The sequence below is a fragment of the Sphaeramia orbicularis genome, chromosome 14 (genome assembly GCF_902148855.1).
Source record: "Sphaeramia orbicularis chromosome 14, fSphaOr1.1, whole genome shotgun sequence".
Lineage (NCBI taxonomy): Eukaryota > Metazoa > Chordata > Actinopteri > Kurtiformes > Apogonidae > Sphaeramia > Sphaeramia orbicularis.
Window position 1 is genome coordinate 26,524,274 of NC_043970.1, and position 50,814 is coordinate 26,575,087.

Consider the following 50,814-nt stretch of genomic DNA (forward strand, 5'->3'; position numbering starts at 1 on the left):
TCTGATGATGGGTTTTAAATACATTTCTTTGCTTCAAAAATTAAACAGATGGTGTCCAGCTGAGCAGATGTATTTGTAACTCCATGGAAAACAGGTTCATAAAAAAAAAGAAAAATCAATTGCATTGTTTTTTCGTGCCTAAAGACAAATAAAAACACTCAGGAAAAAAAAATCTCGACTCAGGTTCTCATAATTCATACATGAAAGGGTTAAATAAAAGATTATATTTATTAGATCCATATGGCCTGTTTTATCATTGTCAAATAAAAGGGCCATAAGTTCAGAAAGCAAGTATACTTCAACAAGAGATATTTAAGGGGTAACTCAGAAGGCAGGCATGGAAATACAAGGGTCCATTTAAAGGGAAGGTTATGCGGTGAGTGTGATACACACTCCGGCAGCAGGGGGCGATAAGGAGTCTTCAGTGCAAGTCGAAAACAAAACGGAGTAACGGAGCGTAAAGAGAACAAGGGGGGAAGAGGGAAGCGCACTCGAACATTAGCATAGCAGCACAAAAGGTAAGGTATAAATCAGTCTTTTTAGGTATTACAGCACAAAACTCTACTGAACCTCAGTGGATGACTAGTCTTGAAAACATAGCTATGTAGGACAGCCCTTTTGTAGTTTTAGATATAATTTATTAACTAAGTAGTGTATGATGCTAGCTTAGCTTTAGGTAGCTAACAGAGTCGTTGACTATCACTGCAACAATAACCTAATTCATTTCTTTTGGCTGTTTTACCTGGCCTTTCGGTATGTATACGATGTTTATGGGCCCATCTTCAAAAATTCCCTGCCATCTTTACTATTTAACCTGAACACTACAATCATTAAAGAAAGAACTAAGTTAATCATAAGGTAGCCAACCTTTATGTTAGCATTACACAGTGGTCATTTCTGTGACAGAGCTGCAGTCCGTGTTTTGCTCCCCACAGCAGAAGCGATTAGCGTAGTTTATGTTCAAGCCATGTAGTTCGTTATGTTCTGAGTTATAAGTTAATTTGTAACTACAAGAGATTTAAGATAAGTTTCTTCATTGCTAGCATGCTGCTGCTCTAACGCTAGCTGTCTATGCGAACTTAATGATGTAGGCGGTCGTGTTGTTTATTGTGAATTTGCTCTCTCTGTACCTGAAGATGGGCGACAGCGATGATGAGTATGATCGTAGAAGAAGGGACAAATTCAGACGGGAGAGAAGTGACTATGACCGTTCTAGAGAGAGGGAGGATAGACGCAGAGATGACTGGAATGACAGGTAAGTGGAAAGATGATGTTTCACTTCAAATTGTTAAATCTCTCCCTCTCATCTTTTACTGAAGATTTCCAAGGAGAGGAAAACAATTAGCACAAATTGAGATTACATTTCTATTCATTATCAATTAAACAAATTCAAATACTATTTGGATCTCAACTCTGCTGGAATCCAAATACTACCAGTATTGCAAGTATTAGTACTAAGTAATACTATTGCTTGCTTTGATTGCTGAATTCTGTTTAATGTTTTTTGTTCTTGATGTACTTATTTCACAGGGAGTGGGATAGAGGAAGAGAACGGCGAAGTCGTGGAGAGTATCGGGATTATGAAAGAGGTCGGAGGGAGAGATTCTCCCCGCCCAGACATGACATGAGTCCCCAGCAGAAACGCATGAGACGGGACTGGTGAGCTCAACAGCAACATTGTTTCTATCATCTTTATAGATGTATTTATTGCCATTTTACCAAATGTATTGTCTCTTGTAGGGATGACCACGGTGGAGACCCTTATCGTGGCGGGTATGACTTGGGTTATGGTGGTGGAGCTGGGCCCAGCTATGGCCCACCTCAGCATTGGGGTCACCCTGACTTGCACCTTATGCAACCTCATCATGGCATTCCAATCCAGGCAAGGTGAGAAGTAACTCTGGCATTTAATGTTGATTAGGATTTGTTTGACATTATATATATAGATGTTATTGTAACAAAAATTCTTTACTTTAAGTGTCAGTGTAAGAATGTATGGGATTAGAGGTATGCAAATATGAAGGAAAAGTACTACCGTGGCCCTTCCAGGCTTCATTCAGCTTGTCTCTTCTCCATTAGGCTGGGTAATATCCATGACATAGATCTGGGCCCTCCCCCTCCAATAATGAAGAGCTTTAAGGAGTTTCTGCTGTCCTTGGATGATTCTGTGGATGAGACTGAAGCAGTCAAACGGTACAATGAGTACAAGATCGACTTCCGCCGACAGCAGATGCAGGAGTTCTTTTTGGCACATAAAGATGAGGAGTGGTACGATTTTAATTGCCTTCACTAAATTTCATAGAACACAAGTATGTTTTAATGTAGTCATACTGTAGTTATGGCGTTACTTTTAACCTTCACGGTCTCATAGTGTCATGGCCACATTTACATATGCATTGCATTCATTATGTATCATATTTACTTTAGATCTACATGCTTTTTGAAAACAACAGCAGATTCATATGCACCTCATACAGCAGATCCACAAATGTTTGAAGCTAACACATAATAACACTAAGTTGATTTACTAATTACTATTTTATGTAAGTTTTTGTTTATAAAAGTGGAAAATCAACCCAAGCGCATGAATTGAAACCTCTTCACTTTGCTTGTGTATAGAATCAGACCCAGCACATAGGTTTTAAAGTAAAAAATTAAACTCATGTTTTGTGGAGTGAAGATGAATATGAATGAATACTTATGTCACTATGGGTAATGAGCCCAGTGTCTTTATCATCATGATGATATATATTTACCATGGATTCTATATACAGCCATATGCAAATGATTAAGGTTAATACCAGCAATGAGTATCTCAGTTTATGGGTTGATTTTTCTCTTCTTTTGTATATGCTTGTGATTTTAAGATTTTTAACCGCATAATACTTGTTAATGCTTATTGCACTTATTTCACAGGTAACATGTTAAATTGTTCTGTTTTTACATAACCAGTTTTTCTTCCCTTCATTCCCTCTACGTTGACGAAGATGAGAAAAAGTGGAACTCATCCGCAAGAATCGGTGTTAGACAGCAAGGGCATGCACTGCGCACAATGCAGTTGCTCTTAGACACACAGTATCAAGGAGTTTAGTTAGACAGTCAAGTAGACTTCGCGCATGGAGTTTTTCTTGTTTTATGCTTTTTCTACCATATTTTCTTTTTATATTTGGATCAAATCGAATCCCAAAACCGAATTTGTGTGTATACAGACACACCATTGGGGTGAAGTGGAGCGCATTTCACAGAAGAGACCCCCTCTCTGTATTTATTTGTTATTAAACTGGCAGAACAAAAGGTAACTGTAGCCCACTCAATGATAAACATTGTTTTTTTTCTTTTCTTAATATGTGAATGTTTCATTTTATAATCAATTTGTTTTTTTCTTGGTTTTTTTTTTTTGGTGAGTCAGGCTTTTTTATACTGTGCACAAATTTTCAGCATTAATCATAAAACCAACATGCATACACTCTTAGACATGTTGATACAACATACAGAAAAGACAGTGTTTATTATGGTAGCCACTTTCATGAACAGTTCAACTGAATTTGGCATTTTTGACTGTTCCCAATAACAGTCTACATAAAAATCCTGCTTATAGAAAATTTTAGTAAAACAAACACTGTGATATTCAAATTAATTTTATTTCTTAATATTGTTTTCTGGCATAAATGTAATGTGTGGTAGATATATAATATGTATTTGTTCTCTAACTTTTACATCCCGTTCATCCCAACCCCCTTCATTCCCTCCCTGCACTGCACTGTTGATCCCAATTCTGGACACAGGTTCAGGTCCAAGTACCATCCAGATGAGGCCAGCCGACTGAAGGCAGAGGCCCAGAGTGCCCTGCACAACCGTCTGAATGTCTTCATGTTCCTGATGGAAAACGGCTGGTTTGATGGTGTCTCCTTGGACATTGAGCACATGCCAGCTATCATAAAAGTTCTGGATGCAGGTAAGGTCTAATAATTAAAGTGATGGAATATGAATGCTTAACTGTGAGAAACAATCAGAAAATCCAGGAATACAGTAAGGTGCAGCTCCAAAGTAGTTTGCACATATTTTAAACAGAAATAATATAGTTTATGATAAAATGCTGTTGTTATAGAGGCCTACTTGGGGCTGTTTCAGTGTCATTGACTTAAGCCTGACTCAAATATACCTCTCAATGTACTCCAGCTGTGATAAAGATGGAAGGAGGAACAGATCATGACCTTCGCATCTTGGACCTTCCATCTGAAGAGGACGAAGACCGGGAGAAGGCTGTTTCAGGAGGCACTGAACCAACAAAGAGAGAAGATGTCAAATCTTCAGATGGTGACCGTAAACCTTCAGTAGAAAAAGACAAGAACGAGAAGGTAAGATTTATTCTCTGTTCTTTGTCTACAGGCAATAAAAATTTCATTGTGCTGTGATGACAGTAAATTGTGCCACAGGAGGAGGGCGATTCTGCCAGCACTGAAAGAGCCGCTGCCAGGGCAGGAGAAGGGGAGGATGTTAAAGAGGAGGCAGAGAAAGAAGCTGTTAAAGAGGAAATGCCCCAACCCAAGAAGGTTAGTAATGATTTAGGTGCTATTATTTTCACAAACAGGAAAAAATGAATAATCATCTATTTTTTTGCATTCTCCAGCCAAGACGAAAGAGGAAACGCAGTGGAGACAGTGACGATGAAGCAAGCGCCTCAGAGAGTGAGTCAGACTCAGATTCAGACTCCAACTCCAACTGTTCTGACAAACCTGCTAAGAGGGAAGAGGTAGAAGATAAGGATGACGAGCAAGAGGAGGGTGAAGGTGAGGAACAGGCTGTAGAAGTCAGAAGAAGTGTGATGCTTAAATTTCATGAAAAACAGATCATATCCTCTTGGTTCCCACTCAATTTACATTGTTTAATTGTTTACTTTTTTCCCACCCAATGTCCCAGAAGGGAAACCAAAAGAGAACACAGAGGATGAGAAGAAAGAGGAAAAGAAGCCCAAAGATGATTCTCCCAGACCTCGACCATTACACCGGACCTGCTCTCTGTTCATGCGGAGCATTGCTCCAACCATTTCCAAGGCAGAGATTATTGCTGTGAGCTGAACATGATTGTAGTATAATGTGCTGCATAATGTTCAGTATTCTTCTTTTACATCAATTTCCCATTTTCTCCATCAGCTGTGCCGGAGATACCCTGGCTTTCTGCGTGTTTGCTTGTCTGACCCCCATCCTGAACGCAGGTTGGTCCCTATTAATAATCTACCAAGAAAATCAAATTTTCATATAATTGTGAAAATATTTGCTTGATTACTAATCACTGCAAGCATTGTGTGTATACAGGTTTTTCAGGCGTTGCTGGGTGACCTTTGACCGCAGTGTCAACATCAAAGAGGTCTGCTGGAACCTCCAGAATATTCGAGTGAGTGTATCTCAGTTGTTGAAATTCCTTTTTTAGGCTTTATAATATGTAGGATGGATGAGCAATGGCAGAAAAACTCAAAGCTTGTTTTTGTGGAATTACTAGGTTTGTGTTGTCTAATATTTGGAGCTTGGATTGATGTAAGATCTGTCTGAAGCTGAACTCATATTCGAATCTTAAATGCATCCATATAAACATTTTTCATTTCGTGTAAATTAGAATCATTTTTGAACTGCATGTTGTCTCTGAAAGTCTGAGATGATATGGTTTTGATATTTTCAAAGTGTCTCAGCGGCGCTTTGAATTGATATTTTTCCATATTCTGTATGTAATCTCCTGCATTACATCTAAAGAGTCTGTCTTTAATGTCTGTCCTTTACAGTTGAGAGACTGTGAGCTGGCACCAGGGGTGAACAGGGACCTGGCCCGGAGGGTGCGTAATGTTAATGGTATCACTCAGCACAAGCAGGTGCTCCGCAATGACATTAAACTGGCTGCCAAGCTCATTCATGCTTTGGATGAGAAAGGAGACCTGTGGAGCAGCAAAACCCAGGAAGACGGGCAAAGCACTGAGGTGCAACACTGATTCTTAACTACAGCACCTATACCTATGGGTGTATACACAAAATATGTCTTGTTTTAAAGGAATCTTGATCTAAATATCAAATTATGTTTGACTCCTACAGTTGCCTGCTCAGAACCCCATCTTGACAAATATCACCGATTATCTGATAGAGGAGGTGAGCGCTGAAGAGGAGGAACTCCTCGGGACAGGCAGTGGGATGGATCCTGAGGAGGGCAGCAAGGAGGGAAACCCTGCAGAGACGACTGTGGAGAGAGATGACAAGCTAGCCAAGGTTTGACCTTTGCACATACGAGTTTTGAATATAGAACGCTTTTCAGAAAACGGTTCCCCATCAAACTCAGGCAGTATATCTTATGAAAGTTTATGGGCTGCCCTTTGTTTTGAAAGCAGATATGATTTAAGAAGTTATTCTCCTTGTAGCCTATATTGTGCCTGTTTTTACATAACTTGCAAAAATCAGATTAGTTATTCCATCAGTAATAACAGCTTTAGTCTAAAATGTCTTTGCTATTTTTCTTCTGTCAGGTTTTAGATCGTCTTGTCTTGTATCTGCGTGTTGTGCATTCTATTGACTACTACAACACCTGTGAATACCCCAGTGAGGATGAAATGCCCAATCGCTGTGGTATGATCCATGTTCGCGGTCCCATCCCTCCCAACCGGATTACACATGGAGAAGGTCAGTGTTTTTGTTGTTTACATGTATTTTTGTTTTGCATAACTGAGTGGAAGACTATACTGGGAAGTGGAAAAAATTTTTAAATAAGTGTTCAGAGAACACAAACCTCTGCCAAGCATCCTAAACGGTGTGCACGTGTGGATTGACTATTTCTTTTTAAATTAAAAAGTTTCAAAGTTGTTCCATTCAGTAGAAAATGGTGAAGGTTGGTACCAGTCATGTGTACGTCAAATTATATTAAATTCCAATCAATATTTGTTGAGTTGTAATGAAAAATGTGTCGTAAATGGGATTTTTAATGTTAAATTGAAATGTCCAGAGTCCACATTCCACAGTGGAAGTGGACAGTTTTTACCAGATACAAGATATTGTTATAAGCTATGGGTGTATCAAATTGGAGGCTAATTCGTTTTGAATTTTTTATGAATTTTCGAAAATTGCTCAGTGATGAGAGATAGGAAAATTTGAGATTTTGTGACCTTGCTGTGACCTTGAACTTTGGCCTACTTGGCCCAAAATTGAATGGGTTCGTCCCAGGGCCTAGGCCTATCTGTAGGTAAAATTTGGTAAAGATGGTTGTAATAGTTTTCCCATAAAGTTGCTAAAAACAAACAAACACGCAAACAAACACACAAAGCAAAGTGATCGCAATACCTCCTGGCGGAGGTAACAAAGGTGTAAAAGTTACCTTCTTAATTTATGAATGAAATTAGTAAGGTTTGAAAATATGAATATTAAGTCTAAGTTTAATGGCACTTACAATAACCATGTATACATTTTCTGTCATCCAAACAGTACAACAGTGGCAGAAGATGATGGAAGAGAAACTAAGCCCTTTGTTTAGTTTAAAGGAGATCCTTTCAGAGGAAGAGGCTGTGAAGATGGGTCGCAAGGACCCAGAGGAGGAGGTGGAGAAGTTTGTGTCTGCCAACACTCAAGAACTGGGAAAAGACAAGTGGCTCTGCCCACTTAGTGGTAAAAAGTTTAAGGTGAGAAAAGGAGCTTACAGAACATTTTTTTATTGTTTAACAAGCTTCATTTATATTTGTATTTATTTATTCTGCTGATGTAAGAGGACACATGAATTACTACTGCCTTTTTGACTCTTTTCTTGTTTAAATCTTGAGAAACTAAAACAATGTTAATTTTTTAATATATTTTTAGGGCCCAGAGTTTGTACGCAAACACATTTTGAACAAACATGGAGACAAAATTGAGGAAGTGAAAAAGGAGGTAGTGTTCTTTAACAACTTCCTGATGGATGCCAAGAGGCCGTCACTGCCAGAGATGAAGCTCCCCCCTCTGCCCGGGCCAGGTCAAGGTCATCACAGCGTTTCTGTCTCATCAGTTCACATCCAGATAATGAATTGTTTGTCTTGCTGTGAACTGATCCTGAAATAATGGAATCTTTTAGAACACATGAGCTCATTTTTCTTTGTACTTTGTATTTTCAGGTTTGCTTTCTCCAACCATGCCATTTCCTCCTCAAGGCCCCCAAGGACCAATGGGCTTCGGCCAGCCTCGTCCACCACTGATGGGTTATGGGGGTATGTTTTCTGACTCCACTGTTGTTGGTGGTCTTCAGTGATGCTGGAACAGATTTGTTTTGATCAGAATTTTTTTTCAGCAGGGGGACCTCCATATCCACCAAACCAGTATGGAGGAGGCAGAGGCAACTATGACAACTTTCGTGGTCAAGGTGGCTACCTGGGAAAGCCACGCAACATTAGGTGAGACCACTGTACGTGTGCCTCTTATTTTGAAATGATCTGTCTTAGGGATGTATGTATGAATACCCCCAGCCTTAGAGACTTGGACTTATGAATAAATAACAATAGAGGCAAAATAACCACAAAGCATGGGTGTTGGTTTTCACAATTCCATAATTGGTGCATCCCTAAGTAGTCTGTAGTTGGGGACCTTTAAAATGTTTTATATCACTTTTATATTTCTTTTGTGTTTCTTTTTCCATTGCACCTTCTACCATCTCAGAATGTCACGAGGTGATCCACGCAACATCATCGAATATCGGGATCTGGATGCACCAGATGACATGGACTTCTTTTAGGAAATTCACTGGATCAGTTTACTCCTCAGTGTTGTACTCTTCTAGCTACTTGTACTGATAAGTTGGTTGTTTTTCTCTTTAATATTTTATTTTGTAACATCTTGTGCAACTAGAGCAAATGTCTGCCACACACTGGTTCCCAAATAAAGTTGTGATCTAATTGCATTAATATGTGTTAATTTACTTGTCACAAGAGAAATAAAATTAATTTGTGTGTGACTTAGGTCAGACCAGAGCCAGAGAAAGATAAAGCAGCAAGTCAGGACAAGATAGAAGAATGAGATCCAGATCCAGGAAGAAACTGACTCCTGTCAGAGCTCTTGTATCCTACTGTGTTCAGGCCTGCAGTCATGGTCTCAGGATAAAGTTTGGCATTAAATTAACAGAATATGAATTGAGCAATGATCTGATATGATTTATTGTTTGATGTACAAAGGGGGGACTTACTGTTAATGTTTAGATTTGTACAACAATCAAGTGAAGGTTTTAGATAAGACATTATAACATATTTGAGATCTTGCACTCAAATAAATCTCTGCTCTCTTAAGTGCAGTAAAAAGACATGAGTAGTTTATCACCTGTTTTCCTAAGTGACACAACTCTTAATCATTGCTGACAAAGGTGGGCAGATGTAAGAAATGAACGCCCTCTGCTGGAAAGAACTTCAATTACAGTTTATCATAAAACTGGAGTAGAGGGGAGATTTTAATAATACAAGTCAAATCACAGTTTCACATGTTCCTGTAGTTGAGGTTTATACTGTGGAACGTCATTCAGTTTAGTCATACAATTTCAAAGGTTAAAATTACTTCTTTTGGTTGTGCTTATTTCTACACATTTGATAAAATACACAGGAAGTACACAACAAAAAGAACATGTCGGCACACTTAACAGACGCAATAATTTATTATATTAATGTATTTCAAGTGTTGAAGTATTCTGGTTTAAGACATGAGGAAATACAGAAATCTTGGGTGTGTTGTCAACATAATATCAAACCTTGCATAGTCATAAAATAATGTTCATGTGGCCAAAATGCCAAACTCCAACAGAAGTTTTCCACTGAAAGCAACATAGCTGATCAAAACAGTTCAAAATTCACCATGAACTGAAGGAGCTAAATGAGCTGCAGTTTGTGGCTTTCAGAGAGACCACAGCTGACCTTGTGTTCATGGAATAACTTGGTCAAGGCTTCCATGTACAGTCTGTGGTAGTGGTCCACCTCCTCCTCTGTGGGCATGAGACGTTTGGGCACCGGGATGGGATGTCCCACTAGAAGAAGGTGTTAAAGAAGTCAAATAAGCTAAATGTGACAAAGCAAGTAAGGCTTTCATCCAGGATAAACAAGTAAACTCACCAACTGTAGTGACTGGTTTCCTGTAGGGTAGAAGCGCAAACCGCTCACCAACAAACAGACATGGGGCAAAACCCATGACCTTTTTAAACAGATCCTGTAACTTCCGACCGAGGCTGCCCTCTGAGAAAATCACCTGCTGAAAGAGTTCATTCTCCCCAAATGAGTAAACAGGCACCAGGTCAGCCCTGAGGAAGACCATCACAGATTGTATCGTTGGTTTTCTGCACACTGCTTTCTGTTATTTCTGTTACTTTTTACGTATGTGATTTGTTTCCTCACCCAAACTCAAGAGCCACCTTTACAAATCCTTTCCTCTGCTTTATGACTACTGTGTTCATTCCAGGGGAGGATGACAGGGACTCGGCAGCGCCCCCTATGACAATCACCACTGCATTTCCTTTGCCGCTCTTTGAAAGGAGGTGGACAAGGCTGGCTTTGCTGACAGGATAGAGGCCTAATCAGACAACAGGCAAAGTACACAAGTTATTGACAGTGTCCCTGTGTAAAACAAAGAACACAACAAGGAGACTTAGTAGGAAAGTAAAGGACAACCTATTCATTAAAGCTTGGATATTCACCTTAAAGCCTGTGGAAAAGATCAGGCAAATAGGGTGTAGACTGGTCTGCTACAGACTTTTTTATTGTGGATTTTCTGTTTTATGTAATCTGACAAATGTTACCAAAACCTTTAAACTAAAGCTGCAGCTTTTACATTTATTTGTATTTATTTATTTTATTGTACTAAGGCAATTTAATTAATAATTACCTAAAAAGATATGTAATTTCAAAATTATATGTGTTATGAGCCTCTGAATGTTGATTTATTGTTTTCAGGTTTCTGAATATTGTTTGTAAACGTGGTCCCCATGCAAAGCAAGCTCAGTATGCCCACTTTAATAGGTATGCTGCCATGTTTTTAAGGATAGCATTTAGGCTTTTCTGTTGTGCAGCCCTTACAGTACATGCACATTTTGTTATTTATTTATTTATTTTTTACTAGTATTAAAATTGTATTTCCATGTTAATAGCCTATGTGAGACTACACACAAAAAAGTTTACCCTATATAAATATTGTGGTGCTCTTGTTGAACGTGTTATAAATACCTGCACTCATTATGTATTCCCTGAACAGCGGTATCCTGAAGAGCCCAGCGAGTATAGCCAGACATGACCGAATCCCAGGGAAGATCTCACTGAAGCCACAGCTCTCAGTGCTAAAGCAGCTGAAGGCTCCTGCGCTCATAATACCATGCGGGTGACAGCCAAAGATGTAGTTTTTGTTTGGACTCAAATCAGCTGTCTTCACTAACTGAATAAAAGTTAACACAACAGGAATAAATAACAGAATAAACATGTCATTTATTATTTACATTATGTACTCATTATTATTTAACCTACTTTTTGAACACAAAGACTAAATAATATTTGTTATGATACACAGGAAGAGTCAAAGCAAATGAGGAATAAAAAAGTGAAGAGTACTCACTTTAATTGGAAAGAAGTCCCTGAGGTGTTCCCATACTTTCCATTTTCTTACAAAAGTTGTTCTCCTGCCTCCTGATGGTGCCATTAATAATCTTAGAAATTCCTACATTTTTTAAAATGAAATCCGTACACTGTCATGGATGATTGAATGCTGTCATTTTCTTTACCTCTTTCAGGAGTTTGCCAGTCAATCACCAGCCATACGAAGCATAAGGTGGAGAGCGGCCATAGAGAGGTAAACATAAGGCACACCAGCAAGATGATACATGACAGTCCTGAGATTGGACAAATGAGCAGCTACAAGAGTTAAGATTGGACTGCTTAAAAGATGTAATAAGGTTTAAAAGGTGAACATAAGTGACTCAGCATTTAATATGAAGTCTTACCTAAGAAGAGAAACGTTAGTACCCACTGCAGAACACTTAATGCCTCTAAAAGCTCCTTCCACTGGGTTTTTTCTTTCGTCATTCCTGCAACCTGCAGGCCACACCATCAATTTTCATCAGTTAATTACATGTTAAACAGTGCTTTTACTCAGTAAAGGTCAGAGGTATAAATTATATACTACATGCCTGTAAAGGTTACAAAAGTTACTTTATCTGAGATAATAATGATATTCATAGAAGTACACTGTAGGCTAGATCAGATCATATCAGTAATCAGCTATTCAGTTTTTGCTTTTAATCTTCCTTAAGGGAGGACACAGATTTAAAAACTTGCACGGCATGCAATTGCCCGATCAAATGACTTTCTTATGAATGAGCTCACAGGCAAACTAGTATTTTTAATTTAGAGACAAATGGAATCTTTATCCGCTAAGCTTGTTGGGTCACAAAACACCTTTGGCCAAAAATCATTAACAAAATCAGGAAAAAAAACATTTTATGTAATTTTACAAAACATAAAACTTACCTTAATACAGTTTATTCCCCCGATATTTTGAATGGATGAAGACTCGAAGGTTCAGAGACAGTGCAGCATACTGAGTGCACTTTGACCAGATCATGTAAAAGTACTGATAACAAATCCACTCCCCCAATACTTTGACACACAAGCATGAAATGTCAGAGATAACTGTGATAATGTTTTATATGGCACACTTTGTATCTTGGATCTTAAGGTTTTCAAACAAACTACAACAAATGCAATGGTTTCTTGATGGAATTAGTCTAGTGGACTATGTTTCCGTTTTGATTTTTGTTCAAGTGGCCAATATTTCCTGTCTGCTGTTTTTCAAAGTTCATTTATTATTTGTATGAAATGACTCTCAAACAAAGCAATGCAGCCACAGAGCCATGCTTTTTCTGTCTTCAATGTAAGCTACAATATGTTTGTTTCCTTATTTGTTCCTGTGGACAAAAATCTTTTTTGTTGTGTTCCCTATTACATTTTTTATAAACCTAAAATGCACATTTTAGGTATATTCAGGTGTGTCTTTTTATTTATTTTTTATTTTGCTCTCACATAAATTCCAATCATTACTTTGTGTTGTTTCTACTATTCACTAAAATGAGAAAAACTCAACACTTCCTGTGTGTTTCAAACTAAAAGCTTCTTTTACATGTCTTGTCAGGTTGCATACTGCAAGAGTATTTTAATATAAAACAGACCAAGGGAAGGCAGGAAAAGTTCAGCAGCAGCAGCAGCAGCAGCAGCAGCAGCAGCAGCAGCAGCACAGTAACATGGTAAATGTTGCCATAAAATGAGGTGAACCACCCAATGTTCAGATGGATCATTGCATCTCTCTTAATTAGCTTAAAACATTACTGAAATTGGCCCCAGGATGTCAGCATCTGGTCTTTTACAGGGTCACACACTCAGTTTTGGCCATCTGTTGGCTGTAAAAGATGTGTATCTCACAGAACAAAAATGTTACTGTATGTACATCCCTGCACCAGTGCTGCCGTTACAGACACAGTGACCCCTGTTCAGCACCATAGACAGCTCCCCCGATCCCCAAATCAAACCAAATGAAACAGAAAATGTGCAGCATCTGGTCCCTAATCTACGCTTCCACCATATTTTAAAGAATATAAATCAGTCAATGTTTATTTTATGTCAAACAACATCTCTCAACATCCTCACATTATTGTCACAGTTTGGTGGGAGATGGAGTTCATAAGGGCTACTCAGACATGAATTTATTTTGTGACAAGTGGTTTTCTTATGCTAACCTATGTTCAAACCGACAATGTAGTGAGTATGTTTATTGCAGTTGAGGTTTATTTAGTTATTGTGTATGACTCATTTCATGATGAAGATTGGGGACTCGTTGAGTGCTCTTATAACATTTGTGGCACCAGTACTGTACTGTACTGTTTTTTGTATTTATTTATTTAGTTACAGGACAGTGTGTATTGGCATTATTTGCAAAGAACAAGATGTGTGCACCAGATTTAGCAGAGAAGCTAATTTCCATATGTTGTCCTGGACAAACGACCAACGTAATGAAACATCACATGGATTATGAAGTACTAATAAACTGGAAGAAAACCGTTAAACAATGACAGATATAGGAAAATATGCTCAGGCTGAACGGTTACAGCCAAATACATAAAAAAAAGGGCTTACATTCTAAAAGTACAATAACATTTTCCTAGAATAAGAATAAAATATGAAAGAAAGAAGAAGAGAGAAGGGAAAAAAGAAGACTAAATAAATAAATTAAATAAATAAATAGGCTAATCATACAATAGCAAACCAGACATGGAACAAATGGAAAGTACGCATGCACAGGTAATACAGTGCAATGCATATCCATTAATTTGGCTCTAAATGGCTTCAACTATTCATTTAAGTTTGTTATGGGCTTTGAATTCAGTATTGTACAGAATCATTTGCATGAACCTTTTACATAATGACATAATCTGACCTCTGACCAGTGGTAAAAGAGCAGTCCAAAGATTTCATTGATAGGCCTGATTACTGTTTCTCAAGACCATACGCTATATCTGTCTGAGTGGTTTGGGGTTGTTAAGTTTTACTCCGTCCTCAGCTGTCCTCACCTATATAATCATCCCACAGACTTTAGGGGGCGTGTCAACCCAACACAGGCCATGTGTTGGCCACTTGGTCATGTGACACCCCCCCTTAAAAATGTCTGTATGCTTAAACATCACAACTGGCCTCACAGAGACCCCTTACTAATATAAATACATCACAAAAAGCTGCTTTCACTTCCGCACATCCAGATCCCATTTTTCTGCTTATATTATATTCTCACCGTTAGAAAAATGGTCACACCTTCCATACATAATATCACCAATATTCCTGTAAGAGCTTAGCCTACTTTCTGTTTGTGGTTTATGCACAGGGTAATGTTTTTATCTCTAATACATCAGAGTAACAGTGACATTCACATCAAATATTTACATAGAGCAGCTACATATATATCATGTGGTATGTTTTATATATAGCCTACATCTATGATAAGAGCAGTGAAGTCTAGGTTAATATTGTGGATGAAAACACCTGAGCATCACAGATAGATCCGGACATGTAATGAGTCTGCTGCTGAATCTCCTGCTGAACTGGAGTCGTAAGAGGAAATTTCACTCGCTCTACTGAAAAAGAGCAAATGGTAACAGCATCTGGTCGCAGTTGGACTCAAAGCTACATCGGATGTGTTTTTTTTTTCCCTTTCTAAAAACAACTGGTCTGCTCACAGGAACTACTGTATGAATATTAATATGAATGCAAATCCACAGTGAGGATGCCCACCGCTTGAACCGACACGGCGCGCTGAGATCTGCGCATTTTTGTTTTGACGTTTTTTTTTTTGTTTTTTTCTGTTTGAGGCTGAAACCAAACAATGTTTCTTTGGCGGAGGTCGTGTGTGGGGCTTTTCTGAAACACATAAGGATGGCGTTTCACTTGAATGTTCGCAGAGGATCGTTTTGTAACGTCGCATTGAATTGCATCATGGTTTTCAATCAGATCTCACACCGGCCAGGCTACACCGAGCCTCGGTAGTACAGTGCGCTGTTTATCATAAAAATGGAAGACCTTTCACGTCAAGAAAAGGCGTCAATCCGGTGATATACGTCTGAATAACTGATTTTTCTTTTCCACGCCAATTGACACATCTGGGAAAGGATTTTTCCTTCCCTCCCGTCCACTAAGACAGCTGTGTCATCAACAACCGGCGTGGTTTTGTTGTTGTCTGATTTTTACGAGCTTGGGCAACTGGATATCGGCATAGTCTGCCTGTTCTGCGCCAGCCATAGGCTACCCAGTTACTAAGGTAGGAATCACACCTTCATTAATATTATGTTTTGCTCTGTAAATCACCGCATCAGTTGCTTACATCATCTAGCCTACATAGCCAGCTGTCATAGTCAAAATGCACTGTCTGCTTAATTAGCAGATGGAAATATGATGGTGGATTGCGGAGGAAACGTCGGGCCTGGGAGCGTTTTGCGTGTTAATTCTAACAAATTCAGGGTTGACAGTGAGAATCTGACTTCTCACATTCCAAATTATTCAACCTTGAAGCTTCACAGCCCATTTAGGCCTGTTTTATTAGCCCCAAACACAAAAGAGATGCAAAGATATGACAGGACGCCGCGCCGTTATCACCCACAACCCACGTTTAAGTTAAGTCGTGACAAGGCTTTATAAATATTTCACCAAAAAACAAGCCTCCATCAGCTGACCGGTGCTTTCTCGGGCATGCACGGTGTTCTCCACGTACAGCCCAAGTGACATCAGTGTCACATTTAGGAACCTTATTCTGCAAGGCCCTATGGAAAACATCTGCATGTTTACGCGTTTTCGGAGCAGAACAGGGTTTGTGTGTGTGGGTATGTATGTATGTATGCGGGTGTGAATGGGCGGTAGTTGGTCTGGATGTGAATGTACCCGGGTGTGTGTGTTTGTGTTTGTGTGTGTGTTTGTGCGCAGCCAGGTGAGGATGTGTTGGTGCGTCTTTGAGGTGCGGGAGAGGCAGGCGTCTGGATGAGGGGAGCCACATCATTACTGTTTTTTTTTTTTTCCTCCTCCCTCTCGCTTTTAAAGAATATCCATTAATTTCCGATCCACTGCCGCAGTATCCCACCTTAGATCCTTAATAAGACAATCCAAGGGGTCGAGGGGTTTAGAATTAAACATGGAATTAAGGTTAATCTATACTGTTTTCTCTATTTTCCGGGCGTGACAGTCACTTAAAGCATCACTCTCACTGAGATATGTTCACCACCCCACCACAAGCTTGAAGCACATTAAAAGAACTGTTATGCGGCTGATTTCACACATTTATTTTATTGGAAGCTACATTTGTCTCTGGCTTTAATCTCACTTGCAAAAAAAAAAATCAAGCAAGAACATGTGTAGGCAATTTAACATGGCAGGAAATCTAATAATAAACTAAACATACATGTTAAAGGTATTAGTCATGTCTGTCTCACATATTTTGCTGAATAGTGGAAGTTAAATGAAACAAACTACTATCAAGCATTAAGAATATGAAACATTAACATGCAGTAAAATATATTGATATAGTCCTTTTTTGTGTTCAGACAAGCTGCTCTGTCTTACTTAGTGCTTCACTGTCTGCTTGAAATGCAATAAAATATCAAGTTAAATTAATTACCACTCAGACCCACTTGACCTTGGGGATTAATATGAATTTTGTGATTATATAGAGGAATATTCATACAGTATGCATGACTTAAGTTGTTGTAAAGTCTAGGAGATATAGTTAAATAGGATGAGTTGTGACTGTTTTGGTTTGCACTCGTTGCTACGGCATATAGAGCAGAGCAGGGATGGGTGAGAGCAGCTGTGACTTTGGGGTCATTGAGTGCAGGCACACATTTTACACAGTATGTCTTGAATGCAGAAGAGAGCCGGTGCTCACACCAACCGTTGTCAACTGTCGTGCTCACCTGGTGATCCCAAATTCAGCTCAGAAATGTGACAGCAACAAAAATAGAAAGCTGGGTCAGTGTGTTACCCTACGAACATGTCATATGCCTAATTGCAGCCCTAATGCTCAATGTCACTACTGAAAATTGGGCATGGTTGTGATTTATAGACTGGACTAATGAAGTCACGAGGCTTTTCAGTGAAGGAGAAAGGATTTGGACTACATCTAAGCTTTTCTCTCTAAAGTGCATGATTCAGTCGCTTTGAGCTGCAGTGGGCATGATGTCTGATTCTAGAAAGGATGAGAATGGATGAGTTAATACACAAATAAATACACTGGACGCAGAGAGGGTGAGGAAAGGCCACTCAGGGGCAGAGAGGAGAGGGACTGATGGCGACGAGGGCGTGCAACTGATGGATGTGAGACAGACATGGCAGATGCTGACATTTTAAGCCCATTTCTCTAGTCAAGTGGATACCCCTGTCTGGCTGAGCAGTAATGGATTTTTTTTTTTTTTTTTTTTTTTTGTGGATTTCCTGGAGCACCAAAAACAGATTGTTTCCCTAAAATTTGTGCAGCAGCAGGTCAATAGGTTGTTGTTGTTACGTTTATGTGCCTCTGGTGGTGTTTTTTTGTTTTTTTTTTAAACCATTCATTCTTCTCTCAGTCCTGTCACTAAGCGAGTTAGCAGGTTGAAGAGATGCCACCAGAAACTGGAGCATGAGTTGGTGTCTGAGCAGGCCATCAGGATTATTAAATACTGCTTTTGATTTTCCATCAGTCGTTGACAGTATTAATTTTTCTTCTGGTTAGTGATTTTCTCCATGGTAACATTCCAGGTGAATAGAGTTATACACTTTATTTTGTAAGGACAAATGAGGAAAGTCAAGCTATAGTTAAGGTTTGCCTTTAAATTTACTTCCCTTAATGTTATTATTCCTTATCCTTCATTTAGACACTTAGTAATACTATAAAATAATTACATGACATATGCAAAGTCAAACATACAGTATTTCTGTTTACATCTCTGGCTGGTCTGGGGTATTTTGCGAAAAGCTTGTATTATTTACCATGATGATGTCAAAAGGAAGTCTGGTGTCCTGACAGTAAATTTAGGGGCCGCTGGGGGCTGCCCACAAGATTAAATCAGTATAGGCTATTTAATCTAATGGTTAACTGGTAGAGGTGTCTGAGGGTTACAATATATTGTGATGCTACTAGAATTCTCCTTGTGTTGAAAACGCTAAACTTTTTTCAGTCTTGGAAACACGTGGAAAATATGATAGTATGTTTTTTTTTATTAAAGTGAGAGGGTAGAACATATCACAGTCATTATCATCATGAGTTAAAGTGGCTAACATTACTGCAGAAATGAAATATAATATTCCTAATTATTGATATGTTTACATTTGTGTATAAAATCAATATGTTTTGTTACCCTAGAATGAACTGTTTATGCGGGATGACGTTCAGAGAATCCACCATGTTGTTTCTCTGTATTTCTACAGTAGCTCAGATCGGAGTCCTCTTCTCCTGTTTTCTGTTTTATAGCAGGTGGCATCCAGCTTTAAGGTGTATTACCGTAACCCACTATATCTGAGTGTGGACAGATTTACAGTAATACCCTCTTGACAAAAAAGCCCAGACAAAATAAACCGTAGCTCTGACAAAAGCCTTTCCCTTTTTTTTAGCCACTGTAGGGGAGGGTAAGGGGGTATTAAATTGGCTGTAAATTACAACTTTACTGCTAAATGTCAATAAATATTACACAGTGAACCTTTAATTTTTAATGCTTTATTCACATTGTATCACAGTGACATTGTTCTTATGTTCACTGGACTAAAATTAGAGTTTTGTTTTATATTTCAAATCAATATCTCATACCCAGTTCAAATTGACTTCAGCATTAATGTTTAACCCAACTTTTTAATGTGCTTGGGTCAGTCTCATTGTTGAGTAAGGAAAAGGTTTGAACGTAAAGGCTTTTACTGGTGGTGCAGTTGATTCAATGGCATGCCATTTATCAGCAATGTCCTGGGTATAAATGCAGTCGTGGACATTGTTATATGTCATCCCCTTATTTCTTCTGTCTTTCCTGAATCTATTCTTCACTGACTTTCCTTCAAAGAGGAAAAAAAACAACTGAGTCCCACTAGACTTCTTTATACTGTCATGTCTTGAAATCCCCTCTGTCTAAATACTGCTGAAGGCATATACGTAGAGCGGTGACTCTTCTTTGAAAATAATTGTCATGTTTTTGTCTCATATCTGTCCATCTATATTGTGATGCGCTGGGTGCAGCAGCTGAAGAAAAAAATCCTGGCAAAAATCTAAATAGACAGACAGTCCCTGCTGCACTGAGGGAGGAAGAGGAAGGATCATTTTGTGCTACGAATGACGACTGACTCTTTGATGCTTTATTCGGGAGCTCCCTCTGCAAACACATTGTTGGATGCTGTTAGTTTGGGTGCTCCGCACTTTATTCTTGGGTGTACCTTGTCTGACCTGATGTCTGGGGTGTATATGACTAAATTAATCAGTGAAAATGCAGATTCAAATGTTTTCTCTGTAAATGCACTTTTTTCTGGATTGTAAACATCTACAGCAGCCAGTCTTCATTGCAGTGTGTAGTCAAGAGTAATGATGTGTGGTAATGATTTCCTTGAGGCAACACATCTTTGTTCATTTCCCCTCTGTTTTCTTCTCATTAAACCTTTCAAAGTCATTTGCATGGTAGTGTGCAAAATAAATAAAGTTAGGAACCAACAGTTACTCCTCTCTTGTTGGCAGACAAGTCCCAGTCTCAACCTATGTTAATTACTGCCTATTTATCTGTAGCTTTATATTACACAAGAATATGATATGGAAAATGAATATATTTTGATATTTATGGCATTAATCAGCTGATTTCATTCTCCAGAAAGCCTTTAGCTAAGTAATTTTCAAGTCATTATATGCAAACCGTAATTGGCAAGATCTGGAATTACTAGAAGAGTAGATTGTATTTTTTCAATTATGCATATTTAGGCATAAATTGACCAAAATGGACCTGAATGTTATGTTAATTTTCCTTTTCTCATTAGTGTGTTACATTTGTATAGAAGACCTTCAAAAGACCTTGAATAATTCTCATTAAGTCATTAGGAGGTGAAACATGTTATTTATACTAGCGTATTTTGCAATGTGAAAAATATGTTTTATAAACCTGGTGGATTTAACAATGTGTGAATGTACGGGTCTGGAAGTGACACGAACCATAATGCTTTTAGAAGTATCTCACAGTGGTAATTCATTGTCTGTGACATTCCTAAAGGTCACAGCAAACAGGCAAAAACTCAGAGTTCAGCAACATTATGTGAAAATAGGTGAAGGTGCAGAGCAACTTCCATGTGCTGTAGACAGAGATGCACATCTGAGCAGAATAACTTAAGTACTGTATGTGCTGCAAATGTCAGAGCAATCTTAATTTGCACTGAAAAGAATTCCAGCAGCTTGTCTATAGGTAGCAATAAAGGAAACTCACAGTGGGAAATGAGGTAGCACTTCTATTGTAGATGTTGGAGGGTTAAAAAGGCAGAAAACAGAGGCAAAAAGGCCTCTGATATTGAAGAATTTAAGCATCAGATTCTCTATTTTTGCCAGTGACCTTCAGCTGACAGTGGTAATTTTAATACTGTAAAGCACCCCCTTGGGTTGTACATTCAGTTTCTATTCAGCAGCAATTTAAAATGCATTATATTTCAGTTATTATTAAATAACTCTGTTAGAAGTTGTAATATTGTGTGAATTCTTTTGAAAACCCAACTGTTGCATCTCAAGGTACCTGTTACCACACACACACTATTATTTGCAATTTATGTATTGGTGCCGCAAATGTCAGAGCTTTTATCTTTATTTGATCTGAAAAAAAAGTCCCGGTTGCCTGTCTATAAGTGACAATAAATAAAACTCATAATAAACAGTAGCTACTATTTTTCTTTTTTTTACCATGGATATTTAAGGGCCCAGCATTTGAGGTTGGTTGGATATTTGACATTTGGAGCAACAACCCTATAATAATTTGTGATTTAGGGAGCAGATTTGCCCGCTTTAATCTTAACATAATAATATGTCAAAACAATTATCAGATTGTGACTTATAACATATAATGGCTATATGTGTTGGACTGTCGTTTTTGGATGGGGATTCACTTGTGTCAAAGAAAGTCACTCTACAAACCTCTGATAATCATTTCTCATCTGACACTTTGACTATATGTTCCACCTGACCCTAAAAATACTCCATAAACGGCCTGAATCTGACACCCTACAGTGAAGTAATATACCATCACATGTCATTTATCTCTGCTTGTACCTTTTCATTTTACTGCAGTCAGGACAGTTGAGAGCAGGAATAACATAACAGGAGAAAGGATTTCTCAAGTGAGCTGAAAACCTGCCAATCACCTCTAAGGCCAGTGTCAGATTTATTCTAGGGTGCCTGCACTTAGACTACTTTTATAACTGTTGACCTTGTAGTACAGACCCCTGAAACAACCAGCAGTTGTAGATATTGTTCCTACTTTCTCACTAAGTGGTCGGTAATATATGTACAATGTGATTTTTTCACATTTGTAACGAAATCTAAAAAAAAAAAGCAGCAAAGTTGGCCATGTTAGAACTTATACTTAACTGGTTTGTAAAGTTTAAAGAATAGTGCCCTCTACAATCAAAAAATGTCTTCCTAAGTATGATCTTGCAATAAGTACTTTTGTGTGTACTCGTGCCATAATGTTTTTACAGTCTCTCTTCAGCTGAGTTGTTGTCATTCTGCTGAACTCATTGAGACTGAGATAACCGGGCCATAAGAGACATGATCTGTATGTAATGAGCTGAATGAGTGGGAGAGCTGTGTGTGGGCATGTGTGTTTGCTCATTCTGTGCAGCCTACTCCATGATTTGCCTATTGGGGGACTATGAGAACAAGGAGTAGGCTGATTCAGATGCAGGGGGAGACCACTTGTGGCCTACCTGGCTTGCTAATCACACCAACGCTTCTGCCCTGCCTTTCAATCAAAAGGAAAGGTTGCACAGCAAGAGCACTATTAGCATTATTATAATGATTCAAAGTGCTTTCGAATAATTTAACACAGCCTACTGGGACTGTTTTGCTTTTCCTACTATGTAGAATTTCTGAGGCAATTTTTTCTCAGGGTTACACTGTGTCTCAGTCTCTGTTTTTTTTTTAATCTGTTGCCCTGTGACTGTGGTTTTCTAAGCTGTTTTAAAGTAATTTGCTTGCACTGGATGTTTCCTGATATGAGTCAAACCCATTACAAGCTGCTCTGAGGCAAATCATATGTCTAGTTTGCAGTGATGTTCAGCTGATCCCTGTTTTACTTTGGGTTATTGGGCTTTGCTTAATTGTTGCCGAGTAGTTTATGAGTTTTGGGCCAAAGACAAACTACATGGCTGCTGGCTATCATGATTATTATTGGTGATTTAAAACAGTTTTCAGTAACCACTAAACAAGACTCGGTGAGTTTGGTTGGTAAAACTGTCATTTAGACTGTATTTGTCCGTAAATGAACTTTGGTCCAAACACAAAAGACATTTCCCATTTCTAGTAGAAAATGAAATTTCATGCTTTATGCAAAGGCTGTGATTCAGTCATGTAGTCCTCCCAAACTATACAGTGTAGTTTTCTATTATTATGTAAATTATCTATTAAAATAGCCCCTTTTTCAATTGAACAAAAAAGATTCATAGTCATGAAGTCACAACTACCACAGTAAGACAGCACAAATATCAACAAACAATAAAAGAAATCAAGTGCATACAATCTAAAATTGCACTGATATTCAGGGCTTTGATTTCAAAATGACAGTTTTAAGGTGCATAATACCAAAAATCATTCCTGCCAAGGTTAATATGTGAGCTACATTGAGTTATATATCACAGTTACATGTATAATTTCAGTGTTTATCTAAAGAAAAATCCAAACAAAGACTTCAAACTAAACAAAATAAACATGGAGGCAGGCAATATTGTTGGGTAATCCACATCTAAAATAAGTCAGATCTTGGTGGGAGTGGGATGCTGGCTCAGTGAAGCGTGCACAGCTGCAGAGTGGAGCTCTTCCCCTCATGGACGAGCGTGAGCATGGAGGGGGTTTTTCAATTCTCACTCTTTTCCCCTGCAGTGCTACCTCGTAGTCTGGGTTTGACCAACCAAATACAAAAACCAAACAGGACACAGACTTACTTTTCCTCTCTGTGAAGTGATGTCTTCTTTGTAAAGTGACGAACAAACTCAAAATTTACTTAACAGCCCTTGAATAATGTGTCTCAAGATGGGAAAGCTATCTTCTTCTATCCTGTAGCACTTTTTTTGCACTCTTTCACCATAAGTTGTTTTTAATTTACTCCTCCATGTCCTTCCGAGTGCAAAGTCTATGATGAATGTGTGCCATCATATCCGAAGCTTCTGCAAGATTTTACATCTTATTTATGTGCCACAGAGAAATTAAACTGGATAACTTGAATGAAGATGTGTCTGGTGTTATCAGGGCTTGTGGATCTTTAAGGCAGCGAGTGTTCATGTATGCTAAGTGCACTGGGTCACCTTGGTAACTGCAGATTCCAGCAGAAGATGATGAAGCCAAGGGCAGGCTGAGGTGGGAGATGGAGAGCAGAGCGGCGGGCTGATTGGGACTTTGTTCTCTGGCTTGTTTGTTGTTGTTGAGAGAGTGACTGTTAAGAGTAAGAGGTTTTTTTTTTGGTTGTTTTTTTTAATACCTGGTTGCATTCTTTAACTGCAGCCTTTTATGTGTTGAACTATTCATGAGCCACACTGGTTACATATGTTTACCTGTAGTCAAACACATACATTTTGTGTTGCGTAGTTGAGACAAACAATGAGGATCTCTGTACGTTTATTGTGGCTCAGGTTTGTGTCCTGGAAGCGCAAGGCAACAGGGAACAGGAAAAGCTTTTTTGTGAGATATTTTTGGTAGCAGTCCATAAATCATTTAGTGGTCACTCAATTTGTACATCGCTGAGGAAGAGAATCCAAAGTGTGTGAAGCGTCCTGTACATGTATAATTAAGTATGTACATGTATGTGAGGTTTTGACCTCTTGCTTTTTTTTTTTTTTTTGGTGTGTGGGATTTAGGCAAAAAAAAAAAAGACAAAAAAAAAACACAGCACACTGTTGGCGTTTGACTTATTACATTTGGATGCGCTCATAAAATGCCCAGGTTTGTTTTTATTTTAGTTTAGGACCAAAACATAAGAAGAAGGTCAACAGAAACAATGTGCAAAATTCCTCTTCGCCTCTCATGTGCCTTCCATCCCTGGCCTGGAGTGATACATCAGCCTCTACATCTTCCTCCTCCTCCTCCTCCTCCTCCTCCTTCTCTTCCTGTCCATTCTCATCAGCCACAGGCATTTCACTGCACAATGCAATATTGTAGAGCATTCAGCACACAACAAGCAGTACATTAAGAGAAGTTTCGGCATGCAGTTTCTGGAGCAGCAAAGACCCTCTAAGGTGAAAATAGTGACTTCTGGTTTAGTGATGCACAATGTGGGAATTATTTGAATAATCTCCTTCCCTTCTTACCACAGACACACTTCAAAATACATATTAATTAGGCTCAGTGTGCAAAAAGTCTGCGCCTCATTTTTCCTTCCATATTTTAAATTCACACAGTGCCTTTGAGCCTGGTTAGAAGATCAGAGTATCTAACAGCAAATTACCAATCTTTAACAGAACTGGGCCTGAGGAGATTAGAAGAGGAAACCAGAGCAGGCGATGGTGAAGAAAAACAGACTTACAGAGCATTAAGACACTGAAGAAAAATTAGGCTTCCCTTAGTAACCATTACAAACAGAGGGAAGGTCAAACTACCAGAAGCATCCATCTGACTGCCTGGCTTGTTGAACACACAACAGTGATAGAGAACTAAAGTGATTTGAGCAGAGGCAGGACTTACCTCAGGTAACGGTTTTGTTGTTAGGAGCGGGTGGATTGATTTTTTTTTTCCCTAACGAGTGTTGGGAAGCTTTTAATACAATATGTGTTTCTTAAAAGGTTTTCTGGCCCACAGGTCAGCCTCGCAGAACTCAAACTTTTCAAGGATTTTAGTTTTACAGACAGGTATATATTGGTCTGAAATAGCAAAACTGGAACTGCTCAATTCATATTCTATACTGTTGAGCAGATCAATATCAGCCTTCTATTATATACCTAGAAGTATCAAAAATATCTGCAAACTTTAAAAAGTTAATGATTATCCTTCACTCCATCTGGTAGCTTAAAGGCTGATGCAGACACAAACTAGATGTAATATAATGTAAAGAAAGAAAAGACTGGTAAGTTGTAATGGAAAATAGTATCAGCGTAGCGATCTCTCTAAATGTTGTTGGACTGTTGCGGTGTCAGTGTGGAAGATGTTATGGAAGATATGAGTGTGTCATTTTTCGCCTCTTCAAATCTGTGAAGGGTGAGTATCATCTCCTGTGAATGGACATGATGCAGCATAATTAACTTGCTGACCAAAACTTTAGGACGACAGCATCCCTCATTGCAAATTTCAGCTCCTGGGAACAGAAAGTGTGAGAAATCTGGCCATTAATATTTTGCAAGTATATTTGTACTTTGTCAGCACAAAGTTACAGTAACTTTTGTAAAGTTAAGTCTTTTTTGCCGCTTTGCACTGACACACCACTCAAAAACAGTGGCTGGTTTTGTGTAGTAGTTTTATTTCACAGTTCGCTAAAACACTGAATTTGTATTTTGACACGAAACTGGTTGTGCGTTAGGATGTAGAAAAAGGACATCGCATAAACTTCATAAAGTGTCACGAACACAAGACAATGATAAATCCTCTGTGGGCTTTAGATAATGCAATAGTAAACATTTATCTTCTGTAGGCTGACTTGATTATGGTTTCGTCAAATATATTATCACATTATACAAGCCTCAGCACCTGTTTGGTCGAGATCAAACCTCAACTGATAGACGGGAACCTACATAACTTTCATTATTAGCACAAGAGTTGTTGAAAAAATTGTAAAATCTTTGATAACTGGTTTGGTTTTACAAAGGACAGTAGATAATCAAGCAGCAAGGAGTTTGTTTTTTTTTTTACTGAAAAATGACTGATTTACTTAACAAAAAATAACATCGTCTTAACACCACATCTGTCCAGAGAATAGCCCAAACCCTCATAAGAGGTCATTTTTGGCCCTGTGGGAAATAAATCTTGTTTATTTTATATTAATTTAAGACCTAATACTATTTTTGTGGCAACTTTGAATGTAATTTTTCTCTGAATTTGACCTTTCCCAAGCAATGTATCTATATTTATTACAATATTATCCTCAGCATTTTGCCTTTTTCAGTGACTGGCAGGTATTTCCCAAGTAAATACAAACATTATCATATCAAAACAGAGACAACCGAAGAAAAAGGGGCTTTTTCAGTAAAATATATCAGTAACTGAACATAAAAAGTGTCTACAACTACTGTCATTTGTCAGATGAATCAACTTTGTAGAAGATGACGGTATTTCCATGTTCACTGTAGAGCCTCTGAATGTCCAAATAGGTTTTATCTGATGATGATAAAAAAGCTGAGAAACTGCATTTTACCTGAATTAGGATTAGTGGATCATCAGTTATTAACTATTTCAGATCAGTAGATGCTTTGACACTGGAGGTTGTTCAGGTGTTTGAGGGTTGAGAAATTAAGGCAAATATAGGCCCCTGTGGCTTTCCTCAGTTTATTAAGACTGCAATTTGTGTTACAATAAAAGCCATTCATTTCTATAAAGCTAATGTAGATCAAAGCTGTGTCATCTCATACAGACAGTTGAGACAGGTTGGCCTGGAGGAAGCTATAAGCAATTTTACCAACTGAACTCATTATGTGTCTGACAGTTTTATTCACACCATTAAACTCACGTTACAAAAATATTTTGTGGCAGTGGACACATATAATCATTTGCAAGCAGATTAGTGACTATAACCAGTGTTTTGTTAGGCTTTATGAGGCGTCTGTTAGTTCAGGCATTAGTAATTATGGCATTCAGACTCTAACACGGAAAACTAGATACAACTATCTGCCTTTTATTGAATAATTAAGATGACAGTGACTGAAGGATTTGTGGACACATTGGTTTTGAGAGTTTGAAATGACGCATTTAGCGCTTTTGTCATTTTAGAAACTAATTTAAATCCACTTCAAAAGCATCTAATTTCATGTGACCCTTAATTCGTCTTCCATGAGGTCCATATAGTAGCTGCTTTAGACCCTTCACCTCACATGATGCTCATCAGACAGTGATCATACAATTTCTGAGGAAATGCAGATCTTCATCTTTCCTTTAAAGACTTTCTTGTGTGCTGACCTTGAGGCTGAAGTTCAAAGTTCATGCCTAATTTTGTAAAACAATCTCACCAAAACAGTCATTTACAATTGGCAGTGCTTTGAGGCATTGTGATTACTATGCCTGAAAGCTCTGTTTGTGGAGCAGCTAGCAAACAGACCTTGATTCTTTTTCTAGCTCTCCTAAAGATATCATCTAGTTTCCTTGTTTTGTGTGGGGGTATTCATCAGATTTCATGTTTTTGATCAATTATGTATGATTTTGTTGCAGCTTGTATGGTACCTGGAGAGCATGAAGTGTAGCTTAGCTCGAAATGTCATAAATGTTTGCACTGAGGTTGGATATTTCAACTAGATAAAGATATATTAAAGGAGTCATATTCAAAAATGTACTATGAATACAACACTGGGGGACAGCATTTAAAAAAAAAACTCATCTGAGCTACTAACAAACAGCTAACTTGACAAACATATTGAATCAGTAACATGAGCTACATGCATAAGGATTCACTACATTCCCTACTGAGTCCAGAAGAAACAATGAGATTTAATGAGCACTAAACTCATTAATAAAATAACTGTAATGTTAACCTTCATTTTGCTTGTATTTCTACAGTCCTTTTCTCCTGAATATGGTATTTCTGTAGTGGTCGTGACAATGGTCATTTGGTAAAAGCTTCACTCATCGTTGTATTAATTCCTTACAGCTGTGTTTACAGGTCCTCTCAGAGACTGCCCACTCTTTCATATGATTAACAAGAAATTTGAGTACACATGCCCTCCGAGAGCATTTTCCCTTCCATTTTAAAAGTATCTATAGCACCTAAGGTTTTTACTCCATATTTAACCCATAAAGACCTGGTGCTATTTTTGTGGCAGTTCCCAAATTATTATTTTTTCTCTATTTTTTAACTTTTCTTACGTGATTTATCACCATTTATTCGAATATTATGCTCAGTATTTTGCATTCTTAAGTGAAAATCAGGTATTTTTCTATATTTAATTTACAGATCATGATTGATGTCCATAAAAACTCAAATTAAAATTGAGTGTTATATCAAAAACAGGGAAAAAGGAGGAAAAAGTGACATTTTCAGTAAAATATATCATTAACTGAACATAAGCCCAGTGTGTCCTTCCACTGCCATTTATCAAACTCCATGGGTTTTACTGGTGAATCAGTGTTGTAGAAGATGACGATGTTTCCACGGTAACTACGGAGCGTCTGAATGTCCAAATGGGTCATATTTGATGACCTTGAAAAGATGACAAACTGCATTTTATACCAATTATTCACATATATTGATAGGATTAGCAGAGCAACAGGTATTTAACTTTTTATATCAGTAAATGATTTTGGACGCCAGTGGATGTTTGGGTCTTTATGGGTTAAATCAGGGTCAGAAATATTCTCAATCTTACATACCTTTTTTGACACACAAAAAAAGAAGAAAATAAAAATATGTCTGGAGCCATGAAAAATATTGACCCTCTATATTGTACCTGAGGGTAATTATTGTACTGTAGTGTATTTATGATTATTTGGCACAATACTTTTGTTTCCATCAAAATAATGTAATGTTTCATCCATTTATGATGTCATACAAGAGGACAGTTGAGATGTTTTGCATATACCGGGATCTATAGGCTTAACTAGAAACAGTAACAATCAACAAATGCAAATTGGGAAGTAGTGGCGGATCCTAAAGAAGCTTTTCTTTTTACTCTGTGAATAAGCTGTACATTTTTATAGCTGGACAATGTAAAAATGGCCTTTTCAAATGTGCAAAATTAATTATTCATTTGACAAGACACCGGAGCCACTGGGGAGAGGTAAAGGAGCCACATCTGGCTCAGTAGCCATGGGTTGCAGATTTCTGACCAAAGAGAAGAATCAGAAAAACGCTGAGATTTCTCTTATTGCTCTGGAGAGAAAAGATGTCATAGATGCATCAAGAGAAATAGACGTATTTTAGAGTTTTGTCTTATAATTGCAAAATACATAACGAGCAGATTACTTTCTCATTTCTTCAAGCTAGTTTCAATATATTGAAATAATGTGGCCCCAAAAGAACACAAAACAGATTGTTTTTAGCTAAAATAATAATAACAAAAAGCCAATATAGCACCTGTGCATCACACTTCCTATGCTGAACTGAGTGCAGGGTAGACACCATAGTGGCCGCTCTGTCTCTTGAGGTGCCAAGTGGTATTACAAGACTGGACAGGCCACAGCTACCTGTTTAGCATGCTAACTTCAGCACATATCTCTGCTATACAATACACTGATGTCTTCAACATAACATTAGTTCTGTTTCTGCATTTCTTATCATTTTAGTTATTTTGAATGTTTTAAAATCATCACTAATTTCCCCTTTAAAGACACATCAGTACAATAGGATCAATCACAGATGAAGCAGCAGTGAAGTATAACCCCGGGATCATCATGAACGACGAGGCTGACGTCCTGCTTTGTGCATATTCAGTGGCTAAGGAAGAGATGCATGGCTGACAGTGTTGCTAGGAGACCACACACAGCGACTAGTGTGAGAGGCTTGATTTCACCTCCCTCCCCCATTCTTGTAGTCTGGCTGCCTTTCACTGTTTTTCTATCCTCTGGTCCTCTCTCTTCCCTTCATTTGCTGATTTCTCCTCTTTTATAATGCCCCTTTCTATATTTTTCATCAGTACATTTTTCCCCTAATCATATTTATCTTCAGCTTGATCCCTCGGTGACTCTCTATTTATTGCTTTACCCCATCTTTCACCGTGCTCCCTCCTTCCTCTTTCCCACTACCTCAGTCTCTCCCCCTCTCTGGCTGTGCGTCTCAAGCTGCTCATTCTTCTCCTGAACGTTTCGCTCCATGCTCTTACTCCGCTTCCTCTCTTTTCCTATTTGTTTGTTCGGCTGAGCTGCAGCACTATGTCTGGGTTGACTGCTGTGACTGTGGTTTACTATGTGGCTATGGGTCAAATTATGATACTGTAAATTGGTGGACAAAAATAGCTGTGGTATCAAAAAGAAACGAAAAAGCATACTTCGGCATTTGTGCAGTACAATTTATAAACTATATTACTGATAAAATAAAGTGTAATTATTTGTTGCACTTGTAAATTACTAACTAATTTTATCCTTAAATGGAGGAACACCCTGTAAAAGCTGAGAATATGTTATGCCCAGGACTGCGTGTGCAGAAGAAAGTAGACGATGTCTGTAATGAACAAGATGTTCCGCACTGTCTGCCCTTTGAATATAATTGCTCCTGGTGAAGCAGCTTTGCAAATATAAATATGTTGTATAAACAATGTTGTCACTAATCAAAAAATTAAGCAAGTTAGATTTTGTAAGAACATCTTCATACAAATCGCACCAGGTTTTGTGGACATGTGCAAAACACAAAGGGATAAAGTCATTGTATTTGTACTTTGAATATGCTTCTTACAAATGTTGTTCCTGTGCCGATGCCAAGCCGGTGCTGTGATGCGTCCCTTCACTCTTCAGCACTGCTGCCTTACTCACAGCAAGGTGCAGCAACACCACAGCACTGCTTTCTGAGGTGGCGGCTGGAGGGCAGAAGGCTGCAGCACAAACCATCACAGAAGTGTTAAATTTAGCGACAGTGAAAAGTGTTTTACGGATTATGTTTAAACAGTAGATACAGCTTCAGGATTTAACTTACAACTTTATCTTTTCTCATAACCACATTTAATCCTCCATATGTGATACATTCCCACTGAACATTATAATTTCCCTATCAGTAACCTACATTCAAATCAACTGCAAAGCAATTTACATTTCAGAATCACACCATATGTGCATGTGTACTTAACATGTATGGGGGGGGTTTCATTATCAATGTATGTGTGATTTGTTTGCTTATGTGCATGAATGGTTAAATAGTTTGCAGTGTTGCATGCAGATCCACTTACATGAATCATGGCTCCATCTGGCTCCTGGTTCTAATGAGAAGAATGACTCCTGACCCTACAGATGCCTCAGAAACAACTCGCTAAATGTTTTGAATTTATGTAGGATTTCAACTGACTTTAGGGCTCAGTCCTCCTATGTCTGAGTGTATGTGTGTATGTGAAAACAATGTTCATAGCCCAGTTTGATGTGACAAACCTGCCTGTGGATATTAGTTAAAGGTCCCCTGGTTCTTTTAGCTTTACTAATTGCACACCAACCCACAGCATGTAATGCGGCAATTGCAGGGCTGCCTGCTCAGCTGCTACATCCTAGAAACCCAAATCAAAGCTCCTGTTAACAAAAGCCCAACCTACAGTTGCAGCTCTCTAACCTAATTAACATTGAGTCAGCAAGCATGGCAGCAGCAGCGGTCGAGGTTGTGGTCAGTGCTGTGGGATACAGGAATAGCAGAAGCCAGGCTGACACACTGGGTGACACACTGGGCTGTGACAAAAGAATCACATCCAGCTACACAGCTCAACATGCTGCTTGGCCCAGGTAAAAGGGCCTGATCATCACTCTTGGATTGGATTTAGATTTATGCTGAGACTTGTCTGAGATATACATTCTGCTCTCTCTGTAAATATGCTGTGCCATCAGTGGTAAAAATGGTGTAAATGTTTTGAATATGCACAGAATTGGCTGCTTTAAAATGGAAATGTCATGTATTTTTTATGCCTTTTTTATGGAGCTCCTTAGTTAAGCACTATAGACGCATGATTCAGGGCATACTGCATTCAGTTTGCATCCAATCCCTTTATAATATGCTGTGAGTGCATAATAAAATGTTAAGTAGAGAAAATAATTTATTTTGAAGGGTACTTTTTGTTTTCTCCTTGACAGGAGGCATTTCATGAAGCAAAAAGTTGTAAATATATGAGGCTTAGCCCACTGAGCAGCCGGGATGCTGGGAAAATTTATCTCAAATATAGTAAATTGACTTGCTGGGTTTAATAACCAAAAGTGCTGTTAAAACTCAGAATGTAGATACTGTAATTTTAGATGTCAGTGGTAGTAGTGTTAATCCTCCAGTGTCCAGAAAACCCCTCAGACTCTCTGTTTCTATGTTTATGATGGAAAAACACTGGAAACATGCGTCAGCTGACAGCTGTGCTTTTCTTAGCCAATTGCATTGTACACATTCTCCAACGTGAAAATACTGCTGGGTCCTCAGATATCTGCCCCACAACAAGCCTGACTTCTCATGGGGTGAGCGTGTGTAGGAAGCTGTGCATGCGCTACATATGACAAACTACATTACTGTCTGGCCAGCAGACAGGCTTAGCTAGGCCATCCCAGGGCCTGCAGCCAGAGATGCTCTGCAGCTGAGTTACCATGCTTACTCAAATATTCATAACTGGATAATGAAAGTATAAATAGTTTTCATGTGATACACTAGAGGTTGGGGTAAACAAAACTGCAACCTTCATCATCATGCATCACTGTGTCTCTGCTCTGAAGGCTGCCAGTTAAGAGTAATGGGCAGGACTGTTCAAAGTGACACAGCCGACATGATAAGCTATGACTATCCCAAACTTTTGCAGTAATTTGGGTCTTATTATTTGGGTTTCATAGTGTGTTGCCACATCACAAAATAATCACTGTCAATCTTGTCAGTAGCAAGTAGACTGGGAAGCTGTTTAACATGAATTTTAATGATTTATGAGCTCTAACAGTGCCCCTGTTTCCTCTTATTTAGGTGAGTTGTAGGAGACTGCCTGTGACATACATCTTCTTATCCCGAGCCGTCTTCTATACCATGAGCTCTGGCTCTGCCCAGGATGTGGCAGTCGAGCATTTCCTGCGTGACATAGAGAGGCGAAGCAAGCGGCTACACTGCGCTGTGATAGGCTGCGAGGAGGAGCGATCCCGCAGCGACATGAACCTGCTGTATCGTAAGAGCCGTTTGGACTGGAGGCAGAGGGACCAAGAGGGAAGTAAAAAGAGGTGAGCGGATCAGCTCGCAGGAGCTCTGCATATATGGGATTACATTAGGGTTCACTTCAGTGGGGATATAAACCTCTTAGTGAGCATGAATGAGTTTAATTTGCAAATCTTAATTCCAAGCACAGTTCTCGAAATCATACAGCTCTGACATAAAGACGCTTGGACAAATTTGCATAGGAGCACATAATAATGAAGTTAATATGTTCCGTAGATGAGATGAATGACTATAATGTCAAGCCAAATGTCAAAGAGCAGGAGGAGGACAAAACTATATGAAAGAAAATTCAATAGAGTTGTTCCCTCATCTGTCTCCATGTATATGTTAATATTTTGCATTTTGACGAGAGCCTCTCCATATATAAACTAACCCTGAAGTAAAGCATCATATATTCTTACATTACGTGGAGCTAAGGTGTGGGAATTCACTCTGTCAGGAGTTTTGACTTCAAAATTTTATGTTTGGTTGGTCCATTGGTGAAGACTGAGTGCTTCAAAGTGTATTTTACATACAATCCTGTTCAACAAAGCAGAGGTAAAATGAACACTACAAAATTATTAGTGTGATGTTTTAGTTGAATATCCTTGAAGAGCCTGATGGTGTTATTTCAGTATAGCTAACTGAAGAGTGAACGTTAAAGTCGGTATAGCATGTGTTAAGTGCTCTCCTTAGATTTAATCAACTTAAAATAAAACAAAGCCAACACTTACTGTGTCCTGGATGACAACTCTTCTGTTTAATTTAACATAAATAGAACTGCTTAAGGACAATGCCACTGTGCTTCATAAGAGAATAAATCTGGTGAAAATAATAACACATTCATTACATTAGATTTTAATTAAGGTTTGATCATGTGGGTGAATGTGAGCATGTGATTCATATACAGATGTAATATTCATATGTATATTGCTTATAATTCACCAAATGCTTGCTTTGTACGGGTTGTTTACGCTGCATAAAAGAGGGAAAAAAATCAAACACAATTCGGCTTCTTCAAAAGTGTCGTCCAGTGCGTTCTGACTCAGAGCGGTAATTGGAAGCACTTGTGTTGGCAGCAGAGATCAACGTCATGACATCATCAAGCCAGTGGAGGTGTAGGGCAGTGAGTGGGACAGCGGGACATGATGAGCGATGAAAGCAGAGCCAGGCAGGGCCAGAGCAGCAGAGGTGAGGAGCAGGACATGACCAGTGATGATTACGAACAGAGCAGGGTCACAGATGAAACCGCACAGGGACGAAGCAATGGAAACCAAATGGACTCGGAGCAGAGCCAGAGACGACTCCAGAGCCAGTCAGAGTGATGGTAGTGGGGGGGTTGGAGGGATAAAGGAAGCCATATGAAGGGCACTAGGAGACAGTTTGAGAACTCAAGCCTCTCAGGAGGGAAATCACACTTATAAATCAGAGAGGGCTGTGGAAAGAGAGAATGGCAAATAGGTGAGTCTCCATCTGAGTTTAAAAATAGAGACAGTTTCTTAAGGCTCTGATTCAGAGAGACAGGCCGACTTTACCCAGTAGCGGCGACTGGTGGAAGAAAACCTTGCTGCCAGCTGAGTTTTTATTAATTCTCACACAGGATTATGAGACTAGGACAAATGGGGCCTGCCACTTTGAGTGTTCTGCTTTGCTCTGAATTACTCTTTGTTAACCCAAATTTTCAATTGTTATACTTAGTTCATGAATAACCCTTAAATCTTATACATTGGTGAGAGATGACACGCTTTAGTCCCTGCTGTTTAATCCTGCTTGTTTTGCTGCTCTTCTGAATCAATATTGAACTGGACTAACCATTTAGATTCACAGAGAACAGCGCAGGGCACCTGTCAGATTCTATTAAAACCTATTCCAAGTGATGTAAAAAGGATGCCTAGTTTTCAGTTTTGCCAGATCAACTGGATGCTTTGAAACTGTCAGCACAGCTGATTGTGAATGCTTCACTCATCCTTTTGTGTTTAGAGAAGTCTCACTTCACCTAGGCCTCATTAATGAAGAAGAACAGATCCTCTCACATAAAGCAAAAACTTCAAAGTGAAGGTCAATGTCTGACTATCAGTTGATGCTATATTGTACAGCCTGAGGGTATTTGTTCCTTCTGTTTCAGACAAAGATGCTTATTATGTTGATACTGAAGCATCATGAAGTGTTTATTTGTTTTGCTATTCATGCTGAAGTAGTAAACTGAAAAACCATTTTGATTGTCAGATACCACAGACACCCTTTGGTCATGAGCTGATACTATTAGTAGCACAAACAGTTAAGAGACATTTTTTGTGCACTTTTCTTACAGCAACGGAAAGAGAAAAAGATCAAATGTATGCCAGAGACAACCCATAACTTTAGGCAATCAATTAAAATGTCGTGTACTGTGTCAAATATGTCAGTGAGGTCCAACACAATGGGGACAGAAACACACTCAGTGTCAGTGCTCAACCTCAACCCTTCAAAACTTTAACAAGAGATGACTTACAGCTAGGATTTGCCCTTAAATCAGATTCTCAAAGATAGTATTTTCATAGACAATCATTCAACTGTTTAAACATAACCAACTCTTAAACTTTGCCCCAAAATGGGAAATTAGAAATAGGACGTTAGCTGCTGGGGGGTGGAATTATCTAATCTGGATTTCTTCAGCAAAAGGTTAATCGCTACAGTCTTAAAAGCTTTTGGGAATGCATCACACTCTGAGGAGGAGATGGTTTTCAGGAGTATCCTCAAAGGGAAAACCAGCAAAGGTGTGGTTCAAAAGGTGAAAAATGAGCAACAGATGAACTCACCTGGGTTTGTTCTAATCACAGAGATGAACATTTTTCTGGGTTTCTATCTCTGGTTAGTCACCCCAATGAGTAACAGGAAAAAAAAATACACACACAGTAAGCTGGGTTGAACAAGAATACATAATATAAATAACATAAATAAATATTATACTGTTTTTTTATAGTCAGTGTTTGGATTCTTGATTGACCACTAACACTATTCTATGGTCTGTTATTTCTGAATCACAGCCTTATTACTTTCTTTACCAGAATCATTAAAATGTTGTTGAACTTAATCAGATCCTTTTTACATGATGTTTTTTCAAATGTTAATTTCTTTATGAAATCACCATGTAGTAAGTGAGATAATGCAGTTAACCCCCACCATTATAAGACATAGATTCACCTAAGCTGAAGAAACAGAAAAACACTGCAGAGATTAATATATGAGACTCATAAACCACCCTTTTTTGAAGTGGAAATAGTCTAATTATTTGCAAAATTAGAAATGTGTTGAATTTACCTGATGAGCAATGGTTTCTATGACCTATTTTCTAAATATTGTAGCACTGTAGTCTGGAGTTATTCAATATAATATGACTAGTACAAATAAAAATAGGACCAATAGCCCTGTAGCTTACCGGCACTTCCTATCTCTTATAATGGGGAAATTTTTCAAAGTCGCACCAAATCCAGAATCAGAGCTGGATCCAAATAATTGCACTAACTTTTGTTGACATCATCATAAAGAAACTATATACCAAGTTTGAAGTCAATCAGAATTGTAGTTTCGGAGAAGAAGACGATTGAAATTTTTGTAACGGACGACAGACGATGACAGACGACGACAGATGACAACGCCAGAGGCCACATGATGACAATAGCTTACAGCCTATCGGCCGGTAAGCTAAAAACTGTACAAAATGCAGTTTTTATCCAAAGAACAACAAAGGGTCATTCCATCCCAAATCAACCAGATTTCAGGAAGTGCCCCACATGACCCCCTCAGAAAATTCTGAAAAAATTCACACTTGTTCACCTACCAGATAAACAAACACATCCAACATTTTAATGTCATATCTGTCATAGTTTAGGAGATGCAGCCCTTTGAATTTTTTTTTTTTTTTGATTTTGCAAATTTGGTTTTCGGCCAACTTTGAGGAGCTATATCTCCTTAGGTATTCAAGCCACACTGCTGAAACTTACTGTCTGGGGTGAAATCCCCCTGAAATGACCATATTTTGCATCAAAATAATTATAGGTGCCTTCATGTTTGGTCCATGAGGCCTTGAAATCCGGCGAAAAGGCTAATTCTTCAAAATGTCCTCTCTCTTCAGGCTTGCACTGTGCCATAATGGATGAATGTAGAGACCTAATTTTTTTTTGCATGGATTCTTATGGTCAAGATGCAACAATATACTGCAAAAAGACTACATTTCAATGAAAAGTGTTGCTGTGAAGCAATGACTAAAATAGGTCGATTTAAATTTTTCACAAAAATACTCTTTATTTGAGCACCCAAATTACCATGTGGCCAGTTAATGAAAATTTAGAAATTTTTTACCATGTCTTTATATATGTTTCAAGATGTTGTGCACAAAATTTTAGCTTTGGGATAGAACTGGTTCTATTTTTAATTTTTTTTTTTTACTGCATGACTATATTTTCTTCAAATTGTATACAAACGTAGGTGTAAATGGCATTTTTAACAATATAATGGCACTGATTATTGCACAAGTTATGATAATACTTGAGATATTTGAACTAGGGTGTGGAACTGCATGATGGTTCAGATAGAATAATTATAGATTTCCCAGAACTGGCTCAGGTTGATGCCTGTAGTAGAGACTTCTCGGAAATTGGATGGAGCTGGTCAGTTGACCCAATTTCACCAGGGTCAGTGACATAAATGTAGCTAAGATTTCCCAGAATCACCAATTTTCAGAAAGCCTGTTTGTCTTGATAATGTCTTTCTGTGATATTCATCCTTTAAGATCAATCCAACAACACATTTTTCCTCCATGATGAATAAGTTTGTTCAGGATTATGAATAGAATTCCCAAAATTAGGCTGGCCAGCATCATAAAAATTCTGGGAAATCTTAGCTACTTTTATGTCATTGACCCTGGTGAAATTGGGTCAACTCCATCAGTCATCAGTCAGCTCCATCCAATTTCCGAGAAGTCTCTACTACAGGCATCAACCTGAGCCAGTTCTGGGAAATCTACAATTATTCTATCTGAACCATCATGCAGTTCCACACCCTAGTTCAAATATCTCAAGTATTATCATAACTTGTGCAATAATCAGTGCCATTATACTGTTAAAAATGCCATTTACACCTACGTTTGTATACAATTTGAAGAAAATATAGTCATGCAGTAAAAAAAAAAAAAAAAATTAAAAATAGAACCAGTTCTATCCCAAAGCTAAAATTTTGTGCACAACATCTTGAAACATATATGAAGACATGCTAAAAAATTTCTAAATTTTCATTAACTGGCCACATGGTAATTTGGGTGCTCAAATAGAGTATTTTTGTGAAAAATTGAAATCGACCTATTTTAGTCATTGCTTCACAGCAACACTTTTCATTGAAATGTAGTCTTTTTGCAGTATATTGTTGCATCTTGACCATAAGAATCCATGCAAAAAAATTAGGTCTCTACATTCATCCATTATGGCACAGTGCAAGCCTGAGGAGAGAGGACATTTTGAAGAATTAGCCTTTTCGCCTGATTTCAAGGCCTCATGGACCAAACATGAAGGAATATACAATTATTTTGATGCAAAATATGGTCTTTTCAGGGGGATTTCACCCCAGACAGTAAGTTTCAGCAGTGTGGCTTGAATACCTAAGGAGATATAGCTCCTCAAAGTTGGCCGAAAACCAAATTTGCAAAATTAAAAAAATATATATATCAATTTTCAAAGGTCTGCATCTCCTAAACTATTACAGATATGACTTTAAAATTTTGGATGCGTTCGTTTATCTGGTAGGTGAACAAGTGTGAATTTTTTCAGAATTTTCTGAGGGGGTCATGTGGGGACCATTGGTTGAATTGCCATGGAATGACCCCAAAGCACAAACTCAGAGAAAGCCTTGTAATATACAGTGAGCTAGTTATTATTCTGAAATAAATCCCGTCAGGGTGATAAAGGCTCCACATTGAATCCTGAATCTCCTTGTTGGGGTTTATTTTTTCAGTAATGACTGACTGGGTGTACATTATCCCTTACATATTGTATTGCATAATGCAACGCTGAAACACAGGATATTCATTAATGATGAATATTTATGGTCATCATCATTATTGATCAAGTTCCAGACGTGGTTAAAACAGCCCATCACATCATGCAAGGAGAGACATTTGCACAGCAATCAAATCACCAGTGATTACCAAGAGCCACTAGACTAATTAATATGTATATGCTGAATTTGTAATGCTCAACTTGTTTTCTTGTTTTGATTTTTGGATAAGATTCTACAATACTTTCAACTCTGAAAGGATCAAAAATAAAAAGCTAAAACAGCTAAATGTTAGTTCCCTGTCGTTTGGGAAATCAAGGTCCACAACAGAAACAGAAGCAGAACATAGAGGTGAGGGTCCAGGTACTTGTTGTACTGTTTGTTGCTTTGAAGATGGCGAGAGCCTCTTCTGCCCTGAGAAGAAGAAAAGAAAAAAAAACACAGAGCACTTTAAGATGCCAGGAGGGGCCGCTCAGCCTGTGTTCTGGGCTAAATTTGGCTGTGTAGTATCTATGTCGATTGTGAGGAGTCACAAGTACATTTCCACAGGCATTCAAGGGCACAAATATACTCATACAGATGCAAACACCCTCTTTGGCTGTACTACACATAAACATACATGCTCAGGGACACACACACCCAGCCTCACACACTGTGATGTGATGAGGAGGAAAACAGGAGCCTCTGTGTTCTCCATGATGAGCAGCTTCAGAGCTGCTTCTGCTGCTTACAAATTGTAAGCTCCAATTGTCTTCTTCTGTGCCTCACTGCCTCACAGGGACCGCTGCTGATCTAAAACAGAACGCTGCGTGACCTGTAGTCATATGTCGCCTTTATGCACTACGATGAATCACTTATGCACAGAATAATCATGCATTTAAGGCCTTTTAATGCACACTCATAGCACCATTTCTTACAGCCTCAATCATGTAGACACAGATGTGCTTTGCCAGATGTGCTCCTTGTCTTTTTCCTGAAAGCCCTCTGAAATAAAAAATTATCATTCAGTGGAATTTCTCTCAAATTACATTTTAGTCTCCCTTAAGAATCTGTGATTTCTTAGAGGTTTGCAGCAGTACATTTTGTATTTTTTTTTTCTTCCTTTCCACCTTTTTTCCTATAATTTCTGTAAATTCAATAACTTCACAGAGGCATTGTTAATAAAAAAAACAAAACAAAAAGAACAAAACAGTTGTACATCATAAGTAAGTCTGCCCTGCTCAATCCAAGTTAGCTTAAAGGTCAGGGACACATCTTGTGTTGCTGTATGGTGATGCATTGTTATACCAAAGGAGAATAGCACACCATTACAGCAGCTATCACTAAAGCAGAGAAGAAAGCAGAGGGTTATCAGTAGCCATTTTGTAAGCCTTTAGTGAAATCGGCTTGGCATCAACCTCACAGTTGATGTCAACAACTTGAACCAGTGGAACTGATTCTCTGTTTCACAGTGTTTGAAATGTATTATGTATCTCTATAGTTAAAAAGTCAGATTTCTCATATATAAGGTATAAATAGCACCCTTTTAAGTTCTTTAGTCATCTTGTTTCTAGATTTATTTTCAACCTGGACCTGTCAGTGGACTGAGAGGTTTTGAAAGGGTTATGAAAATTATATAAATGCCCAACATGAAAAATATCAGGTCAAATCTCAGATGGGTAAAATATTGCAATACATTGTTGCATTTTTCCTTTTTCCATGTTAATTATTATTGTGAGAGTTCTTGTCACTGATGATTTCAGGTTTTCAAAGTTAAACTATAAAAAACATGAAAATCGCAACTGTTCCCATGGTAACAGATTTAATATTTCTGGTGATAATGAGAGCAGACTGCAGATGTAGAGGTTATAAAGAGTAAGGGATTTCTAGTAGCACACTGTATTAGCTAAGAGCACTTTGTTTTTGACAAGGGAATTGATTTTCTAATTGAATGTGTTTGAGAGGGAAGCAGATGTGGAGAAATGGAGATGGAGAGATATGTGAATGCAAAAGACTGAGGAGCCTCCAGGGCTTTTCCTTCTGCAGCGAAAGCCCTGCAGACATTTCTTTACAGCAAAGAAAATGTTTGAAGACCAAAGAGAGTCTGAAGATAGAGGGAGGTCAACATACTATAAAGAGTAGAACATGAATATTTTTCGTTCTACTATGATGTTGTTCATGGCTCAGTGTTCTTCTTCCATCCAATCCCCTCAACCCAAACTGCAGCTCTACCCAGAATGACCCCTCAGCTACTGTTGGAAAAGTCAGAGACTTGGCCTCCTTCCGCCGGCACTTCCGGATGGGTTTCATGACCATGCCGGCCTCCCAGGACCTGTCCCCTCACTCTTGTGCCTCTGCCATGGCGCCACGCTCGCAGTCCTGCCACGCTGTAGGTGCCGGTGATACGAGTCTGGAGAACGGAGATTACTCCGACACCCAGTCCCAACACAGTGGTCGCTGTCCCCCAGCCAAACCCAAACGCCACCCCAGCACTCGCCTCAGCTCTACATCGGCTGACAGCAGAGGGCCTCCTGAAGCGCCGCCTCCTCCACCACCCACTCACTCCCAGTCCAAACACTCAGAAAAGAAAAATGGTAAGAAATGTGTATTTTTTTGTGTACATCGCACTAAGAGAAAAAGAAAGCCTTCCTTGTTGAGGTGGCGCTGAATACAAACACAGTGTTTTAAAAGGCTCAGATGGTGGGCTTTTATTGATATTCATTCATATTTTTAAAATAACATGTCAAGTAGCTGGTGGTGCTCACAAATGTGAGCGCAGATGCTTGTGCTGATGTAAAACAAAAAGAAAGGAGAAAGGGCACAGACTAAAAAAGAGCAAAGCAGTCTAATTAACATATTCGCAATTTGATTTGATTAATCTTTTCCTTACATCAACTTGTTTGCTGAGATTTATTACAACATTACTTGTTATGTGTTATGGATCAACAATATGTAAAATAGTTTTAGATTAGCTTTGGTTATGTAGTTGCCACATAGTTCTACTACATGTGTGGATTAAAAATTGCATAGTTTTAAATTATGTTTTGTGCCAATGATGCTTGGGTTTGGTTCCATGATATAATAATCTTTCATTTTAGTGTTGATAATTATAATGATCTCCTTAACAACACCAGTTAATGATACCTGAAGTTAATAAGTTTAATAACAACAAAATCAGGTATGCTTATTTATTTCTGCATGTATTGAAATACATATGCTGGTATCACTGCACAGCCCTACTGCCCTGACTTGAATGTTTTTTTTCCCTACTTCAGCTATGAAGAAATCGGACTCTGGAGAAATGGGATCAAAGAAGGTTCCTCCTTTAAAGCCCAAGAGGAGTCCCAGCACCCAGTTGTCCTTTGACCCTCTTCCTCCACGTGTGCCTCCCTCTGCCACATCCCTGCCTTTCCAGGCAGCAGACTCTCAGATTCAGACAGGAGACAGCGAAGATGAGCCTGTCTATATAGAGATGGTAGGACAAGTGTTTACCAGAGACAGCCAGACAGCCACCCCCCACCCAGTCACCCCTGTGGCCACCACACCTGACTCTGACTCAGACCAGAGTGAGGCCATTTATGAGGAGATGAAATACCCACTACAAGAAGACAGAGAGTCCCAGAGACAGCTCCCTCCCAAACATGAGAAACTGTCTAAACACTCCTCTAAACACTACCATGTCACCCCCTCTTCTTCCAGCAGCTCCTCCTCTCTGCCTCGCCCGTCCTCCTCCTCTCCTTCGTATTCCAAACCCAAAGCTACCGTGTCAATCTCTCATTCTTCCCCTTTGCCTTCGTCCACATCGTCCACACCAGTTCCCCAGGTCCTCTCTGCTAGTCCGCACACCCCCCGAGCACCTACTCCCTACCTGCTGCAAGGGAGTAAATCTGAATCTGAGTCCAGCACAAAGATCCCAGCCCCTTTCCCCAATCTTCTGCAGCATCGACCCCCACTGCTTGCCTTCCCTCAACCAGCAGCTGCCTCTAGTGGAGTTGGAGTACAAAACAAGGCTTCTTCTTCTGCGAAAACTCAAACGTCCAGTGCAACAACTCAACCCAGCACCTCTTCCTCAACATCTAACGTCCCCGTTTCCCTGTCGGGCTCCAAGGAATCATCAGGTGGAAGTTCATCCCAGCAGGACAAACACAACAGAGACTCCCAGTTAGGGCCTGCTCCTGGTTTAAGAGCCAGGAGTCACTCTACTCCCCTGCCTCCATCCTCCAAATCCACCTCCCCTTTCTCTCATCACCACCACCACCCACACCACCGGCCCTCTCATTACCATCACTATCGCAAACCAGAGAGAGGGGACTCACCAGCTCCGTCCAAGAGCAGCTGTCAGACTACAACCCAGGCTACAGTTCAGACTCAGACTACGAGTACAGGCAAAGAAGGCAAGTCTGTCAGCTTCCTCTTGAAGTCAGATAAAGGAGAAAGGGATAAGGATCGGGACAGAGACAAAGAGAGGGACAAGGATCGGGACAGGGACCGAGATCGAGACAGGGACAGAGGCAGAGACAGGGACAGGGAGAGAGAGAGAGACAAGGAAAGAGACAAGGACAGAGATCGTGATAAAGACAGGGACAGAGACAGAGAAAGGGATCGGGAGAAGGATCGAGAGAGGGATTGGGATCGGGATCGGGACAGGGAAGGAGGGCCACATTCCTTACAGTTGGACAGCACTCATTCAACTAGCAGCCAAACATCTCAAGGCAGCACCAGCTCAACCCCTACACCTTTATCTTCATCGCAGCGTCCTCACTCTCGCCCCCATCTACGCTCTCACACTCCTCACGGCCTGCCAGCATACAAACCCCCTTCATCAGACAGCCCCCTGCTGTGGACGTACCCTTCCGGTGGGTTCCGGAGACCGCCAGCTTATGAAAGCCTGAGAGGAAGCTCTCAGACCCCGTCTCTGCAGCAACCCTCAAGTCTTACTGGTGTAGGTGAGGGGGCATCCAAGAGTAACGGAGGGTCTGCATCCTTCCACTCCAAAGTTGGCTTCATGCCCTGGGACAGCAGTGCCAGCTTAGCTGCAGATGAAGGGTCTTACTGGCCCATGCAGAGAAAATTGTCCTTCAGCCATGGGAGCAGAGAAACAGAGAGTAAGCCAGAGGCTATTTTATTACAAAATGAAAATGCTATTTTCAAAAACTGTTTGCACCCGGGTGTGATGAGCCACACAGCAACTAATTGGCTATTCACACCCAAAAGCATACACACAAAACTGCAAAATGTAAAATGTAATGTATGTGTCTGTTAGGTTAAGTTGACAGGACTTTAACATAGGATATTAGGTTTAATTAATGTCAGTTTTCAGCCACATTTTGGTTAGGTTTAGGAAAAATAGAATAAAATAATAATTTCACGTGTGTTAAAAAGCTTTTCTTCTAGAAAGCTTAGTACTAAAATACTAGAAGTTTCACACAATGAGTACAACACCTGGGTGAAAACATCACAGTTGCCTATAGGTTCCCTAAAAAAAAAATAGAATATGCCTGAAAAAATAAAGCAGTAGAGTATTGATTGAGATATTCACTTTGTTTCTTCAGAAGATGAAGGTCGAGCATGGAATGGCAGCGCTGATGCTTTGTTACGGATGGATAAGGAGGAGCTGGGGTTGGGGTCTCGAGGTGGTCACTCGGGTATTCCAGTCCACTTCAGTGGTGCCTCCAGCAGGGCTCTTGGTCACAGTGAGTCCTTGGCGGGTGTGGACAGTAGTCCAGGATTCAGAGCTCTGCCCAGAGTAGGACTGCCTCTTCCCTGCCAGACGTTTCCTACCTGTCGCAATGGAGGTAAGTTAACATTGTCTTTTAACAACAGTGCTTTTTAATTTGCTTTTATTTAAATGTAGTATTAGTTTTAGGTGATATGAAATCTAAATTTTGTTGTCAGATGATGTAATACAAGTAGGTTTAATTCACCTTATTTTACGTAATTTTACTGTACTTCAGTCTACTTAAAAAGCGGCAAAAACAGCAACATTAATTAATGTAGATATCATGCCAATAACAGGCAACTAAATGAAACAATGACATGGAATAAAAATACAGATTTGTCAGAATTTAAACATTGTTGGAGACAGGTGATATAATGTAAGCGTAAAAGCCAGTACAATATATTGGACAAGTCTAGTTGTTTGTCTATATTTTAACTTCAAGAATCAACAGCAGGCATTTTGTGGCTCTGATAGGGTGTACTTCTTAATCATGTTTTCGTCCCTTTTTTAACATAAAATATAACCTCTATGTCCCTTTGTTTTTTCTGCTTTAGTTTAGGGTAGAGTGCAGTTTGAAGTTCTTATCATTCAATAAGTGTAATTCAGACTAAGTAAGAGATAAGGCTGGACTGTTTATTGTCACAACCCCTTTACCACTTCAAACCAGAGGATTCGTCCACACAGTTATACCTCACACAAAAGCCTCCAGTACATCCTCCTTTATTGAGGTTGGCCTTGAAGCTCTCTTCCTCTTTGTCAGTCACTGCATCTTAACTCAAGGCTGTCCCACAGAGACAAAAGACACAGCTTACCTTGAGAATCACTGCGATGCTTTGCTTGAAGCAGAGCCAGTAAAAGAAGCGCTTCATAAACAGGCCAATGTCCCAGCACACATTCATGAGCCCTGGCCTCATTTCATGGTGTTTTTTGTACTGTATTCCACGACAAACCACGATCGTTGAATTTTAATAACTTTATCAGTTTAGTAACATTTTGGAAACTAAACATAGAGGGTACAGATTATATTACTTGTATGTTCAGTCAATGAGGGCTAACCATACCTGTGCTGAACATTCATCAGTTTGTTCAGTGTAATCATTTGTGCCACTTTAATGGATTCATTTGACCCTGTTAACCTTAAAAACAAGACTGTATCTTGTAGTAAAGCTGAGATAAACAACAATTTCTGAATCACTGAAATTTCTGACAAAATTACCTGTAAAACCCTGACCAATAAACATAGTGGAAATCTGTTTGCAATATATTATAAGCCATTCAACAGACAAACAGCAGCAAAAACTGTTGTGGTAGATTGATATAGAAACATGCAAAACTGCAATAATAAAAAATACCTTGTCCCAAAGCCCAATATCTACAAGCATATGATTAGTACATAATTATTTAATACATTAAAATTAACAAAGTCTCTGTGTTAACTCGCCTGTGGTTTGATGTTCCCAGCTTTCTGTGTTAAATGCAAAGTTATATTTTGGTGTTCTCATTAGCAGGCACAAAGAGTAATGTTTTTTTCCTCACAGAAGTGGGGCGGCTGGGCCGTTCCTCCTCTGCCGCTGGAGTGAGACAGGTGGGTGGAGGAGACGTCCAGAGACAGAGCAGTCTACCAGGACGAGAAGCCCTGAATCAGGTGAATATATAACACCCAACCTTTAAGTACAGACATTATTAACTCCATTCATGGTAGATTTGGGAGCAGACATTAATATTGTTCTCATTATAACTTCCCCTCGTAATAGAGACAGTGCTTCTGCAGATCTATTTATAGCTAGGAGATATATGCCCACTGAGCAGAAAAAGAATAAGCAGCAAAGGTTTATGACGCAGGCCAATATGTTATCAGTACATGAAAAAGAATAGTGCATGCTGTACAATGTTTTGGAGTGATGAGCTGCAGTCTTCTAGCAGCACATTTTTCTCATCTTTTCTGGCTGCATAGCAAATGCTGACGCAGTTTGAGTGTGCTGCAGAGACTGTCTGTGCTCTGGTGGACCCTCCCTTAATCAGCAGGAGATGGAGCAGCACTGCGTCCTGGTGGCAGTCTGTAGAAACTGCAGTATTAGTCAACATGTGCTGAGATTGGTGCTAGCACCGCAGTGATAATGCAGCCTTTAAAAAAAAAAAAATGTTAATACAGTATGTTCAAAAATAACACTGGGCTTTTTCTGACTTTATAGCTGCATGGTCTGTCCCAGTCTCAAGTGCCCTGCAGTCCCAGCAGCCCCAGTGTGTCTCGGCAGCAGCAGCAGCTCCAGCTCCATCAGCAGCAGCTGCAGTTGAAGCAGCAGCTCCAGCAGCTTCAGCAACAGCACCACCTGCAGTTGCAGTTCCAGCAGCTCGCCCAGCTGGCACAGGGACAGCCTCCTGTCAGTGGGGGCACCACCCCATCCACAACGCAGACCCAGAGAGACGGCAAGCTGCTGGAAGTCATTGAGCGTAAGCGTTGCCTGTGCAAAGAGATCAAGGCCCACAGGCGCCCTGACAAAAGCCTGTGCAAGCAGGACAGCATGCCCATCCTCCCTAGCTGGAGACGGACACCTGAGCCTCGTAAGACTGGCACGCCACCCTGCCAAAGGCCGCAGGCTGTGGTGTGGGACACGGCAATCTGAGGCAAAATGGCAGGCCAGAAAGTACTGCACAGAAGAGAGTTGGAAAGGTGGGAATGTAAGAGATAAGGATACAAAGCAGTTCATTAAACGAGAAATTGTCTCAGTGGTTGTGGTGACATAGTCATCACAAAGGTCTGAGAGCCTGTGGAAAAAGGAAAAAAATTGCCTCCATTTGTGGTATGTAACACTGATCTGAGGACAGAGAGGATGGCTACTGGAGACTCTGAGCCCATTAAGGAGAAACTGGCCGAAGAGGTGAAGAAAAGAGATGTTACAATCAGACTAAACTAATTTCTTACCCAGTTGATTAGTAATTGCTCTATCTATGTCCTTCTTGATGTGTTCTAATTGCCAATGATTTTTGCCACAAAGCACCAGTACTACTTCAAAATGAATGATGTAATAATAAAGGGTGACATTTTTTCTTAGTTTGGTGTTGCCAAATTTCCTCCTGATTACTTGAGAAACAAAGGAATCATGCTTTCTCTCCATAACATGGAGAGAAAGTAAAAAAAAAAAAAAAAGGCTCCTGCCGTTAAATAGTTGTCCAATATACATACATAGAAACTTCTCATTGGATGAGAAAAGGCAAGATTCATTGATAAGTTACTGAAGTGTCTCTTGAAATCGTGAATGCATATGAGATGTCTTGGTATCAATAAACTGTCATTGTGGATGCAAATAATCATCACTGAGGAGTAAAAGCTACCTACTGTATCTGTTTGCATATTTGTAATGTAAATCTATTTACTTTCTCAACATTTCTGCAATTTTATAGCAATATGCTCCCAGTGTTGGAGCAATACAATTAAAACTTGTGTCAACTAGCCTAACATACATATCTAAGACTTGAATAAGTCATATTTACTGTGTCATTCTCTGCATGTCACAATAGACATACAGTATTGTAAAAAAAAATATGTGTAGAGATGATCATGTCAGACTTTTACATACTTGCAGATCTTCACTATGATAACAAAATCACATGGTTGTATAAAAAGATGTTGCTTGGGGTATCATTAGAAAGGGTGGTATGACAGATGGCACATGCTGTGCAGTCCAGCCAAATATAGATACAGATCAATGGTACAAAAACTTCATCACCCATGCTTATTCACAGTTGCACATAAGTGATTGTTCCACCACTCCAAAAACAAGCACTGATACCCATCAACACAGACTGTACAAAATGGTGCAACTGATAAGACTGTGAGTATTGATCACCTCAAACAGAATGCTGGAACAATCTGCACAAAACATGGTATACGCTTAGGAGAAATTGAACCCTAATGTACTGTAAATAGATATGTACAACTGTATTGAAAATGTAGCAATTATTTCCATTTTCATACTTGTAATCAATACATATTATGTAGCATATACTGTATAAACATAACTTTGTCCACTTGTTTTTTCTAAATGAATTAAGTACTTTATCTGCTGCAGCAAGTCCATGCATTACTTATAGTTCTACTAATAAACAGTAAGCCCTCTAAAGAAAGGCACAGGCCAACAGTTGTTTATTTATATTTATGCAAGACTCCCTTTAAGCTGTGTTGTTTCATTTATGCCTTTTTTTTCTACATTCATTTTGAGTTGTGTACAGATTTCAACAGCTCGTTGTCTTGACATTATGAATACTTTGCTGCTACCTTGAACTACTGGTGTTGTTCATTCAAATACATGGTGTTACCATGAGAAACATTATTAATATAGTGGTTATTGTTACATATTTGTTTTATTTCTGAAAGCCACGTGAAATGAAGTTTGTACAATGAAGAGTGAGCCCTTCTGTAATAGTATTAATAAGGCACTTGAATGTCTCTTGGTTGTTGATGTTTTTGATAGTTAGCACCAAACTGTACAGTACACCCAGTGAAAAGAAGACGTATCTAAATGTAAATCTAATGAGAGTCACTGCTTGGCCTTTTGTTTTAATTCCACCTGCTCGTGTTTGACGGTCGAGGTTTTCAAGCTTACTGAGTCCATTTTTAAACAAACACAGGTCAGGCTGAGGGATATGGGCAAGTGCAATGCATGCAGAGATTCCTTACACTGAAAATGTTCCAATGATATTGACTATTGTGCCCAATTTAATTTCAAATACCAATTAATCACCTTAATATGATTCCTTTTCACCGACTGATATCGAACCCTAGGTATCATTTCCGAAATAGTTTACAGAAGCTGTTGGTTTTGTGTGTCTACTAAAACAGTGGCCATTATATGAGTGCCATACTATATTGATATGGTAAGATACGGTGTACCTTGGAAATCACTGTAGTGCTATATTTGCATTGATATTGTCATTAAAATAAATTTTATATAATGAACTTTACACAACAAACTGGATCTTTCCATGTTTTCATGCCTCGTGTTGCTTTTTGGTGGAGATGATGCTGAGGTGGACATAATGTTCCCTCTGCACTTCTGCAGCACATGTTGCAGCACCCTCTGCGTCCCAGTGAGGGAGCTAACTTCACTCTGCTCTGCTACTGCTGCTGTGTGTGGATTCATGCATGTGTTAAAGTTGTCACTCATTCACTACAACACACATAAACTGATGACGCAGGGTGATCAGACGTCAAACAGTCACAATCTGAATTTACTATGTCCCTGTGGGTGTTATTATAAAAGCAAAAAATGATGAACTTTAGTCATTTAGATACTTTTTCTTGAACATTAGTTGTAGAAATATTTCACAATTAATTCTAAACTTTTCAATATTATTTAAAATGCCATTTTTATTCAAACAAACAGCACATAATA

At 39.1% G+C, this 50,814-nt stretch overlaps 3 protein-coding genes across 8 annotated transcripts; 2 read left to right on the forward strand and 1 right to left on the reverse strand.

Annotated features, from left to right (window-relative positions):
• The first annotated feature begins 419 nt into the window (after nucleotides 1–419).
• On the forward strand, nucleotides 420–8,896 carry srrt (serrate RNA effector molecule homolog (Arabidopsis)). 5 transcript variants are annotated; one of them, XM_030154302.1, is made up of 20 exons: nucleotides 420–518; nucleotides 1,137–1,255; nucleotides 1,531–1,659; nucleotides 1,741–1,887; nucleotides 2,080–2,268; nucleotides 3,786–3,955; nucleotides 4,180–4,358; nucleotides 4,437–4,553; nucleotides 4,631–4,794; nucleotides 4,919–5,069; nucleotides 5,154–5,215; nucleotides 5,316–5,394; nucleotides 5,777–5,968; nucleotides 6,081–6,251; nucleotides 6,506–6,659; nucleotides 7,455–7,648; nucleotides 7,824–7,980; nucleotides 8,114–8,206; nucleotides 8,290–8,400; nucleotides 8,652–8,896. In XM_030154302.1, exons 2-19 carry the CDS (start codon nucleotides 1,137–1,139, stop codon nucleotides 8,391–8,393), a joined length of 2,571 nt encoding a protein of 856 aa, XP_030010162.1. In that variant the 5' UTR covers nucleotides 420–518; the 3' UTR covers nucleotides 8,394–8,400; nucleotides 8,652–8,896. The 5 variants fall into 5 exon arrangements, with proteins under 5 accessions (XP_030010162.1, XP_030010158.1, XP_030010161.1 ...); XM_030154298.1 differs by having other exon boundaries at nucleotides 8,290–8,389; XM_030154301.1 differs by having other exon boundaries at nucleotides 7,824–7,974; nucleotides 8,290–8,389.
• Nucleotides 8,897–9,794: 898 nt separating this feature from the next.
• mogat3b (monoacylglycerol O-acyltransferase 3b) lies at nucleotides 9,795–12,040 on the reverse strand. Its single transcript, XM_030154522.1, has 7 exons — nucleotides 11,956–12,040; nucleotides 11,737–11,844; nucleotides 11,571–11,641; nucleotides 11,189–11,393; nucleotides 10,364–10,538; nucleotides 10,085–10,269; nucleotides 9,795–9,999 (listed from the first exon to the last, which is right to left on the reverse strand). Exons 1-7 carry the CDS (start codon nucleotides 12,035–12,037, stop codon nucleotides 9,845–9,847), a joined length of 981 nt encoding a protein of 326 aa, XP_030010382.1. The 5' UTR covers nucleotides 12,038–12,040; the 3' UTR covers nucleotides 9,795–9,844.
• A 2,936-nt stretch (nucleotides 12,041–14,976) lies between these two features.
• nyap1 (neuronal tyrosine phosphorylated phosphoinositide-3-kinase adaptor 1) lies at nucleotides 14,977–50,383 on the forward strand. Of its 2 annotated transcripts, XM_030153668.1 has the most exons (7): nucleotides 14,977–15,812; nucleotides 33,475–33,722; nucleotides 41,929–42,296; nucleotides 42,978–44,807; nucleotides 45,255–45,497; nucleotides 46,960–47,066; nucleotides 47,614–50,383. In XM_030153668.1, exons 2-7 carry the CDS (start codon nucleotides 33,535–33,537, stop codon nucleotides 48,043–48,045), a joined length of 3,168 nt encoding a protein of 1,055 aa, XP_030009528.1. In that variant the 5' UTR covers nucleotides 14,977–15,812; nucleotides 33,475–33,534; the 3' UTR covers nucleotides 48,046–50,383. The 2 variants fall into 2 exon arrangements, with proteins under 2 accessions (XP_030009528.1, XP_030009529.1); XM_030153669.1 differs by lacking the exons at nucleotides 14,977–15,812; nucleotides 33,475–33,722 and adding an exon at nucleotides 35,079–35,157.
• Nucleotides 50,384–50,814: the final 431 nt, after the last annotated feature.

Bases quoted from the DNA above. Each gene is read 5' to 3' on its own strand.
- srrt (XM_030154298.1), top strand. From the start codon at position 1,137: ATGGGCGACAGCGATGATGAGTATGATCGTAGAAGAAGGGACAAATTC. The intron at 4,359-4,436 runs GTAAGATTTATT...ATTGTGCCACAG, and splicing joins AAAAAGACAAGAACGAGAAG to GAGGAGGGCGATTCTGCCAG. The intron at 5,070-5,153 runs GTGAGCTGAACA...TTTCTCCATCAG, and splicing joins CCAAGGCAGAGATTATTGCT to CTGTGCCGGAGATACCCTGG.
- mogat3b (XM_030154522.1), bottom strand. From the start codon at position 12,037: ATGACGAAAGAAAAAACCCAGTGGAAGGAGCTTTTAGAGGCATTAAGT. The intron at 11,642-11,736 runs GTAAAGAAAATG...TGGCACCATCAG, and splicing joins CTGGCAAACTCCTGAAAGAG to GAGGCAGGAGAACAACTTTT. The intron at 10,270-10,363 runs GTGAGGAAACAA...GGTCTTCCTCAG, and splicing joins AAGGTGGCTCTTGAGTTTGG to GGCTGACCTGGTGCCTGTTT.
- nyap1 (XM_030153668.1), top strand. From the start codon at position 33,535: ATGAGCTCTGGCTCTGCCCAGGATGTGGCAGTCGAGCATTTCCTGCGT. The intron at 45,498-46,959 runs GTAAGTTAACAT...TTTTCCTCACAG, and splicing joins TCCTACCTGTCGCAATGGAG to AAGTGGGGCGGCTGGGCCGT. The intron at 47,067-47,613 runs GTGAATATATAA...CTGACTTTATAG, and splicing joins GACGAGAAGCCCTGAATCAG to CTGCATGGTCTGTCCCAGTC.